The sequence below is a fragment of the Pelodiscus sinensis genome, chromosome 1, assembly GCF_052426305.1.
Source record: "Pelodiscus sinensis isolate ZL-2025 chromosome 1, ASM5242630v1, whole genome shotgun sequence".
In the NCBI taxonomy this organism is placed as follows: Eukaryota; Metazoa; Chordata; order Testudines; family Trionychidae; genus Pelodiscus; species Pelodiscus sinensis.
In genome coordinates, this window is record NC_143052.1 from 352,690,740 (window position 1) to 352,761,839 (window position 71,100).

Here is a 71,100-nt window from a genome sequence, read left to right on the forward strand (position 1 = left end):
TCTGTTTGTAGGAAAGATAGAAAATATGGCAAAAGACCGCCTTAGCTTAACCATGAGTTCTTGCATGATCTAAAAATAAAAAAAGGAGTCATATAAAAAATGGAAAGTAGGACAAATGACAGAGGATGAATATAGGCAAACAGCACAGGACTGCAGGGGTAAGATTAGAAAGACAAAGGCACAAAATGAGTCAAACTAGCTACGGGAATAAAGGGAAACAAGAAGATGTTTTATAAATACATTAGAAGCAAGAGGAAGACCAGGGACAGGGTAGCTCAGTGAGGAGGGAGAAACAGTAACAGGAAACTTGAAAACATCCTGATACTGACACTCCTCAGAGATAAGAGAAACCTATTGCCCAGGTCCACGATGGGGTCAGATGACATCACAAGGGCAGGGATGTTTGGTTTGAACCACCATGTACAGCTGATGGGTGGCACCCAGGGATGTCAGAGAGGGTCCTGCTGATATATCTCATAGCGGCTGTCCTTGTCCAGTGAGGGGGCAGGTGAAAATCCCAACACTGACAGTGCTCAAAAAATCTAAAGGAAACCCCCTAGTTTCTGTGACACTCTCAGACAAGGTATGAAAGATGGGGATATTAAAACACCTGGACCCCAAACTGTCTCTTAGGGAAGCCAGCGTAAACTTGGAGCCACCCTAAAGGGAAAAGATGAAAGCAGATGGTCACTGTGTGACCAGTTCTCGTGGTGAACCTTCTCGTAACAGAAATATTCAATCCAAGGGCTTTCTGAGACTCTGACATTATTCTCAAACAATACTGCTGTGTAGACAGTTATTCTGAAATAAGGTAGGGTGTGTCTATGCAGCAAACCTGTTATTTCAAACTAAATTTGAAATAATGGGCTTCTTATTCCAGTTCCTGTAACCCTCATTATATGAGCAATAAGGGAATTTGGGGAAAGAGTGCTCTATTTAAAAAAAACTGCTGGATAGACAGCGCCAAAAGTCGAAATAAGCTACTTCGACATTAGCCATGCAGTTAGTGTAGCTCAAGTTGTGTAGTTTATTTTGAGTTTAGCCTCCTGTGTAGATGTGCCTTAACAGTGCAGTGAAATCTCTGAATTTGGAATCTTTGGAATTTTCACCCCCTCCCCTCAAAAAAAGTAGCGCACAAAAAAGAAAGCTACTGAGACAAAGGGAAGGACACAATAAGTAAAAAGGAAATAGCATAAGAGCAGCCATCCTGGGTCAGAGCAATGATCCATTCAGCCCAGTATCTGGTCTGTCGACACCGGCCAATACCAGATACCCCCAGAGGGAGGGAACAGAACAGGTAATCCTTATGTGATCCCTCTCCTGTCACCCATTTCCAGACAAAATGATCTAAAGACAAATAAATGTGTCTATCGGATTTTGCCAGGTAAATCCCTGGGTGTTTCTGACAATAATAAGCACTTTAAGTCACCATGCTGGTGAATTCTTGTCCAGATGGCTCTAGACTTGAACCCTGAAATGCTTCCTCAGAGCTTAGGTCTAAGAGTTAATGCAGAAAGAGGCAACTCACCGGAATTCAGCTGAGCAGCGAGAGCCAATTTCCATCCTGTGACATTAAGGCAGAGATAAGAGTGAATCTCACAGGTCTGACACTTGCTGTGTGGAACCGTCCTATTTATGAATCCCTTCTTCAGTCCCTGCGGGCTCCCAGGTGGGCCGGGATTCACAGGCAATTCCCTCAGCTCTGTGAGGGGTGGGATGAGCAGAAATTAGACCCTGGAGACCTATGGCCTGAGAGCCTCTCCTGGGAGTACAGTAATTTGATGCTAATAGGGGCTCAGCTTGTCTGTGCTAACTGGACCTCCCCAATGCTCAGCCTGGCTGTCTGTTCTGTGGGCACTGCCCTGCCATCAGCACTACAGGTGAGGAGGCCGCCACACAATATGGGACCAAAAATCAGTTCCGTGGATTGTAGCAGTGTCTTGCTGCATCGAGCCCATGCAGTTGTACCACAAATTCCATTTGTGTGAAAAGTCATGGCTCCTATACTCAGCACCAAAGGTCCCAGATTCAAAGCCGCCTGGTGGTTACAAGTGGGGGCTTATTATGGAACTGACTTCAGAGCATCCCTGCCCATCTTGGCTAACAAGATTGAAAAGAGAATTAAGGAAGATAATGGAGGAGAGATGGAAGCCATAGTCACAGCATTCTCAGCAAGAAGTATCTCGGGTCCACCATGTGTTATGTAACAGAAACTCTTCGTTTTCCTTTTTGTATTCCTGCTGCCAATGCGTTTCATTCAAGTTTTGTGTTATCAGAAAGAGTAATGGACATTCTCAAATTTGCCTTCACCACAGCAGGGATGGTTTCATAGACGTCTATTTTACCCCCTTGATTGTATCTTTCCAAAGCGGTAAAGTCCCAGCCCTATTAATTTCTTCACATTCAGAAGATCTTCTGTGCCCCTTATCATGTTTGTTCCCCTCCTTTGTACCGTTTCCAATTTAAATATATGTAACCTTTCTGCCAGGTAGGCCTGACAGCAACCAGGGCTGGGTTCAATATCTAGGGGTCCATCTCTCACAGAACCGGTCCATCTCTCACACACCCCTGAGTGCCTCTGAGATGCAATGCTTCCCCATTCGCAAGCACAGAGTCTGAGTGTCAAAAAGAAACGTTTAATGAAAGAGAGAGAGAAGTCACGTGGCATTATCTTGGGAAAATAGCACAGAATTCATAGCCCCCTCCCCCACAAGTAACTGTCCCAGCTCAAAAGGATTGAGCAATGTCTTTTGCCTCTCAGGCTCACCAGTCCAAGAAGGTAAGGGTTCCATTCACTCACCCAAACTTTCTCCGTACCCCACGTCAAACACCTCACTTACAGCTCTGTTCAATCATTGCAGACCCAGACACATTGTTTGGATGACTCTACTCCTTGAGCCTGAGGCTATGCCACCTTCATGCTGCTCCTACCGGCTGCTTGCCAGTCGTTCCCGCCAGTCGCTCTGCTGGCCTCCTGCCGCCGCTCCTACTGGCCACCCGCTGGTTGCTCCCTCCAGCCGCTCCGCTGGCCGCCTACTGCTGCTCCTACTGGCCGCCTGCTGGTCACTCCCGCCAGCTGCTCCGCTGGCCACCTGCCGCTGCTCCTACCGGCCGCCTTCTGGTCACTCCCACCAGCTGCTCCGCTGGTCACCTGCCGCCGCTCCTACCGGCCGCCTGCTGGTCACTCCCACCAGCTGCTCCGCTGGCCATCTGCCACCTCTCCTACCGGCCACCTGCCGGTCGTTCCCACCAGCCGCTCTACTGGCTGCAATGGATCTGGCTCCCGGCCAAACCAATGATTTCAGCTGTTAGTGATTTCAACTCTTTAGTCACCAACTAGGCTGGCAAAAGATTCCAGCTTCCTCTGGACTAGCAAAAAGACTCCTCACTGAGTCTGCTTTTGGTCTGTCCTTTAAACCAGGGGGAAAGCAACAGGTTGAGCCAGTCTTACAGCTCACACCAGGCAGGCATGAAGCAGGCTGACTCCGCCCACAAGCCCTTCCCCTCCCCCTCCCAACTCAGTCCACTCAACTCTGGCAGGGGGGAGGCTTGTTCCCCTGAGACCTACTACCGTGATGGTGTCTCTCTTGCAAGCATTGGTGTCATATTTACAGTTCCCACATTTTGGGGTAGCATGATTTCTGACACCCCACAACAGCCCCGAATTAGTTACAATACACCACATTCCATTCCAACACCAATCCTCCATCAGCCCTGGCTCAACTGGATTTACATAACCACACCTCAGATTCCTTCCCCCTCCTGATGAGCTGTATTTACATATCAACAGTTAACAGTTAATTATCTTGCAGAGCTAAACAATGGGGCTATGTCTACACTCGTGTCTTCTTTCGTGACAACATTATCCGTTTTTTCTCTGTTGCTGTACAGTAAGAAGATGTTTTCAGAATACTATCCACAGTAATGCCAAGATCTCATTTTTCATTGAACAAGGCTAATTTAGTCTGCAGAAGATCAGAGGGAGGGGGGATTTGATAGCTGCCTTCAACTTCCGGAAGGGAGGTTCCAAAGAGGATGGAGAGAGGCTGTTCTCCGTAGTGACAGATGGCAGAACAAGGAGCAATGGTCTCAAGCTACAGTGGGGGAGGTCTAGGTTGGATATTAGGAAAAACTATTTCCCTAGGAGGGCGGAGAAGCACTGGGATGGGTTACAAAGGGAGGTGGTGTGATCTCCATACATAGAGGTTTTTAAGTCTCGGCTTAATAAAACCCTTCCTGGGATGGTTTAGTTGGGGTTGGTCCTGCTTTGGGTAGGGGGCTGGACCTGATGACCTTCTGAGGTCTCTTCCAATACTAGGATTCTATGATAATTTAGATCCCATCCTTTTATATATTAGTTGAGATTATGGTTTCTAATGTACATTACTTTCCATTGCTCAAGATGTGTAAATACCATGGATTTATATACATGCAATATGATATTTTCTGTCTCATTAATTACCCTTTTCCTAACGGTTCTTGACATTATCAGTGTTTTCCCCTGTTGCTGCACAGGCATTTCTCAGCCAGGCTGATGCGTTCACAGTTTCATGGTGGCTTTCAACACCAAGAAGATGTTTTCAGAGAATTATCCATAACGATCTCTTTCTTCAGTGAACACGGCTAATTTAGACTCACCTTTTATTTGTCATTTTGTTGCCTGCTCTCTCAGTTTTATGGTTTAATTTGGTGACTCTTTGTAGTCTTCTTTGTATAGATCTCTGAGCAGTTCAAGACAGTATGTTGGGTTTACACTTCGCTAGGGAGGCGGGAGCGGGCAAATGGACCGATGTCTGTTGTTTGCACTTGTGCAACGTAGGTAGGGCCGTGGGTGTGGGTGGTGCCACCAATTGTGCTGGGTGATAACTGGGCCTGGAGATGCTGACTCACCATCAAAATGATGTTGATTAAGGGTCAGCTCCTTGTAGGTTAGAAGGCTCAGCAGTTCCCAAAGGGTCCAGACTGCACCCAGGGGTGACAAGGCCTCACACTCAGACCTGCTCCTGCTCAAATGAGGCATAATGCAAACACACAGGAGGGACTGTAGCCTGAAGTGGCGACCCACCTGTATCAGCTCTTTGATTCTTTTACTACTGTGTAATCACCCCAACAGGCCCAGCTACCGAAAACACAACCCTACTGAAAGGGCCTCCAGGCAACAAATGAGGGAAACTCCCAGTCTGTTCCCTTGTGTAACCCTTCTGCCAGGTAGCAGCAGCAGCAGCAGCAGCGAGGGCTGGGTTCAATATCTAGGGGTTCCTTTTCATCCATCCCTTAGAGAACCAGTTCGAGCCTCCACCCAGTAGCCTGAGAAATCCACACACCCCTGGGTACCTTCAAGAGGCAAAGCTTCCCCACTTGCATACAAAGAGTCTGAGCGTAGAAAAAAAAAACTTAATGAAAGAGGGAGAGAAGTCACATGGCATTAACTTAGGAAAACACCACAGAGTTCATAATCGATCCACGAGTGAACGTAGCAATTTAAATGGATTGAGCAATGTCCATTTGAGGATTGAACAATGTCCATTTGAGGCCCACAGGTCCTCTCAGGCCCACAGGTCCAGCAATGTAAGTGTCCCATTCACATGCCCAACCTTTCTCCGTACCCCACTCACAGTTGCTGCCCTTGGTTAGGGCTGATAAAAGCTCCGAGGTGATTCAGAGCTCACCTCGCACCCTTGGAGGGGTGGGGATAGGAAGCATCTCACACACTCTGTTAGCCACTTGCCACTGCTCCCGCCAACTGCCCTGCTGGCCGCCTGCCACTATTCCTACCAGCCACCTGCTGGCTGCTTGCTCCTGCCAGCTGCTGCTTCCACAAAGGGTCTGGCTCTGGGGAAAACCTAGTGTTTTCAGCTCTTTGTCAGTTTCTCTGTGATTTCAGCCCTTGGCCACCACCTGGGCTGGCCAACAGATTCTAGCCCCCACTGCAATAATATTCCAAAATATCAGAGGGACTCCTTATGGAGTCTGTTTAAGTCTATCCTTAGAACGGGGGGGAGGGGACATGACAGGTTGAACCAGTCTTACAGCTCATGCCTGGAGGTCTGGTGTCATATTTTACAATTCCCAAATTTAGGGTTAACATGGTTTGTGACCCCTCACAATAGCCAAATTAGTCACAAATACACCACATTCCATTCCAACAATTGACCATCCATCGGGTTCATCACACTGGCTGAACTGGATTTACATAACCATACGCCGATTCCTTCCCTATTCCGGCATGAGCTATTTTTACATATCAACAGTTGGTTATTTTGCAGAGCTAAACAACGGAAGGAGAATAACCACACCTCGGATTTCTCTCCCCTTTCAGCAGGCTGCTTTGGAAGCAGTGTTTCAGACCCTGCTTACACTTGTGAACTGTGGGCTGCCGTGTGAGATGAACTCCAGGGTGTGTGAGGCCTGGGAGAGGAGAAGGAATCACAAAGTAATTGGAGATGTCCCATGGTCCTAGTGCTGGAGCAAGATAGTATGACATTTTTCTGCAGCAGGGTTTGAGCTGCCAGACATCCATCTATTTTTAACATGACAAAGGGACACTGGAAAACACTTTTGATGCCAGAATCTTGGGAGAACAAAGGTATTTCTACACCCATCAGTGAACTCAGGAGCATGTCATTTGACCTCCATCAGGAGATAGTAAGTTTTTGAAGGCCAAAGAACTTGATACTGCAACTGCATGGGCTGTATGCAGCAGGACACTGATATGAACCACTGAACTGATTTGTGGTCTCATATCGTGTGGCAGCTTCCCCATCCACAGTGCCGATGGCAGGGCAGGGTGTACCACAAGGAACACGTGGCTGGCCATTCGTAAGATTCAGTTTGTCAGACAAGCTGAGCACCTATTATCATCAAATGTCTTCACTTCCAGGGGAGGCTCTGAAGCTGTGGATCTCCAGGGATTAATTTCTGCTCATCCCACCGCTCACAGAGCCCCGGGATTTCTCTGTGAATCCCGGCCCACCTGGGAGCCTGCAGGGACTGAACAGGGGAATCATAAAGGTGACTGTTCACCTCGCTGAGTGTCACACCTGTGAGATTCACACGCTGAGTCTCTTCTCTCTGCCTCACTGCTGCAGGAAGGAGATTTCCTCTCTGCTAAGCAGGATTGTGGTGAGTTGTCTCTTTCTATGTTAACATTAGTGCTCAGGGCTGAGGAAGGGCTCAAGGGTTCAAATCTAGAACCATCTGGGCAGGAATTCACCAGCACAGTGGTGTGAGCTGCTTAGTATTGCGAGAGAGACCCAGAGATTTAGCAGGTAAAACTGGAATGACAAATGTATTGGAAATAGAGTAGACAACGTTTTGTCATTCAAATCAATTCCTTGTTTCTTCCTGTGTCCTTCTCTCTGTCCCAGTAGTTTCCTTTTTTGTACAGCATGGTCATTCGGTGATGGTTTTGAATTCAGGGATTTTACTGCACCATTAGACTATTTCTAGTTAGTGGTGCTATTCCGGGATACAAAAAGTATCCCAGAAGAGCAAAACTGAGGAAGTGGGTCTGGCTCACGAAAGCTCATCATCTAATAAACCATCTTGTTAGTCTTTAAAGTGCTACATAGTCCTGCATTTTAAATGTGCCTGTTATTTCCAAATATATTCTGAAATAACAGGTGTGCTATTTTGGCATCCCTGAAGCCCCCTATCTATTTCAGGGAACTGGAAGGGACCTTGGGAGGTCATTGAGTTGAGTCCAATCCTCTGCCATCGCAGCAGGACCAAGTACCACCCCTGACAGATTTGCCTGTGATCCCTAGGTGGCCCCCTCAAGTACTGAACTCAAAATCCTGGGTTTAGCAAGCCAATGCTCAAACCACTGAGCTATCCCCCCCCCTTCCGTGAGTGCTAAGAGACTTGTCAGAAAATATACCTAGATTTTAGTATGACATTTGATACAGTCTCGCATGCTATTCTTATCAATAAACTAGGCAAATACAACTTAGATGGGTCTACTATAAGGTGTGTGCATAACAGGCTGAATAATTGTACTCATAAAGTAGTTATTAATGGTTCTCAGTCCTGCTGGAAAGGTATAACAAGTGGGGTTCCAAAAGGGTCTCTTTTTGGGACCGGCTCAGTTCAATATCTTCATCAACAATTTAGATATTGGCATAGAAAGTACGCTTATTAAGTTTGCAGATGATTCCAACCTGGGAGGGGTTATGACTAATCTGGAAGATAGGGTCATAATTCAAAATGACCTGGACAAATTGGAGAAATGGTCTCAGGTAAACAGGATGCAAAATGTTCCATTTAGGAAAGAACAATCAGTTTCACACACAGAGAATGGGAAGCGACTGTCTAGGAAGGAGTACGGCAGAAAGGGATCTAGGGGTCATAGTGGACCACAAGCTGAATATGAGTCAGCAGTGGGATGCTGTTGCAAAAAAAGCAAACATGATTCTGGGATGCTTTAACAGGTGTGTTGTGAGCAAGACATGAGAAGTCATTCTTCCGCTCGACTCTGCGCTGGTTAGGCCTCAGTTGGAGTATTGTGTCCAGTTCTGGGCACCGCATTTCGAGAAGGATGTGGAGATATTGGAGAGAGTCCAAAGAAGGGCAACAAGAATGATGAAAGGTCTAGAGAACATGACCTATGAAGGAAGGCTGAAAGAATTGGGTTTGTTTAGTTTAGAAAAGAGAAGGTTGAGGGGGGACATGATAGCCGCTTTTAGGTATCTATAAAGGTGTCATAAGGAGGAGGGAGAAAACTTGTTCATCTTGGCCTCTGAGGATAGAACAAGAAGCAATGGGCTTAAAGTGCAGCAAGGGAGGTTTGGGTTGGATATTAGGAAAAAGTTCCCATCTGTCAGGGTAGTGAAACACTTGAATAAATTGCCCAAGGAGGTTGTGGAATCTCCAGCTGTGGAGATATTTAAGAGTAGGTTAGATAAATGTCTATCAGGGATGGTCTAGATAGTATTGTTCCTGCCATGAGGGCAGGGGTCTGGACTCGATGACCTCTCGAGGTCCCTTCCAGTCCTAGTATTCTATGATTCTAAGAAGAGCACTTTATTTCAAAATAACTTCTAAATAAGCTACACAATTTGCTATGCCAATTATTGAGTGTCTGTTTTCTCAGAGAGTTCACAACAAGGACTGGTCACACACTTGCTACAGACTGCTCTCACATTCTGCCTTGAGTGTGTTGGCTCATACGTTTTGAAATCCCCCCCCCCCACCACACACACACTTTCCGAGATGGTTTGAGAACACCATAGTGCCTGGAAGTCTCATTCAGATGGTCTGAGCATCTTAACAGAAATCTTGCTCCTTTTTCAGTTTTACCTAAATCCACAATTAGGGATGAACTGAGGACTGAGAGGAGGGTTGCTGAAATCTCAACCTCACAGACGTAACTGGTTGCCTCCCTCTCCAGTTAGGTAATTATTATGAAATAGTTACCGTACTATTGATTATAAGTTGCGTAACCCTTGTGTTATGCTTATAAGAAGCACCTGGGATCTTTCTAGGGGAAAAAGTGATACGCCACATTTATTAAAAAAGCAAGAGTAAAGCGGCTAGCGTATGCCTACATAGACATACACACCGGGCTCATCTAGACTACATGGAATGGTCAAAAGAGGATATGCAAATTCCACAGGAATTGGAATATCTTCTTCCGATTGCATTTTTGAAAGCAGAGCTTTTGAAAGTGAGAGTAGTTTAAACACGGCTTTTTCTGTGAAACTGCCCCCCGCCCCCATTGAAAAGCTGCGTAAACCTTATTTTTTGAGGAAGAGCTCTATTAGTCTGGACCGATGCTCCAGTCTTGACAGGACAGGATCCCAAAACTGTGGCACACAGCCCCTTTTTTATAGCCATTTTCCTTCGTTGGGATCAGTAGTGTTTTGCACTGTCGTGCTGTAATCCATCACCGTTCAATGGGTGCTTGTTTTCTTTAGTTGTTCTTCTCGTATCACAGCTCTCTTGTCCCAATTGATAGGTGCTTGCCTTATCTTTTAGGGACATCAATCTGTCCTTCATCCGTGTCTCCCTAGGGGTATACAGCAATTTTCCGGAGGGTTTATGTCAGTCTATATCTCCTTCTTAGAACATCTGGTCCGGCGACGGCCTTCACACTTATCTTCTAACACAAATTCCTCATCCTGCACCCACACAAACAAAATTTACATAGATGCTTCTGTAAAAAAAAAAACCAGATCTAATACACAAACACACAAAAATTCTAAAATAAAAAAAAGATAACAATGATAATGGTAAAAGAGTGGCAGTGGTAAAAAAAAATTTTTTTGGTTCATTAGGGCTTTAACATTGATAAAAGTTATTAATGAAAAGTCCCTGTGAGGACTTCTCTGGATTTGACTATAACTTATGCAATCTGGTGGCATATGAAAATAATGCCACCTCACTGCTTACCCCCATTTCTAGATTGGTAATTACTATAATATAGCGACCATACTATTTATTATAACGTGTAACCCCATGCTTGTGCTTCGCTCCCTTCACAGGCAACTGAGATTTCTGAGCAGGATTGATGCATTCAAATGTCATGGCAGCTTTCAACCTCACCACCTCTGAACCATTAACATTCATCCTAATTGGAATCCCTGGCCTGGAAGCTGCTCACATCTGGATTTCCATCCCCATATTCATGATGTATATTATTGGCTTGTTGGGAAACTTTGCTCTTCTCTTTGTTGTAGGCAAAGAGCAGACCCTACACAAGCCGATGTACCTGCTGCTCTGCATGCTGACACTCACAGAAATCGGAACAACTACCTCCGTCGTTCCAAAGACATTGTGCATATTGTGGTTCAATTGGAAAGGCATCACAATGGGTGGCTGCCTCGCCCAGATGTTTTTCTTTCATGCGGGTTGTATGATGCACACAGCCGTCCTTGTAGCAATGTCCTTCGATCGTTACGTTGCCATATGTAACCCTCTGAGATACGCCACCATCCTCAGCAATACACGGATAGCTAAGTTAGGCTTACTGGTTGTGATGAGAGCTGTTCTCTTTAATGTGCCTCTTCCCTTGCTCCTGTGGAGGCTGCCATTCTGTGCCAACCGCATTATCCGCAACACGTACTGTGACCACATGTCTGTAGCAAAGTTGTCATGTGGGGACATCACAGTCAACAGCCTGTATGGCTTGCTGATGACATTCATAGTCAGTGGGTCTGATCTAATATTCATTGCTCTCTCTTACAGTTTGATTATCAGGGCCGTTCTCATGTCCTCCAGAAAAGCCCACCAAAAAGCCCTCAAAACCTGCACAGCCCATGTCTCTGTGATGCTGACGTCTTATCCTCCGGCCTATATCTCCAGTATAATACATCGGTTCAGTATTGCTCCGCATGTTCACATAATTTTGGCCAACCTCTATTTCCTCTTCCCTCCCTTGCTTAACCCCATCGTTTATGAGGTCAAAAACAAAGAGTTTCGTGACAAAGTTGGGAAATATACTGGTAGAAGGTGATTGCATGCAGACACTAACTTTAATCCTGCATGTCGAGAGGGGAAGGGATATCACCTTGTTAAACAAGGGCTCTCAGTCTGAGCTCAGCATTGTGGCAGTTCAGAGCCGGAAAAGCTACTAACACATAGTAGCTTATCATTCCATCACCATCCACCTCCAAATTCCCCCTTTTGAGTATCAGCTGATCTCTTTGACTGCCACCCATCAGTGCACCCTCATACAGGTGAGTTATCATATGTATAGTGATCTGGTGAGTTTAGATAAAATGACACAAAGTTCGTAAAGAGTTCCACCAACAAACTGCACTGTTGGTGCACTGTTGTGGTCACTGCAGGTATGTATGGCCAGCCGCAGAAGACTTCTTCTGATAAAGCCAGTGAAGATTAAATGTTCCCTGTCAGGGTATGTCTATGTGTGTCATGTAACTCAAAATAAGCTACGCAATTCGAGTTCTGCAAATTGAGTAGCTTATTTTGAGATAGTTTATTTCAAAATTTGGCGCTGTCTACACAGCACCAAATTTTGAAATAGACCACTATTCTGCCAACTCCCTTAATCCTCGTGGAAAGAGGTTTACCGGGACATCGGAATAGCAAGCCTATTATTTCATATATATTTTGAGTTGATCTAGTTCGGCTACTAGAAGTGGGCCTCATCCTCCCTGATTGGATCCACCTCGTCATCTCCAACCTGATTCTGGCCTGCATATTTATACCTGCCTCTGGAAATTTCAACTACATGCATCTGATGAAGTGGGTCTTTGCTCACGAAAGCTTATGCTCCAACACTTCGGTTAGACTATAAGGTGCCACAGGACTCCTCGCCGCTTTTGCAGATTCAGACTAACACGGCTACCCCTCTGATATTTTTAATCATGATATTTTTAATAGTCTCTAAGGTGCTACAGGACTACCCATTTTTTTAAAGTTACAGGCTAACACAGTGACCTCCCTGAGACTTTTTAAGAATGAGGAAGCTAGTGAAACAGAAATTAAAACCGCAATCCCCCAAACGGTTTCAATCCTATTAACCAAGATTGGCAGGGATGGTGCAAAACCATGCTCTGAAGCAAGTTCTATGGAAATAAGAGACCTATGCAGGTTTACTCACTACTAAGCATAGTCCTAGCACCCAGGATTGAGCCAACTCATCAAATGAGTTTATGAAATTCCTCTTCCAGGTGATAACACCCCAAGACATTGTTTCTTACCAAGTATCTAACTTCACTTTATGCTCAGCAGATTGCTCAGTTCTTTCATTTCGTGTAAACCTTGTGATAGCCAAGCACTCCCCTGGAATCCAATCAACCACTTCTATGATTCATTTGGCACACCCCACAAACTCTAGGTACAGAAGCGCTGTTGGAAAAACTTCCCTATCTCAGGAGACTGTCCTGGTTATGATAATCTTGTGGCCCACTGAGATGAACAAGGGCCAGTCATGAGGCCTGCTCACTAACCTACGGTGTCCCTCCCAGCCTTAGGAGAAACTTATCTCCCAGCTTTTTGGCCTTCTTGAGAATGCTCCAGGCCTCCTATGGATAATGGCTGCTATGATGCAGCAGGGTCATGTGACCAGACCACATGACACTGAACTCCATTTTGGGTATCTGTATTTTTCCACAAACTGGACTGGGAACTGTTTTTGGAGCAAAGCAATCCTGCCATGTCTAAGGTGGGGTATGATGCTCTCTAGTGCCTTTTCCCACCACACAGGAGAGCTCCTGGAAATACTTGAGGAACAAAGACTGAAATTGTGAATGTGTGGGTGTAGCCAGACGGGAACCTCTCTGTAACATCTATTTTTGCTTGCCTGGAGCATGCAGGGAACACAGAGCAGAAGGTCCAGGCTGTGTGACCGTGAATGGCTGTAAACAGAGATACGCTAATTGCTGACTAAGAGGCTGCCAAGGAGTGCCCTTGACTGAACCCATATTGATACGAACACACAGCCGTCTGCGGGGGGAGGAATCTCTCGCCCAGTAAAAAAATGTCCAGTACGCACAATTTAGTTATCTCTCTTGCAAGTGTAAATTAACTTGAAACTTGCTTGTAAGAACTGGCGCCACAAAACGGACCAGTACAATTTGGCATCTTAAGATAAGAAAGAGGATACGGACCCCCAGGGGTATAAAGATGGGTCTAGCAGCACATTTACTCTGAGTGTCAATCTACCATCTATCTGCTGGTCAGGTTAGGTGTTTGATCTCCCGAGGTTCCAGAGGGGATGCCCACCTCATATTCGTCTTTCCTAGGAATTGAGATACCGGCCCTGGCCTGACATGCTGGAGGCACAGAAAAGGGTAAAAATTGTACCTGGATGTGATCCTTTGTCTGAAGTGTACACATAGACTTAGAGCTCTTTAAAGATTAAGCTGTCACTTGGTACTATTATTTCTATTTTCTATCTTTATTTTCTTTGTAACCATTTTTAAAATCTGTATTTGCTAACAGTTAATAAAGAGAGCAATAGCCATTGTAACCATATGCTTTTATAAGTCTTTTAATAAACCTGTAACTGTTTAAGATTTTAACCTGACTCCTTCAGTTGCTCTAACAGAACCAAGCACAATTTAAAAGAACTTCAGCCGGTCATAAGGGACAGGTATAAAAAGAGCTTGGGCATTTGGATCTTTGTCACTCCCAAGTGACAGGTCCGCTGGGGCACTTCTCAGCCTTCCCTAGGCTGCCCGCTGTGAAGGAACTCTGTGTTCTAGCAGCTAAAATCTGAGGTGTAATAAGCTCTTCCTATAAAGAGGGGCGTCTGTTGGCCTACTAGCTACCCTCTGCGATGGGACCCCAGTCCTAGCAGTAAAGAAATGGATGTTAAACCTTTTCTCGGAAACACACACACACACATACACTGCCCTGACCGTTAGCTGACAATGGGTCCCAGACTAAGGGGATTTGTAGCCTCTGGGTGGGAACCTCATGTACTGCTTGAGTCACCATCCAGACTGAGAATCTACTAATTCATGTCCAATCTACAGATAATTTTAGGTTCAGCCTGTGGTTCTGCTTATTGAATAGGGTAATCTGCTTTGATTGGCTTGCTGTTCTAGATAATTTGAAATCCACCGTTTTTATTTAAGCTCCTTTTTTGCTTTATCTCAGTTGATTTGCCTTTGACTGAAGTCTCTTGGGAAAAACCTGAACTTGGATAACACAGGCTGATGCTGTAGGCTTCCCTCATCGAGAGGAGGGTGACCTCTGTTAACAGACTCACATTTCACAGATTCATGATCAGTGCAAGACAATATCATTTTGGGTTTAGATGAAGAATGTTAAGAACTAGTCAACTATCTGATGAGCAAATGCTTATCGAATAGTCGAGTCAACTAGTTGCTTCCCTCCCCCCTTGCTGCCTCTATCAGATAGGAACAGCAAAGTGGGGGGAAGAGAGAGTACTTCAAAGTGGCAGCAGCACATGGAGTACAGACTCCATGCGGCGCTGCCACTTTGAAACACTGCAGTGTCATTTCAAAGGGGAAGCGCCACATGGAGCCCAGGGTCAGCTGGAGACTCCCTAGTTGACCCTGGACTCTGTGCAGCATTCCACAGAACCTGGAGTCAGCTGGAGAGTCCCCAGCTGATCCTGGACTCCATGTGGTGCTGCCTCTTTGAAATGCTGCACAGAGCCCAGGATCAGCTGGGGAATCCCCAGCTGATCCCAGGTTCTGGGGAAATGTCACACAGAGCACGGGGTCGGTCCCCAGCACACCCTGGGTTCCGCATGGCATTTCAAAGCAGCAACGCCACATGGAGCCCAAACTCTGAGTCTCCCACTGACTCCCGGCTCCATGTGGGCGCTTACACTTTGAAATAAATAAGAGCCCCCACTGGGGAATCTTGTACATTTCAAAGCAGGCACGTTGCGTGCAGCCCGGGGACAGCGAGAAGTCCCACTGACTCAGGGCTCCATGCAAGTGCTTCCACTTTGAAATGGACAAAACCTTGGGCTGCACACGAAGTTCCAACTTTGAAATGCACAAGAGCCCTCACTGGGCCTCTTCTACATTTCAAAGGAGGAACGCGGAAGTGCCAATTGACTAGTCGAGTAGTCAATGGAAATTCCATCGATGACTTCACAAGTGAATTAATCGATATTTAACATCCTTAGTTTAGGGTATGTCTACACTACAGCGCTAATTCGAACTAACTTAGTTCGAATTAGTTAATTTGAACTAAGCTAATGTGAACTAACGCGTCTAGAACTAAAAACTAGTTTGAATTAGCGTTTTGCTAATTCGAACGAGCATGTCCACATTAAGTGGACCCTGAACCGGGCTTAAGGATGTCCGGAAGCAGTGCCGGCAGGGCATCAGAGGAGGCCTTAGAGTGTGGAGATGCTGTCTCAGGCTAGCCGAGGGCTGCGCTTAAAGGGACCCGACCCCCACGCCAGACAGACAGTTCTCAGGGGTGCCCCGCTTGCAAACCAGTCCTCGCTTGGAGTGCCCGGAGTGCCCACACTGGGCACATCACACCACTCGGCCATCAGACCGGCTGCACTTGCCGCAGGCTGCCATCTGGGGAGAGGGGGCAACTGGGGGGCTGCAGGAGAGCTTCCACCCCCAGAAGCCCGCAGAGCCAGCCCAGTCCTCCCCATCGGGGGCTCGTGCCCCATTCCTCCCTCACCTCCTTCCACTTACCCTTCCCTAGCCCCTTTTCTTGATGTACAAAATAAAGGACAATTGTGTTCAAAAATGGAATCTGTCTTTATTGAAGAAAACTGGGGGAGACTGGGAAAAGGAGGTGGGAGAGGGGAAGAGAGAGGCTGGGAGAGGGGAGGGCAACTACAATGATCAGGGGTTGGGAACAGGTCCCATATGAAGAGAGGCTAAAGAGACTGGGACTTTTCAGCTTAGAAAAGAGGAGACAGAGGGGGGACAGGATAGAGGTCTCTAAAAGCAGGAGTTGGGTGGAGAGGGTGCATACAAAAAAAGTTCTTCATTGGTTCCCATAAAGAAGGACTAGAGGACACCAAAGGAAAGGAATGGGTAGCAGGCTTCAAACTAGTAACAGAAAGTTGTTCTTCACAAAGCAAAGAGTCAACCTGTGGAACTCCTTGCTACAGGAGGCTGTGAAGGCTAGAACTGGAACAGAGTTTAAAGGGACGTGAGATCAAGTCATGGAGGTTGGGTCCATGGAGTGCTATTAGCCAGGGGGTAGTAGTGGTGTCCCTGCTCAAGGTTTGTGGAAGGCTGGAGAGGGATGGCATGAGACAAATGGTTTGGTCACTGTCTTCGGTCCATCCCCTCCAAGGTCCCTAGGGTTGGCCACTGTCAGCAGACAGGCTACTGGGCTAGATGGACCTTTGGTCTGACCCAGGACGGCCATTGTAAGCTCAGGGCTCAGGGACGGGGGTCTCAGTGGACCCCCTTGATTTTCATGCACACCTGCTCCTGGGTGGCCAGGCTGGCAGCTCTCCTGCCCTAGCCGGCCACTTTCCTGTGCCTAGTGCGGAGGTCGTGGACGAGGTCCACGATGTCCACACTACCCCAGGCGGGTGCCTGCCTCTTGCGGTCCCGGGCAAGCTCCCGGGAGCCGCCAGCCTGGTCCCGGGAAGAGGGGGTGGGCTGGGGGGCATCGGGTGGGTGGCTCGAGCCGTGCCAGGTGCAGGGTCTGCTGGCTGGGTGCTGGCAGGCTTGCACCTGGCACGGGCACCGTAGCCAGCCCGTGCCCCTTTAAGAGGTCCGGGGCCAGGAGGGGGCCAATAGAGTTTCCCTGATGTTGGCCAGAGTGGCCACCAGGGAAACCTGGGGAGGGCTAGCCTCCCACTAGTTCGAATTAAGGGGCTACACACCCCTTAATTCCAACTAGCTAGTTCGAACTAGGCTTAATCCTCGTAAAATGAGGATTACCTAGTTCGAACTAAGCGCTCCGCTAGTTCGAATTAAGTTCGAAGTAGCGGAGCGCTAGTGTAGCGCCTATGAAAGTTAGTTCGAACTAACGTCCGTTAGTTCGAACTAACTCTGTAGTGTAGACATGCCCTTAGACTCCAAGTGGGGCGGGGCAGCCCTGGGAGCAGGCAATTTTTTTGACGTTTCCTGGTTACACTCAGGTCGCTTGGGCAAGGCCTTTGGTATGTGTGCCTGCTCTTGTGATGGGTAATAACAGGACTTTGAGAGAGTTTGACTCAAAAACCCAATGGTGCTGAAAAGAGCCAGCTTAGCTTGGTTGGAGGGGCCCAGCAATTCCCATGGGGCCTAGTCTGCACCATGGGGGTGACAACCCATTACACACACACCCTGTGCTGCCCAAATTAGCTGCCTAGGCACCTGTAATGCAAACACACAGGAGGGACTGTAGGCTGAAGAAAAGACCCAGATGAACCAGTGGTTGGATTCCTTTACTACTATGTTATCACCTCAGCAGGACACAGCTACCTAAAACAAAACCCTGCTGAAATGGCCCTATGGAAACAGATTAGGGAAACTCCCTGGCTGTTCCCTTGTACAATGAGAGATGCCGCGTGAGTGAATTCCAGGTCGTGCAGGTCCTGGGAGTGGTGATGGAATCACATAGAGAGTGTAGAAATCCCATCAGACTAGTTGTGGTACAGGATAGGACAACCTGATGCTGTGGAACAGTTTGAGCTTCCAAATAGATCTGCACTTTAGGGACATTGGCAAATAATTTTGGTGCCAGAATCCTGGGAGAAGGAAGCCATTTCTATGCCCTTCATCTTGCATGCATCCACATCCGAGTGACTTTTTGGAAGCCAATGGACTTGATACTACAATGGCCTGGACCATGTGCAGTGATATACCGCTAGGGTCAACTGAACTTGAATCTTGTGGAAGCATCGCCACACATAGTGGAGATGGCAGGACAGTACACGCAGCAAAGAAAGCCAGGCTGAATGAACATTTTAAGATCCCTAGGATCATAGAACTGAACTGGAATTGAGGTCCCTTAGAATTGGAAGGGTCCTCAAGAGGTCTACCGGTCCAGTCCTGTGCCCTCACAACAGGAACAAGCACAATCATCCCTGACAGATATTTGTCTATCCTGCTCTTAGACATTTCAAATAATAGCAATTCCACAACCTTACTAGGCAATTCACTCCAATGCTAAACCACCTGACAGGAAGTTTTTACTCAAGTCCAACCTAAACATCCCTTGCTTCAATTGAAGCACGTTGCTTCTTGTCCTATCAGTATACGTGAAGGAGAACAAGTTTCTCTCTCCTTCTTTTAACACCTTTTTAGGTAATTGAAAACTGTCATCCAATTTGCTCTCACAATGTGAGACCCAATTATTATCAAATGAATTCATTTCCCCGGGAGGTTCTCAAGCTGTGTCTCTCCAGGGTCTAATTTCTGCTCATCCCACCGCTCACAGAGCTGTGGGAACTGTCTGTGAATCCCGGCTAACCTGAGAGCCAGCAGGGACAGATCAGAGAATCATAAAGGTGACTGTTCAGCTTGCCGAGTGTCAGACTTTTGAGAGTCACACGCTGAATCTTTTATCTCTGCCTTACTGTTGCAGGAAGGAGACTTCCTCTCACTGCTGAGCAAGGTTGTGGTAAGTTGCTGCTTTCTGCATTAATGCTTAGTGCTAAGGCTAAGGACAGGTTCCAGGGTTAAAGTCTAAGATCATCTGGGCAGGAATTCACCAGAACAGTGACTTGAACTATTTAGTATTGTTAGAAGCACAAGGCCCTATCAGTTAAAACTGGATCTACAAATGTATTGGAAATAGCGTAGACAAATTTTTGTCATTAAAACCAGATCCTCGTTTCTTAGTTTGTCCTTCTCTGTGTCTCAGTAGCTTCCTTTTTCATGCATTGTGGTTTATCATCTTGTTCAATGAAGTTTCTAATTTGGGAACTTCACTGAACTATTAGATAGAGTAACCAAAGCCAGCGGCAGATTTAGGGCAGGGCGAGTGGGGCGGCTGCCCCGGGCCCTGCACTTCCCGAGGCCCTGCGCATGCGCCTTAGCACCACGGCGCATGCGCTATGTCAAAGGGGGGGGCCCTGTGAAATTTTGCTGCCCGGGGCCCTGCGACGCTGCCCTGGGCCCCACGGCACTCTCATCCGCCCTTGACCAAAGCCCCTGCATTGAGTAGCCGTGTTCCCAGAGGGGTCACAACAAGAATTGTTCACACACTAACCTCCATCTGCTCTCCCATTCGGCCTCCGGTGTGTCACTCCAGATTGATACTGGCTTCCCAACGCTAGGGCCCATGTATTTTGGAATCCCCAACTTTTATATTCAGCCTAAGAATGCCACAGACACTGGGGGTGAAATTTTGGGTGCCTACAGAATACCCTAAATTCACATGCAGGGACCTAAATACATGGTCTGATTTAAACCAAACATGAGCCTGCAGTGACTTCAGCTGGAGTCATCCATTGGCCTTAGAGGGAGGGTTCCCTTCCCCCCAAATTCAGACTGATCTCCCCCTTTTCCTGGGTGAAGCCAGCCACTGGGTTTAACTGAGTCTGAGGAGATATTTCTATGAGTTCCCACGGTATGGTCTAGCTCCTGGTTTTGGTCCTGGGTGAGGGGCAACACTATGTGGCAGGGCTGGAAGTGGTCAGGGTGGGAGATCTTCATGGACAAGAAGAGAGCACCGGGAGGTTTGGGGCAGAAAGCAGAGTGTACATGGAGAAGCTGGCAATGCTAGAGACTGTGGGGGAACGTAGGGGATGGACACACTGACATGGACATTGTGGAGGACACAGGACTTATGAGGAGAGGCAGAGGGATTTGGGTCTATTTAGTCTGCAGAAGAGAAGAGTGAGGGGGGATTTGAGAGCAGCCTTCAACTTCCTGATGGAAGGTTCCAAAGAAGATGGAGAAAGGCTGTTCTCAGTGGTGACAGATGGTAGAACAAGGAGCAGTGGGGGAGATCCAGGTTGGATATTAGGAAAAAATATTTCACTAGGAGGGTGGGGAAGCACTGGGATGGGTTCCCTAGGGGAGGTGGTGAAATCTCCATCCCTACAGGTGTTTAAGTCTCGGCTTGACAAAGCCCTGGCTGGGTTGATTTAGTTGGGATTGGTCCTGCTTTGGGCAGGGGGCTGGACTTGATGACCTCATGAGGTCTCTTCCTGCTCTCTGATTTTATGACACAGCTGTTAAACCGAGAATGATGAGGCAGCATTTGCTAGGCTTCTGCGTTAGTCGTCGGTGGTGAGGATTGCACATTCCTGATCGCAGTGATTACACGGGCTTAAAGTAGGGTGGGCAACCTCTGGATTGCCTGGATCCAGCCCCGTAGGCTCAGGGCTCCACCACAGCATTGGGATCCTGCCACCCCACCATGGGGCTGGGGCAGACAAAATATGCTAGCCCAGGCCCTCCTAGGCTTTGGTGTGTGAGGGAAATGTCTTTCTCTTCAGTGAGGGGGATAGGATATTCCTTTTTTGCTTCTCACTTGTGTGTGGCCCCTGAATAATTTTTCGGTGGGTCAGCAGCCAATGACCCAAAAAAAGCTTCCTCACCCCTAGATTAAAGCATTATTATTCTCTTGGGGTAGGTCTATGCTGTGGTGCTATGACACATACTTCTGGTATCCCAAAATAGCGTATTCTGCATCTTGACAGTACGCCCGTTATCTCGAAATATAACGGGTGCAATATTCTGATATCCCTGTCAACATTGTTCCATGAAAATTAAGGGTCAATTTGTAATAGCGCTGTTTCGAAATTAACTCGGGAGAAGCTACGCAAAATGTGCGTAGCTCAAATTGCGTCGCTTATTTGGAGCTAAGGGTGCTGTGTAGATGCATCATTTGTGTCAACTGCAAACTTCCTTGATATTCAGGCATGAAAAGGGTTAGCAGGAAAACCGTCACAAGGTAACATAGGATGGGCGAGGACAGGGAGAGTGAGTGGGCCCCAGGTTTGGGGTGAGGTGAGGACAAGTAATGTGGAGTCAAATGGGGGATACACTTTCTCCCCTTTATCTGGAGACTCCCATTAGCTGGTGTCCCTACCCACTACACCCCACTGCCTGCAGCCCTCTAGTTCCGTGAGAAACATGCCCAGTGCTGCACAGAAGAGTCCAGAGGAGAGTGGAACATGTACTGACTCATCTCATGGCATTGTTTTTTTCCCCATCTCATTCCTCCTGGGTCCCAACACTGCTCAGATTCTGTTCCTGTTTGCACTGTGAGCAGCATTTTACAGAGCAGTGTGATCAGATGCCCAGGTCCCTGCCCTGAGTCCGGGAAGTTAATTTAGAAACTTGTAGGTGTTTAAAGAATACAACCTTTTTTCTCCAATAGACAGAAATGTGGCAGTTATTGAAATCAAATTCAACTGCCATCATATTGCCCATTCGCCTAGCTTACTTAGCTCCCCGTGAGATCTTATTTGGACTTTAATCTGATCTACACAGTCTGGTTATCTCTGTTGACATCTCATTTCTCAGTCCCCTTTCTAGATTGGTAATGGCATGAATAGGAGCTGCAAAGAAGAGTCTGACTTACCTGGAGAGTGAGGAAAGGGTTAAGCAACTCTGGAGATGCACCTGAGGGAGGGAGCTTTGGGCATTCAGCCAATGAGGTGCAGATAAGGAATTACAAACTGAGAGAGGCTTTTTTTTTCTTTCTCTCTCTTCCTTTGTTTTGGGTCAGAGTAGTTTTTTCCCCAGGTAGCAGGAGAGACGGACTCTCCCAGGAACAGACTACTTGAATTAATGAAATGTGTAAATAGGGAAAAGTTTATATAGTCCATCAGGTTTTGTTTTCTATGTTTGGGGGGTTGGAAATCATGTCTGAGCCAGTTAATTGTTTTTTTTTCTCTTTTGTAACTAAGGATTACAGCACAGGGATTCTCCCTGAGTCTATTTCACTCCATGGCTTTTAAGGGTATGTCTACACTAGCTCGTTAGTTCGAGCGAGGTAGGGTAATTACGGCAAGACGAGTTGCAAATGAAGCCTAGGATTTAAATATCCCGGGCTTCATTTGCATGTTCCTGGGTGCCGCCATTTTTAAATCCCCCTTAGTCCGAACTCCATGTCCGCGGCTACACATGGTACGGAGTAGGTAGTTCGCATTAAAGATCCTAATTCGAACTACTGTTACTCCTCATTCCACAAGGAGTAACAGGAGTTCAAATTAGGATCTTTAATTCAAACTACTTACTCCATGCTGCATGTAGCCACGGGCACAGAGTTCGGACTAAGGGGGATTTAAAAATGGAGGCGCCCGGGAACATGCAAATGAAGCCCGGGATATTTAAATCCCGAGCTTCATTTGCAACTCCGCTTGCCCTAATTACCCTACCTAGCTTGAACTAATGAGCTAGTGTAGATGTACCCTTACACACCTATGAAGGAAGGCTGAAAGAATTCGGCTTGTTTAGTTTAGAAAAGAGAAGATTGAAGGGGGACATGAGAGCCGTTTTCAGGTATCTAAAAGGGTGTCATAAGGAGGAGGGAGAAAACTTGTTCATCTTGACCTCTGAGGATGGAACAAGAAGCAATGGGCTTAAACTGCAGCAAGGGAGGTTTAGGTTGGACATGAGGAAAAAGTTCCTAACTGTCAGGGTGGTCAAACACTGGAATAAATTGCCCAGGGAGGTTGTGGAATCCCCATCTCTGGAGATAGTTAAGAGCAGGTTAGATAAATGTCTATCAGGGATGGTCTAGGCAGTATTTGGTCCTGCCATGAGGGCAGGGGACTGGACTCAATGACCTCTCGAGGTCCCTTCCAGTCCTAGTATTCTATGATTCTATTATTTACTATGCTTGCAACTGTAGTCTTGTTTTAATAATAAAAGTGGGGTTTTTTTGATTAACTGGTATTGGTTGATTTTTGTGTCCTTGAACCTATGTGCCTAAATTACCTGGAAGAAGCAGAGCTCCATTGTTCTCTGTAGATTTCCTCTATTTGTTTTCCCAACTCTTCCCTGGAAAAGGGCTTATAGTATATTTTTATTTACACTTGGTGGTGGCAGCAACCAATCGTCTTTCTTTTGCATCTCAGGGAAACTGAGACTGGAAAAGTTTGTCTCTGGGAGTTAGAGACACGTTCTTACAGAGTTTATTCTGCTAGCTGGCCCTCCATATCTACACTCGAAGTGCTAGGTTGGGGAATTGAACCGTGATAGGTAATAAATGTAAAATAAATAAATATCAAATATGTATGATGGTATTTGTTATACTAGGGTGTTCTCGTAATCACCATGCGTTTCTCTCTCAACAGACACCTTGATCGTTTCTGAGCCCAATTGACACATTCAAGATTTCATGGCAGCTTTCAACCTCACCCCCTCTGAATCTTTAACCTTCATCCTAATTGGCATCCCTGGCCTGGAAGCTGCTCACGTCTGGATTTCCATCCCCATATTCATGATGTATATTATTGGCCTGTTGGGAAATTTCACTCTTCTCTTTGTTGTAGGCCATGAGCAGACACTACACAAGCCGATGTACCTGCTGCTTTGCATGCTGGCACTCATAGAAATCGAAACAACTACCTCCGTCGTTCCACAGACATTGTGCATATTGTGGTTCAATTGGAAAGGCATTACAATGGAAGGCTGCCTCACCCAAATGTTCTTCTTTCATACAGGTTCTATGACACACTCAGGTATCCTCGTGACAATGGCTTTCGATCGCTACGTTGCCATTTGTAACCCTCTGAGATACACCATCATCCTCAGCAATGCACGGCTAGCTAAGCTAGGCCTACTGGTTGTGATGAGAGCTGTTCTCATCTACCTGCCTATGCCCCTGCTCCTGTGGAGGCTGCCGTTCTGTGCCAACCGAATTATCCGCAATACTTACTGCGACCACATATCTTTGGTAAAGTTGTCATGTGGGGACATTACAGTCAACAGCCTGTATGGCTTGCTGATAGGATTTATAGTCAGTGGATTTGACCTAATGTTCATTGCTCTCTCCTACAGTCTGATCATTAAGGCCGTCCTCATGTCCTCCAAGAAAGCCCACCAGAAAGCCCTCAACACCTGCACAGCCCATGTCTCTGTTATGCTCATGTCTTATCCTCCTGCCTATATCTCCATTATGACACACCGGTTTGGTCAAGGTATCGCTCCTCATGTTCACATCATTTTGGCCAACCTCTATTTCCTCCTCCCTCCCATGCTCAACCCTATCGTGTATGGGGTCAAAAACAAAGAGCTTCGTGACAAAGTGGGCAAATACACTCGCAGAAGATGATTGCTTGGGGCCACGAATTTTAATCCTATATGCCAAGAGGGGGAAGAAATATCACCTCGTTAAGCCAGGGTGCTCAGTCTGAGCTCAGCATTGTGGCAGTTTAGAGCAAGAGAAGCTCCTTACATGTAACATCTTGTCTTTCCTTCACCATCCACCTCTAAATTCCCTCTCCCTGGCCATCAGCTGATCTCTTTCAGTGCCATCTCCTCTCCCCACACTCTGTCATTTGGCCCTTCTGGACCACCAGAAGATACTGCAGCTTTCTGATTCAAATGGGTTTTCGCTTAGCTCCAGGGTGAAGAGGGCTCTTAAGAAGTTTGGCTATCAGAAAGCGTTGGTAGCTTCAATTTATCAAAGACAAAGAAAGTGGATACAAAGCTGAGTTCCTATGTCATATGTAAAGTGAGCCGATGAGTTTATATGGAAGGACATAAAATCTGTGAAGAGTTCCACCACCAAAAGGAACGTTTGTACTGGTCACTGCCGATATGCTTGGCCAGCTGCAGAAGACTTCTTCTGACAAAGCCAGTGAGGATTAAATATTGTCTTTTAGAGACTAAAAGTAACACATTGAACCGTAAATGTGCACATTGAAATAAATAAGAGTTTGTCTACACTAGCCCCCTAGTTCGAACTAGGGAGGCTAATGTAGGCATTTGAAGTTGCAATTGAAGCCTGGGATTTAAATATCCCGGGTTTTATTTGCATCTTCCTGTCCGGGAGCCATTTTTAAATCCCCTTAGTCCGAAGTAACTGCCCGCAGCTACACGCGGCAGTCAAATGGTAGCACATGTTAGCTGTTCCATGAGGTTTAACTGTTAACTCGAACTAAGGATTTAGTTTGAGTTAACGTTTGACTGCCGCATGTAGCCACGGGCAGTTACTTCGGACTAAGGGGATTTAAAAATGGTGCCCAGATGGGAAGATGCAAATAAAGCCCAGGATATTTAAATCCCGGGCTTCATTTGCAACTTCAAATGCCAAAAATGGTATAAAAGGGGTCCACGTGGGGTGTTGAATAGAAGCTCACTGTCTGCTAATCCTATGTACGCTAGTCATGTGATTGTATAATGTCTATGTGTGTAGTTAGGAATCTGTAATCTTTATGGATACTGAATAGTTCCCTGCATGTGGTTGAGCATTGGGCAAAGCCTGGCCTATGGACATGCTAATTAGCGTGGCCCTGTGGGACAATGGCACTCAATGGGCCAAGGACACACCTAAAGAATGAGTGGTGACTCATACCTAAGGGCTACCAGCAGGGAACACAGGAATAGGCCACGGGCCAGGTGACCTGCTGTAGCCAAGAAGAGACCAGGACTTTTAAACCAGCAGCTGTAACATCTCTGCTAGAGCCTGCATCGAGAACTGGGAGATTCGATGCATGTAATGTACTATTCTTCAACAGCCTTACTCTCATGCTTTTCTTTCTTGTAGTAATAAACCTTTAGATTCTAAAGGATTGGCTCAGCGTGATTTGTGGGTAACGTCCAGATGGTAAATTGACCAGGGATCTGTGGCTAGTTTTTGGGAACTGGACAGAACTTGTTCGGGGTAGGTGGGATTGGGTTTTAAGACCCCCCCACCTGTGTATGAGGCCCGGGGCCACCTGGGGTACTGATATCGCTGGGGTGTCAGAGGGGTTTTCCTTGTGAGGCTTCAGGAAGGCAGCTGAAGTGCTCTGTGGGACTGGTTTGTGGCCTGTTTGGAGAGGTCACCAGTCTGGGGACTGTAAGGAGCCTCGAGGTTAAGCAATTTGCCCTGAGCGGATGCCCTCAGCTGTGCCCAGACACGGCCTGGTCCGTCACACCATCATTCACTGGTGTTTATTTGAGACCCCTGGCAGCCCTCAATCAGGACACAAGAACCGGTATTAGGGGTGCAGCTTTGAATTTCATTGTCATCTCAGAGCTTTGTTGCTAATGTAGACCAAATCCTGCTGGGGCTTGTAACTTTTCTTTTTACAAATTTCAAATCTGTACAAAGTATCTAACAAAACTTCTATTTCTAACTTGGTGTTTAGACAACTGTGTTCTTAAAATAAAAATTGGTTGAAGAAATAGTCTGGGTTACTTTTAGATGAGTTTTTAAGGGACTTGGGGCTGTGATTGCAGTCAAAATCTGGCAAACCTGCAGCACCCCACACAGAGCTGGAGTCAGAGCGGCAGCAACCAGAATCTCAAGGGCTACATCTAGACTGGCATGATTTTCCGGAAATGCTTTTAACAGAAAAGTTTTCCGTTAAAAGCATTTTCGGAACAGAGCGTCTAGATTGGCACGGACGCTTTTCCGCAAAATCACTTTTTGTGGAAAAGCATCCGTGCCAATCTAGACGCACTTTTCCACAAAAAAGCCCCGATCGCCATTTTTGTGATCGGGGCTTTTTTCCGGAAAACAAATCTGAGCTGTCTACGCTGGCCCTTTTCTGCAAAAGTTTTGCGCAAAAGGACTTTTGCCCGAACGGGAGCAGCATAGTATTTCCGCAAAAACACTGACAATCTTACATGAGATCGTCAGTGCTTTTGCAGAAATTCAAGTTGCCAGTGTAGACAGCTGGCAAGTTTTTCCAGAAAAGCGGCTGATTTTCCGGAAAAACTGGCCAGTCTAGACACAGCCAAGGGCTGTAGAAGCAGCCAAGAAGACAGAGCTGGCTGGAGCCAGAGACCCAGCACTGAGAGAAGAGCCAGAGCTGGTCCTGAGGCAGAAGAGTGGTGCTGAGTCAGAGTTGAGGCGCTGCAGGTGGAGAAATGAAAAAAAGGAGATGAGTCAGCACAGCCCTCAGAGAACCAGGGCTGAGCTACAGTGTTGAGCCACATTGTAAAAGCCAGGATAGCAAATGTTAGCTGTTCCACAAATATCACAGCAGCTTAACACAATGAGTAGCTGAGGTGAGCATGGTGGGGCCATGGGCAGACGGCCCACTGCACAGAGCCATCAGCAGACACCACCACCTTGTAGGCTGGTCTCAGAAGTGGGGATGTGAATCTGATGGGAGGGGAGATCCTGCGGAGGATTGTACCACCTAGATCCTGAGGGGGTGTGGCTACTGCCAGAACAAGTAACTGATCCATGGTGTCAGAACAGCACAGGCAGGGCCGGGCTGTGTGAGGAACCAGCAGAGTGAACTTTCAATGCATGCCTCAGCAGTTGATGTTGTCCCTATGTCCACATAGTGGGGTTCCTTGTTTTCTTGAATCTTCCCCATTTGTCTGAGAGGCGGTATCGTTGGCTAGTCTATGGGGAAGTGGAATGTCCCACCAGTGACTGAGCTGAGTCCATTGTCATGGGTACACATGGCTCCCAATTCCCGTAAGGTCTGCCAGGTGCTATAACCGTGATACTTTGCAATCCACAAGGCTTGGTGCCTTCGAACCATAACAAATTAGTGGTTGTTGAGCACTTCACTGGAGGTCAGCTGTAGAACACACACACATACAGCCAACCATCTGTCCTCAACTAGGCCCACTATTGTAAAATATATTCCTTCAAAAATGATCTGGGAAAGTGAAGTGGCAAAGTTTGCAGATGATGCAAAACTACACAAAGGCTGCGTCTAGATCGGCATGATTTTCCGGAAAAACTGGCCAGACTAGACACAGCCAAATTGTTAAGTCCAAAGCAGACTGCAAAGAGACACAAAGGAAGACCACAAACCTAAGTGAACAGGCAACCAAATGAGAGATGACATTCTATGTTAAGGAATGCAAAGTAATGTACATGGGAAAACATAATCTCAACAAACGTAGAAAAGGGTTGAAGTTAGCTGCTGTTACTCAATACAGAGATTTTGCATCATTGTGGATATTTCCCTGAAAACATCTTCTCCCTGTGCAGCAGCAGTCAAAAAAACTGACAGTGTTTGAGATCCATTAGTAACAGTATTGGTAATAAGAGAGAAAATATCATTTTGCCTTTATTCAAATCCATGGTACCCACATCTTCAATACTGTGTGCAGATCTGGTTCCTCATTTAAATAACTATCTATTGGAATTGGAAAAGGTACAAAGAAGGGCAAGAGAAAGGATGAGGGATATGGAACAGCTTCCAAGTGAGGATAAAGACTTGGACTTCTCACCTTGGAAAAGATACAAATAAATGGGGATAAAATAGAGGTCCATAAAACCATCTTTGCCATGGAGAAGGTAAATAACAAAGTGTTAATTGCTCCTTCTGACAGCATAAGAACATGAATGAAATTAATTGGCAGCAGGTAGAAAGGAAAAAGAAGGAATTATTTTGTTAAATAACACCTAGGCTATGTCTAGACTGCAGGCTTCTTTCGAAAGAGCCTCTTTCGAAAGCATCTTTCGAAAGAGCCTCTTTCGAAAGATCGCGTCTAGACTGCAGGCGGATCTTTCGAAAGAGCAATCCGCTTTTTCGAAAGAGAGCACCCAGCGAGTCTGGATGCTCTCTTTCGAGGAAGCCCTATTTACATTTAAGAACGCCTTCTTTCGAAAGAGGAACTTTCGAAAGAAGGCGTTCTTCCTCGTGAAACGAGGTTTACCGCCATCGAAAGAAAAGCCGCATTCTTTCGAAATTATTTCGAAAGAATGCGGCTTGAGTCTGGACGCAGGGGAAGTTTTTTCGGGAAAAGGCTACTTTTCCCGAAAAAACCCCTGAGTCTGGACTCAGCCATAGTGAACCTGAGGAACTCCTTGCCAGAGGAAGTAATGAACGCTAAGAATATAACAGCCACCTATGAACATATCCTCCATGACGACCCTTCACAAGCATCTGCCTCAACTGGAAGCATTTGGCCCACAAAGTCACTCAGGTATAACACACTGCAAACAAAGATCTATAGTTTATATCCATAGCTTCACATAGAAAATGATGCACGCACTCAAGTAAGACTATCATGATTATATTATAATCATACAAATACGAGGATTTTGGCTTTCAAGAGTCAAACGACAGCAGCAAAATGCCCTAGAAAACGTGGAAATCTGCGTGAAAGATATTACTCTAGGTAGTTGCCTGACTCAGATTATCTTCGTTAGCAGTTTCTGTGATTCAGTCAGCTATCCTTGTGGCAATGGCCATTGAGTGCTATGTTGCTATATGTCTTCCTCTGAGATACACCACGATCCTCACCCACACATGAATAGCTAAGTTAGGGCTAATGGGTATTTGTATGATTATAATATAATTAGGACATATATGAGTCATTTTCTACAAGATATGTCTTGTCAAGTGTCTTTGGAAAGGATACAATTTTTTGAAAATGATTGTCCAAGACAGACGACAAGACAGAGACCCTGATTTTGGACAAGGCAGGGGTCTATAATGCAGCAATAAATGTTATAACCTGTATAAAGGCTCACCAAGTTAATTCAAGGGATTTAGCATTTTCACCAGAAAGGGGGTGTCAATCCACAGTCAGCGGTTGTTTCATACAGAAGTTTGGTGAGTGTTGAGTGTTGAGGGCCAACATTCTCATAAAAGCGTGACCTGTACAAGGAGGTGCATATTTTTCTTTCAGCCCAATATGAAATCAATGAAATCCAGTGGGCGTCATGGAAATGATGTACAAGTTGAGAGTGACTGAATTCTCTGAGGCCTGGTCTACGCTCAAGGGGAAAGTTGAATTAAGATACACAACTCCAACTACAGTAGTTACAAAGCTAGAGTTGGCGTATCTTAAATCACTGTCCACTCAGCCACAGGTGGCTGAAAGTAAAGGCTCCTGTCAGCCTCCTGTAGAAGAAAACATTGTCCTCACTCTGCGTTTGTAAGCAACAAGTAGCCAGAGGCAGTTTTATTACGAGCTGCAGCAAGGGAAAAACTGGATGGGGGGGGAGCCCTCCTCCCCCGAGGCAGATCTTTGAATACAAGCAATTATGAAGCAGTTTATATACTGTCCATTACATATAATAACAATAACAATTAGTCTCCTTCCCATTACAAACACCAATGGCTAACAGTTATTTTAGTTCCACCCAGATGCTCCTTATCTCAAGTATGGAGGCGAGAGACAAAGGCAGCGTCTAATTACAGCTCTTGCGTTGTCAGGCCACAGACTTCACCTGACTCTTGCTCTCTTGTTAACAAGACCAAGATGGCTGCACACAAATTCCCTTATTTCCTTTTCCTGCCTCCACACTTACACCTTGTAAGGTGCAGGATTACCGTGCCCATAGGGCACCCTCTCAGATTGAGTTAGCATGACTTCACTTCACCCACTTAATTGAACCCCAAAAGATTGACACGGTGTCATTCATCTTCTGTCTAGTGTAGACATGGCCTAAGTGTATCTGGGGCAGAAAGAAGGAGGCTGAAGGACGGCTTGGTGCAAGGCCTGAGGCCTGAACTAAAGTCAGCACAAGTTATGCGACAAGCAACTGCTACGGCCTGTCAAAAGCAGAACTTGTCTATTAGTCAATGTACATCCCATGGACTCGGCAGAGGGACGGCGGGCCTGGGTAGAACACAAGGACCGTATAAACACACCCTAGCTGGCCAGCACAGAAACCCCCCAACCTTGTGTCAGTCTTCATTACAGAGTGAGTGGCACCGTCCCATGGTACTAGAGCAGGTGCAGGATGGTCCAGCCTGGTTCTAAGGAACAGTTTGAGATGCCAGACATGTACTCACTTTCGACATTGCCAAGGGACACTGGCAAATGCCTATGATGCCAGAATCCAGGGAGCAGAAAGCCTTTTCCATTCCCCTTGGCTTCCCTCAATTCAGGACAAGGAAATTCAGCCTCCAAAGGGCCGCAGTGACTTTTTGGAGGCCTATGGACTTGATACGACTGCATGGGCTACACGCAGCAGTGTGCTGCTACCATCCGCTGAACTGATTTGTGGGCTTGTATCATGTGGCAGCCTCACCACCTGTAGTGCCGATAGCAGGGCAATGACCACAGAACAGACAGCCAGGCTGAGCAGTGGGAAGGTCCAGTTTAACCAGACAAGCTGAGCCCCTGTTAGCATCAAATCACTTCACTGCTGGGGGAGTCTCTCAAGGTAATTTCCAGGGTCTAATTTCTGCTCAGCCACCACTCACAGAGCTGAGGGAATTGTCTGGGAATCCCAACCCACCTAGGAGCCCTCAGGGACTGACCAGGAAAATCATAAAGGGGACGGTTCAGCGCAGACATTGTCAGTCCTATGAGATTCACACGCTGAGTCTCTTATCTCTGCCTCACTGCCGCTGGAAGGAAATTTCCTCTCTCTGCTGAGCAGGATTGTGGTGAGTTGCCGCTTTCTGCATTAACGTCAGTGCCTAGGACTTGGGAAAGGTTCCAGGGTAAAAACCGAGAATCATTTGGGCAGGAATTCACAAGGACAGTAACTTGAACTGCTTAGTTTTATTTTTTTCAGACACACCAGGGCTGTGTTTACACTGGCATGAATTTCTGGAAATGCTTAAAACAGAATAGTTTTCGTTATAAGTATTTCCGGAAAAAGAGCGTCTACATTGGCAGGCTGCTTTTCCGGAAAAGCCCTTTTTCCGGAAAAGCATCTGTGGCCAATGTAGACATGCTTTTCCGGAAAAGAGCCCCGATCGTCATTTTCGTGATCGGGGCTTTTTTCCGGAAAAGACTACGGGGCTGTCTACACTGGCCCTTTTCCGGAACAGTGTTCCAGAATAAGGACTTATGCTCAAGCGGGAGCAGCGTATCTTTTCCGGAATAGCGGCTGATTTTGTACAGTAGAGCGTCGTTGCTTTTCCGGAAATTCAAGGGCCAGTGTAGACAGCTCGCAGCTTATTCCGGAAAAGCGGCTGATTTTCCGGAATAAGTGGCCCAATGTAGACACAGCTCCGGGGTTTACCAGGTCCAACTGGAACTACCAATGTATTAGAAATTGTTTAGACAAACATCTGTCTTGAAAATCAGTCCCTTGTTTCTACCTGCAGCCTACGTTTTCTCTCAGTAGCCTCCTCTTTTTGTTCACTATATTTTTTGAATTCCTCAACTTCACTGCATCTTAGATGGAGCAGACAAAGCCTCAGCAGAGAGGGTCTGTGTTACCGGAGGTTTACAACAAACTTAAGTCACACACCAGCCACAATCTGCTCCCACATTCTGCCCTTAGTGCATCGCTCCAGATTGACATTGGTTTCCCATAGAGCAAAATTTGGAGCCCAGGTGTTTTAACTTCCCCAACCTTCACACAAAGTCTGAGAATGCCCCAGACATGGGGGTTTTAGTTTCTGGCTATCTCAGAGGAATGTGCTGTGTGTGGGACAGAGTGGGGGGAATCATGCAGTATCCAGATCCCAGTGGCATGGAATCCTGTAACCAGTGACTAGGGAAGGGGCAGTCAGCCTCATGCAAAGACCCAAGATGCACAACAAGGAAAGGTGGCGTCTCACACTATAATGTAACATGGACCTCACAGTAGCCAGTTGTCTCTGACACCTTCTGCCCTCCAGACCATTCCTGTTCCCACTAGCGACCCCACTACAGCCTCATAACCATGTGAGCAAATGGCAGCACTGAAAAGTCACTTCAGGAAAGTTTCCAATGGACATAATGACTATCTAGGAAGGAGCACTACAGAAGGGGGCTGGGGTTATCCTAGACCACAAGCTAAATATGAGTCAAGAGTGTGACACCGTTGCAAAAGAAGCCAACAACCTTCTGGGATATATTTTTTAAAAAGTGTAGTAAGCAAGACTCTACTCTGCAGTAATTAGGGCTGGGTCACTGTGTGCAGTTTTGGCACCTCATTTCACCTATGAGGGAAGATTGAACGAACTGGGTTTGTTTAGTCTGGAAAATAACACTGAGGGGGACATGAAAACAGCTTTCAAATACCTACAGGGCTGCTGTCAGTAGGAGGAATACAATTATTCTTCTCAATCTCTCATGAAAGGACCAAAAAAAAAAAAGAAATTGGCTTAATTTGCAGAAAGAGAGGTTTGGGTTGGATATTAGGAAAAAGTTCCTAGCTGTCGGCGATCCTAAGCAAAATTGTGTATCTTGCTCTTAAAAATTGCCAAGGATGGAAATTCTACAACCTCCCTAGACAAACAGAGGGCACGGATGGTCCAGATGGTGCGTGGTCCAGTCATGAGAGCAGGGAACAGAACTTGACTTCGAGAGTTTCCTTCCATTTCTATGGGTATGTCTACACTACCACACTAGTTCGAACTAAGGTGGTTAATGTAGGCATACGAACTTGCAAATGAAGCCCGGGATTTGACTTTCCTGTTCCACGAGGAGTACAGGTAGTTCGGAAAAGGAAGCCTAATCCGAACTACCTAGTTTGTGCCGCGTGTAGCCGCGGGCACGGAGTCCGCACTAGCGGACATTTAAAAATGGTGGTGCCCGGCAACATGCAAATGAAGCCCAGGAAATTCAAATCCCGGGCTTCATTTGCAAGTTCATATGCCTACATTAACCACCCTAGTTCGAACTAGGGTGGTAGTGTAGACATACCCTATGATACTATAACTCCCATCCCACTCCTCCTGGATCCCAGTGTTCCCCTCAGATTCTCTCAGGAAATGCCGAGGAATAGAGTTTCACAGAACTGAGCCTCTGTCCTGAGCTTGTACAGTTAAACGAGGGCCTTGTTTTGTACTTGGGGAGTTTGAACTTCTCCTTCCAATGGGCAAACTGACTTTGCAGTTCAACGGCTGCCATGTTACCCTTTTTCCTGGCTTGCTTACTTTCCCCAGAGGAGTTCTCTGGACTTGACTTTGACCCAAATATTCTCAAGCCCTCTATGAATCTAGCCACCTTATAACAATGGCTCACCCCCCTTTCTAGATTGGTAATAACAATACATTGTTAATAAATATAAAATAGTCACTGTGCTTTGTGCACTATACTGTGTAACCCCTGTGCTGGGCTTCTCTTCTTTCACAGGCACCTTGACCATTTCTAAGCCAAAAACGAGTTCACAGTATCATGGTGGCTTTCAACCGCACTCCCTCTCACCCTTCCATGTTCATCCTAATGGGCATCCCTGGCCTGGAAGATACCCACGTCTGGTTTTCCATTCCATTCGCTACTTGCTACGTTATCAACCTGGTGGGGAACTTCTCTGTTCTGTACGTTGTAGGCAAAGAGCAAGCCCTGCACAAGCCGATGTACCTGATGCTCTGCATGCTATCGCTCTCAGGCATAATCTTGTCTACCACCATCATGCCAAAGGCCCTGTGTATATTTTGGTTCAGTTTGAAAGATATTACCGTGGGTGGCTGCCTCATCCAGGTTATCTTCCTTTCCATGGTTTCTATGACGCAGTCAGCCATCCTCGTGACAATGGCCTTTGATCGCTATGTGGCCATTTGTAACCCTCTGAGATACACCAGTATCCTCACCAATGCACGGACAGCTACACTAGGGCTAGTGAGTTTGATAAGAGGGGTTCTCTTAATGGTGCCCCTCCCTTTGCTCCTGAGCAGCTTGCCATTCTGTGCCAACCGTATCATCCCTCACACGTACTGTGAGCCTGTAGCTGTGGCAAAAATTTCCTGTGGGGACCTCACAGGCTCCAGAATATACGGCTTGGTGATTGCAGTTTTAGTCACTGGGATAGACTTGATGCTCATTGCACTGTCCTACGGTCTGATCCTCAAGGCCATTTTCAAAATCTCCTCCAAAAACACCCACCTCAAAGCTCTCCACACATGCACGGCCCATGTCTGCGTGATGCTGACATATTATACTCCCAGCCTCTTCACCATTATGACACACCGGTTTGGTCAGGGCATCTCTCTTCCTGTTCACATCATCTTGGCCAACCTCCATCTCCTCATCCCCCCCATGCTCAACCCCATCATTTATGGGATCAAAACCAAAGAGCTTCGTGACAAGATGAGCAAATACTTCTGCAGAATGTGAGCACACGGGGCTTCGGAACTCTACCTCCTCGCTCATCAAGAATACTCTGACCAGTTTGGCTGAAATTGTGGAAGTCCACAGTCTGAGCAGTTTTTCCTGTGATGGACTCCTGCCCAGTCTGCCATGCTTTATGAAATAGACGTATGGACATAAATAGACATAACTCAAAATGCTTGTGACAAATTGCCTCATGTAAGCTATCGATCTTAATGTTATAAACCGGTAGGTCTCTATATCTTATTTTGGTGTATGTATCATTTTTGTGTGTGAAATTAAACATATGGGCTGTGTCTACACTGGGCCACTTATTCCGGAAAAGTGGCTGCTTTTCTGGAATAACTTGCCAGCTGTCTACACTGGCCCCTTGAATTTCCGGAAAAGCACTGACGATCTACTGTAAGAAATCAGCTGCTTTTCCGGAAATACTATGCTGCTCCTGGTCGGGCAAAAGTCTTTTTTCTGGAAAACTGTTCTGGAAAAAGGCCAGTGTAGACAGCCCAGTAGTCTTTTCCACAAAAAAGCCCCGATCGCAAAAATGACGATCGAGGCTTTTTTGCAGAAAAGCAAGTCTACATCGGCCACGGACGCTTTTCTGGAAAAAGTGCTTTTCCGGAAAAGCATCCTGCCAATGTAGACGCTCTTTTTCAGGAAATAATTATAACGGAAAACTGTTCCGTTTTAAGCATTTCCGGAAAATCATGCCAGTGTAGACGTAGCCATGGAGTATGGAACGCTTTATGGATTTAAATGTGCAAACGAAAGCTGTCAAGGCTGTTTCCAGTGCTGGGACACTTCAATTTCTAGGTAATTATCTGTAAACAGTTTTGTCTTTTAAGTATTAGCAGTGGTTGGTCCCAGGAAGTCATGTGACTTTCCCATCTTGTAGGGACTGACCAACTGTGATTTTCCATGTAAGAGTGGAATGTGGAAACAGAATTCCTGCCCAAAGTGGTAATCTATAAAACAAAGGGAGGCTAGCAGGTTTTTGTATTTGGCTGACATGGCTCTCCTGGGAGAATGAACCAAAGGCCCCAGAGGTAGGGAAATTCCCTGGCTTGGAGGCTTAGCTGGAATAAGAACAATTTTAGAGTGAGGTCTGTAATAAGTTTCTACTGAGGTTTTAGTGTTAGAATAAAGCTATGTTTAGACTGGCCAAATGTCAGAAAAGACTCTTCTGAAATAACAAGAGGAAAAAGATATGGAAGTTGCGATTTGCAATTTACGTATCTTTTTCTGAACCCTCTCCGCCCTCCCGCAATGTAGACATAGTTTTCTGTTATTTTAAATTTGTAACCTATTTTGCTCTATGTACGGTAATGATTTCTGAGGCAGGCTATGATATTCTGTTAAGAACCCCTATCTCAAATCTCAAGTCTGGAACAGGTCTACAAACACATATGTCAAAGGCACAATTGCATGAATAGAAGGTTACCCTTTTCCCCTGCTTAGCCCATTGGAAGAAGGTCATCCTAGAGATAACTACCCAGGTAATCACATTCCAGGGAAAGGCAATTGTCATGTACCCTTACTGCCTTCTTCTTTAATTCCCTAGGCTTAACACCAATGGATCGCATCCTGATGCTAACTGATGCATCGCCACTTAACACATAATTGTCAATTGATGTCCGCTTTGTTTAAGTACTTGTTAAACTACCTGTACTAGAGATAAGGTATTCTGTAAGCTATGTAACCATTTAGATTATTTCTCTCATTTCGCCTCATGGTTAGCACCTATCCGGGGGTCCAGGATCTTCTCCCCTCCCCTCTCGCTTCCCTCTGCCCATCAGCATCCTATATAATCAATTGTAGCCTATGTCTGGCAGCGTTCATCGAGCCTAACAAGCGACATGACGTTCCACCAGTGCAGTGTGTAATAAACCCTCCTGCTTGCTTCATTCACAGTGTCCAGACTCTGTTCCAACACTCTGCCTGTTTTTACTTGCACCCCTATTACATCCTACTGCTTGTCCTTAAATAAAATTACTTTTATTTACTATCAAATCCCGTACAAATAATTGTTACTGGTGTGTGTGCGGGGGGGGGGGGGGGGGAGGAATGAGAGTGTACATCCTCCTTTCATTGTTCAAGGGGGTTTACTTGAATGATTCATGAGGGGTTCTGATCCCATGTGGGGAGTAGTATCCCAGGAAGCTGGGGCCTAAACTGAACTTTTCTTGGACTGGAAGAGGGATGAAGGGCGGTGATCTCAGCTCGGGGCCTTGGCTGGGGGAGACCAGCGAGCTGGCTCAGCAGGACCAAGTGGTGAGAAGCCCCAGAAAGCAGGAAGGCAAGTGGCAATGGCTCTGGCAGCACCCCGGGAAGCCCCCCCCCAGGCATCTTCTGTGACTTCACTCTGTCACGCCTCCCACGTAACGACTTACCACTCCATCACCGAACACTGCTTTCTCCTTTGCTGATTCCCTCTCTCTGACCATCAGTTGGCTTCTTTTAGTGTTACCCATCAGTGCCAACCCCACACACCCTGGCATTCAGCCTTTCCCTGACTCCCAGATCACCAGAAGATACTGCAGCTTATTAGTCCCTGTGTGAACAGGGTTTTTTTATCAGTTTCTGTAATCCAGAGACATGACTTAAACCAGCAATTTATTTTATCGCTGCTACACCCCTGCTCCAAGAACTTTGCAATTGATGCATGAAATTGGCTCCTTGAACAATTTTTAATTTCTTTCTTCCTTATATGGCACGTTGTTACCAAATGTGGTAAACAGACATGCTCTTTCTGACAGGTCGGGTGTGCCTTCTAATGGAGGAGCCCAGTTCTGGCCTGTATGTAGCTCCATCTTTGAGCAATTCACCCTGAATGGACACTCTCTGCTGTGCCCCCAATAGCCTCGGTGATGCATGTACACAAGCTGAAGAGAATGGAAAAGGCTTTCTTCTACCCAGATTCTGGGATTAGCAGTATTTCCAAAGATCTCTTTTGAGGTCCAATGTTGATACATATCTGGCAGCTCATGATCGTTGTAACATTTCACCAGCTCTCAGTGTTGGGGAATGATCATATTTCAATCCTGGGTTGATCTTTCTTAAATTGATGCACAAACATAGTGGGGTACGTCTAGACTACAGGCTTACATCGACATAAGTTTTGTTGACAGGATCTGTCGACAAAACTTATGTCGACATAGAGCGTCTAGACTACATCCAGTTCTGTCGACAAAGCAAGCCGCTTTGTCGACATAACAGTGTGGACGCAAAGGACAGTGTAGATGCAATAATGCCTTCTATCGACAGAACTCTGTTGACAAAAGGCGTTATTCCTCGCAGAATGAGATTTACATACATCGACAAAACTGCTGAGTTTTGTCGGCGTTATGTCGACATAACTCAAAGGCAGTGTGGACGCAGGTATAGTTTTGTCGACAAAAGTCCACTTTTGTCGACAAAACCCTGTAGTCTAGTCATACCCGTGGAGTTGTCCTACATCAGCACTAATACCATGGGACAGCTCCGTGCCCTGTGAGATTCTTTCATTGCTTCCAGAGATCATCTCCCATGGTTGCACAGACCCTATCATGCTGACACACTGAAAAGTCTGACTCACAGTAGTGTGTAATAACCTCATATCAATGTATTTTATTTCTGTTACGTCATACAGACACGCATGCACCCTACAGACACGCATGCACCCTACAAAGGTAGCTCTGAGTTGGGCATCAGTGAATGGTGATGGTGGTACTTGGTCTCCAGGAAGGGCATGCACTGAACACCTTCCAACCCAGCACAGGAGTAGAAAACAGGCACAGGGAAAGCAAAGCAATTTTCTTCCCTAGGGGTTAATACATGCCCTCATTCAGATACATTTCATTCCCAACTCCCATAATGGAACAATCGGCTGATGTATATTTTCATTCTTTCAGCATTGCACATTTGCAGCATGAGGTATCTGAGATTCCTTACTCCCAATGAACCCATCTTGCAAGGCAGCTTGTTTGCAGCCCAAATCTCTGAGCCAAGTTTCTGACTGGGTTTAAAAGTTTCCCTTTGGAAGTGACTGTAGAGATCTTCCAAGCAGGTAGTTAATGTTCAGTTAAAGCTAATCTGACCTTTCGCTGCACAATCTCATCCTACTATGGCAATAGAAGTGTAACCCTTCTGCCAGGTAGCATCAACAGCAGCCAGGGCTGGGTCCAATATCTAGGGGTTTGTTTTTGTCATAGAAATGGCTCAAGCCCCTACCCAGCAGCCTCGGAAATTCACAAAGCTTGGGGTGCCTCTGAGAAGCAATGCTTCCCCACTCGCAAGCACAGAGTCTAAGTATAAAAAAGACTTTTAATTAAGAGGAAGAGAAGTAACATGGCATTAGCTTGGGAAAATACCACCAAGTTAGTCCCTAACCAAACCATGAGTAAATGTTCCAACTCAAATGGATTGAGCATTGTCCTTTGCCTCTCAGGCTCACAAGTCCAGCAATGTAAGTGTCCCATTCACATTCCCAAACTTTTTCCATACCCCATTCGCAGTTGCTGCCCTTGGTCAGGGCAGATCAGAGCTCAGAGGCGATTTTCAGAGCTCACTTCCCACCCTTGGGGATAGGATGTGGATAGCAGGCTTCTCACTCACTCTGTTGGCCACTCATCACTGCTCCCACCAGCCACCCTGATGACCACCTCCTCCTGCCAGCCATGCTGCTTGCTGCCTGCTGCTATTCCTTCCAGCCATTTTCTGGCTGCTCCTGCAAGTCATCCTGCCGCTGTTTGTACTGGCTGCTCTGCTGGCCACCTGCTCCTGGCATCCAGCTGCCACTGTTTCTGCTGGCTGCCCCTGCCAGCTGCTCTGTTGGCCACTTGCTCCTACCAGCTGCTGCTTCTGCAATGGGTCTGGCTCTTTGTCAGTTTGTCAGTGATTTCAGCTCTTGGCCACCACCTAGGCTGTCCAAAAGATTCCAGCCCCCACTGAAATAATATTTCAAAATAAAAAAGAGACTCACTGCAGGTATGGTGTAGAAGACCAATATCTATGTGAGTATTTTGTCTTTTGTGGTCTAAAATTATAACTTCACTTTCTCAGATTGATAAAGATTTGTTTTCACTCACTGTACGTCTAAACTACTTTTTTTTCAAAAGAGGATATGCACATTTTGTGGGAATTTGAATTTCTCCTTCCAATCTTACTTTCAAAAGAGGATCTTTAAAAAATGAAAGTAGTCTAGATGCATTTTTGGGGAGAGAAAAAACCCTTTTTTGAAAAATCTGCGTAAACTTCAGTTTTCAAGGAAAAGTGGTCTTTCAAAACTAAAATGTAGTCTAGCCATAGCCCCAGGGACTAATGGGAAACCACCGTGTGTCAAAGATGCAGTATTTTCTGGTGGACTGGAAGTTACAGAGAGGAAAACTGCCAGGTGTTGGTCAGAGAGAGGGAACTCGGCAGTGGACAATGCAGCAATTGGGGACATAGCTATAAGTTGGTAGATGTGAGGAGATGCTGAGATCAATGCTGAGTTCAAACAAAGAGGGACAAAGCAATGTTGGTTAAAGAGGAGGCAGCTGTCTCCTTCTTGGGATGTGGTTTCAATTCCGAAGCCCAATGGGATCACATTCTGCAGAAGTTTTTCCTCATTTTGTCACGAAGCTCTTTGGTTTTGACTCCATAAATAATGGGGTTGAGCATGGTGGGGACAAGGACATAGATGTTGGTCAAGAAGATTTGAACATGAGGAGCGATGCTCCCACCAAACCGATTTGTCATGATAGAGAAAAGGTAAGGAGTATAAGACATCAGCATCACACCGATGTGGGCGGTGCAGGTTTTGAGGGGTTTCAGGTGGGCTTTCTGGGAGGAGATTCTAAGAACAGCCCTGATGATCAGAGAGTAAGAAAGGGCAACGAGTGTCAGGTCTGACCCAATAATTGTAAGTGTCATCACCAAGCCATAGAGCCTGTAGAATGTGAGGTCCCCACATAAAATCTTTGCCACCGGAATAGCCTCACAAGTCATATGAGGGATGATGCGGTTGCCGCAGAACGGCAGTTGGCTCAGCATCAAGGGCACAGGCACCACACAGAGAAACCCTCTTATTAAACTGACCAGTCCCAGCTTAGCTATCCGTGTGTGGGGGAGGATGATGGTGTGTCTCAGAGGATTACAAATGGCCACGTAGCGATCGAAGCCCATTGACACCAGGACACCTGATTGCATTGCGAAACCCGTGCTAAGGAAGGTAATTTGGGTGAGGCAGCCACTCACTGTGATGAATTTCAAATTGAACCAAAATATACCCAGGGCCTTTGGCACAACGCAGGTCGACATGGTGATGTCCGTGAGCGCCAGCATGCAGAACAGGAGGTACATTGGCTGGTGCAGCGTCTGCTCTTTGCATATCACAAGCAGAACGGAGACATTTCCTAACAGACAGAAAATGTAGCAAGTAGCAAAAGGGATGGAAATCCAGATGTGAGCGTGTTCCAGGCCAGGGATGCCTCTTAGGATGAATGTTGACATGTCAGAGGGGCTGAGGTTGAAAGCTGCCATGAGGTGGTGGATGAGACAACAGGGTTGAGGAATTCACAGGGCGCCTGTGAAAACACAGAAGCACACTGAGCTGGGGTTATAGATAATCATCAACATCACAGGAAACATGATAGTTATTGTCAGTCTATAAAAGTGAGTACTGATACGGCAACTTTTGCAGAAGGCAACAGATGTTTTAGATTAATGTCAAATCTAGAGAAGTTCTCGGAGGAGCTAACCCCACCAGGTTTCTTGGCAGCAGAATGGCAGATCAACTTTCACGTTGAGAGGTTCAATACATCTGCTTAGTAGAGGAACTCCTCAAACATCAAACAAGGTTCTAACTGAACAGTACGAGCTCAGCACAGAGACCTGGGTACCTTCGACACATGGCTCTGGGAAACCCTGCTCACAGTGCAAACGTGGGCAACATTTGAGGAAAACATTGGGGCCCATAAACAGGAGAACAGTGAGGGGGGATTGTATGCTTTGGGTGTGTCTAGACGACATCCCTCTGTCTCCCGAGGGCTGTAAATTAGACATACTGAAATTGCTAAGGAAGCGGGGATTTAAATACCCTACGCTTCATTTGCATAAAAATGGCATAAAAATGGCCACCACTTTTTGTCACCATGGAGCTTTGGTGACAAAAAGCAGCAGTCTATACACAGATGTAATGCTCAATAAAGCCTTTGCCAATAGACATACCTTTACAACAAATAGGAGAGATAATATTTTTATAGTTATGAACAATCTAACAAGAAGTTGAGTATCGAAGTGGCAACATTTATAGATGGCACCAGATTGTTTAGTTCAAATTCAAGCCCAGAGAAGACGTCAAAGGAGCTAACCGAGGCAGATGAATCAGTCGGCTAACAGCAGATGAAATTTGATGTTGACAATTGCAGTATGTCTGCCCATTGGATGGAAAAGTTTGAACCCTTCAAACACCTAATACTAATATAACTGCTTGATCTCAGGACAAAGACCTGGACGTCATGGCTTACTGCTCTGGGAAACTAGCTCACTGTGGTAGGTATGACACAATATAAGCAAAACTTTAGAATCCAGGAGTTGAAGTAATCCTACAGAAAAGGCAATGCCATGAGATCACTCAGACCATGTTTCATCTGGGCTGTGTCTAGACTGGCCAGTTTTTCCGGAAAATCAGTCACTTTTCCGGAAAAACTTGCCAGCTGTCTACCCTGGCCGCTTGAATTTCCGCAAAAGCACTGACTTCCTACTGTAAGAAATCAGTGCTTTTTGCGGAAATACTATGCTGCTCCCGTTGGGGCAAAAGTCCCTTAAGGGCCAGAGTAGACAGCTGAGATTTGTTTAGCGGAAAAAAGCCCCGATCGCGAAAATGGCGATCGGAGCTTTTTTGCACAAAAGCGCGTCTAGATTAGCCACGGATGCTTTTCCGCAAAAAATACTTTTGCGGAAAAACGTCCGTGCCAATCTAGACGCTCTTTTCCAAAAATGCTTTTAACTGAAAACTTTTCCGTTAAAAGCATTTCCAGAAAATCATGCCAGTCTAGACGTAGTCCTGGTGTCCCAGGTAAGGACCCAGGCTGAGACAGATACATTCTGGAGTGGGATAAACACTGGTGTTCTCGTTTTTTCCTTGTTGGGCTGTCTTGAAGCAGGTGACGTCTTAGTCTTACCAACCTACTTCTAGCTTTCATCTGGAGCACATCATATAAACCATTGTTTATAGCCAAGCCCTAAGATACAACTGAATTTGTTCGAGGCATACACAAATAGCCAGATAGGGCCAAGTGTCAAGACTCCTGCCTGAATGGAATATTTCCAAGGAATGTCACCTCCTGGAGACCTGTCCTAACTCAAATCCCTAATTTTCTGTATAGATACATAGATACATTAAATGGAAAAAAAAAACCCATGAGCTACAAGGTGAAATAATGAGGATAAATCTAACAAATGTCTTAGATGTCTGTATATCACAATAAGTAGTACGAGGAACAAATAAACAGGAAGAACTAGAAATGGTCTGGAACAATGCAATTCAATAAAGTGAAAATGCACAGTGCCATACTTAGGAAGAATAAACAATTGTACAAATACTAAATAGGGAATAAAGGATCTGGGTTATAGTGGATCACAAAATATGAGCCAATAACAGGGATGTGAAGGGTGAACCAGTAAGCATTACCTTTAATGGGTGATGCTTATCAGTTCCGGTTAACTGGCGGGTGGAGCAGCTAGCTCCCTGCCTACCCTGGTTCGCAGCAGGCTTAGATGTGCAGGCAGGAGAGGGGGAGGTATGTTACAGCCCAACCAGAGCACCCCTACCTGCCTCCCTTTAATTGGTTAACCAGTTAAACATCATGTTTAATCAGTTAATCAACTAAATGGGATTCTGAATCCCTAGTGAATGTTTCCTGTAAGCTGTGCACTTCTGTAGCTGGTCAGGAGAGACTCACATGCCTCAGCTGAGTGTCCAGAGCTAGATTTTTGTTGCTACTGGTGGTGCACATTCACACATGCTTCAGTGCACATAATTATTACACATGTGGACGGAAAAGAGAGGGCACATTAGTAAACAATGCAACACTGTTGCAAAAATGGCAAACAATTATGGGATGTATTGGCAAGAGAATTCTGAGCAAGTCATCATTCTTCCACTCTACTTAGCATTGATTAAGTCTCAACTGAAGTGGTGTGTCCAATTCTGGGCACCACACTTTGGAAAGATGTGGACAAATTGGAAAAAGTCCAGAGGAGAGCAATAAAAAAGGTTTAGAAATCATGATCTACAAGGAAAGATTGAAAAATTGGGTTTGTTTACTCTGAAGAACCAGACTGACCAAGCCAAAAGAGTACTAACAGTCAGTGGATTTTCAAAATTTGGTGGTGTTTCAGGGTACGTCTAGACTACAGGGTTTTGCCGACAGAAGTTTTGTCGACAGATACTGTCGACAAAGCTTCTGTCGACAAAGAGTGTCTAGACTACATTCAGTTCTGTCGACAAAGCAAGCTGCTTTGTCGACAAAACCCTGTAGTCTAGACACAACCCTACATGCAATAACACCTTCTGTCGACAGAAGGTGTTATGCCTCGTAAAATGAGGTTTACCAGCGTCGACAAAACTGCTGAGTTCTGTCAACGTTATGTCGACAGAACTCAGCGGTAGTGTAGATGCAGGTATAGTTTTGTCGACAAAAGTCCACTTTTGTTGACAAAACTCTGTAGTCTAGACACACCCTCAGTGACCAACATTCATTTATACTATAGTGTCCAGAAAGTGGATCTCTTGTATTGTTCCAAGAGGAGGTTGATAGTGGGGTGGAAATGTTTGAAAGTAGAGTTTGAAAAGACTGGGTTTGTTAACTTACCAAAGGAAAAGAATAAGAGAGGGTATGAGAACAGTCTATATATGAATGACAGGTAGAGAACAGACTATATAGAACAGACTACAGGCAGTCCCCGGGTTACATGGATCCGACTTACATCAGATCCCTACTTACAAACGGGGTGAGGCAACCCCGCACTAGCTGCTTCCCCCCAGCAGACCAGGGAGACGTGAAGCTAGCGCCCCCCCGCAGCAGACCAAGGAGACGCAGAGCGGCTTTTCTCAGCAGACACCTCAGCTTGAGAATAAAGGACTGAGGGAAGTGAGGTGTGGGAGAATAAAACTGAGCTCTGGAGAAATGTTTGGCTAGAGTTTCCCCTACATTATGTACCAGTTCCAACTTACATACAAATTCAACTTAAGAACAAACCTACAGTCCCTATCTTGTACGTAACCCGGGGACTGCCTGTATATGTTACTGAGCAGTAAAGAGTACACCGAGAATGTGTTTTCCATTTCTACTAAGAAAAGAACCAGGGTTCATGCAGTGAAATGTACATTGAAAGCAGATAGAAAATAATCTGTTCTTCACTCAATGTCCAGTTAGACTGAGGAACTCATTGCCACAGAAGGTAGTTGCGGCCATGAGCTAAGCAACAATCAGGAAGGATTTTGATTTTGACATGGAAAGAGAGACTATCCAATCACAGCATTCATAGTTACATACATATTTTGAAAGCATGTTTCATAGTACAAACCTGCTTTGAAAAATCTCGCTGAAGTCCTGATCTCTGCTTACTTCTAGGGTCAAAGAATGTAGCAGTGCTTGTATCAAAGGCAAATCCAGAAACAGCCAGTGTGACTCTGGGATGGAATCTCAAGGAATCCCTGAGAAGTTATTTTACCTCAGTATTTTGCACTGGTGCAACTGATGTGGGAATCCTGTGTCCCGGTTTGGGACCCACGATAAAAAGGAATGTCGATAACACTGAAGAATCATAGAAATATTCAAAGATTAGAAAAGCTGCTTTGTAGTGATAGAGTCAATGAGCTCAATTCATTTAAAAGTAAAAAGGTAGTTAAGAAGTGACTTGGATACCATGTTTAAGTACATACATAGGCTTTTTAGCCTAGCATAGAGAAATATACGTTAAAAAAAATGGAGAGAGTGATTAACCAGTAGAACAATATAAGAAGAGTCTTGGCAGATTCTTCATCACGGAAAATTTTAAAATCAAAGTTTCTCTCTCTAAGGCTATATCTGCACTGCAGCGATGGAGATTTCACAACTGCATTAGGCAATTTATTCCAGTGTTTAATTACGCTGACAGATGAGACATTTTCCTAATGTCCAACCTAAACTAACTTTGCTGCAGTTAAAGCCCATTGCTTCTTGTTCTATCCTCAGAGGCCAAGGAGAACAATTTGTCTCCTTCCTTCTTGTGACACTCTTCCAGTTACCTGAAAACCGCTATCATATCCCATCTCTGTCTTCTGCTTTCCAAACTAAACAAGCCCAATTCTTTCAGTCTTCCTTCACACGACATGTCCTCTCAACCAGTGGTTTCCAACCGTGGGCCATATGGATCCCTAGAGGCCACGCCCAACCTCTAGGGGGCCACATGGAAAAAACGGAACATTAGGCAAATTATGTACCTTTTTTTTCCAACTAACAGTGTCTATGAGGGGGGGTCACAGAGGTAAACGAGGCTCAGAAGGGGGCCATGAGCAAAAAAATGTTGAGACACACTGCTGTGGACCTTTAATCCTTTTTGTTGCTTTTCTCTGGACCTTCTCCAATTTCTCCACATCTTTCCTGAAAGTGGTGCCCAGAACTGGACACAGTACTCCAACTGAGGCCTAAGAATGAGAAGGTCGGACATTAGGAAATTCTTCCTAACTGCCAGGGTGGTTAAACACTGGAATAGATTGCTGAGGGAGGTTGTGGAATCTCCATCACTGGAGATTTTTAAGAGCAGGTCAGGTAGATATCTATCAAGCGTAGGGCAGGGGACTGAATTCGATGACATCTCAAACTCTCTTCCAGGTCTAGGATTCTATGATTTCACCCATAGGCCTGAAATAATGTACCAGTATTTTAGTTTCAGCAAATGGAGGGGATTATTTTACTTGACTGCTCAGAGTCTGACAGAAGCCCCAATGTCTGTGGCATTCTTACTCCAGGTTTCAAGTTGGGTATTTTAAAAGACATGTCCCCCCAATTTTGGAAGAGCAGATAGTGGCCAGTGTGTGACCCATGTTTGTGGTGAACCCCCTTGTAACACAGATACACACTGCAGGGGTTTTGGCTGCTCTATCTATCTCTCCTGTGTTACTGAGGAATGAAAAACCACACTGCAGAAAACTCTAATGAGATAGATAGAAAGGCACAGTAAGAAACAAGGAACTTATTCTAAGGCCCAACAATTATCTACACTTTCCCCAATACATTGGTAGTTCCAATTTATTCTGGTAAATCCTTGATATATCTTGAAAAAAAGCACTAAACACTTGAAGTCACCGTGATCGTGTATTGCTGCCCTGATAGATATACGTTTCAACTCTGGAACACCGTTCCTCAGCCCTTATCACTAAGCATTAAGGTACAAACAGGCAACTCACCACAATCCCCTCAACAGAGTGGGGAAATCTTCCTGTGGCAGTGAGGCAGAGAGAAAGGACTCAGCATGTGAATCTCACCTGTCTGATACTCGCTGCAGTGACTGTCCCCTTTATGATTCCCCTGTCCAGTCCCTGTGGGCTCCTGGGTGGGCCAGAATTCACAGACAATTCCCTCAGCTCTGTGAGCGGTGGCAGGAGCAGAAATTAGACCCTGGAGGACCAACAGCTTGAGAGCCTCATCCTGGAGAGAAGTAATTGGATGCTATCAGGTGCTCAGCTTGTCTGGGCAAACCAGACCTTCCCACTGCTCAGCCTTGCTGTCTGTTCTGTGGGCACTGCCCTGCCATCGGCACTATGGGTGGGGAGGCTGCCATACAGGGCCAAAAATCAGTTCAGTGGATCGTAGCCAGGCACTGCTGCCTACGGCCCATTCAGTCATATCAAGTCCATCGGCCTCCAAAAAGTCACTGCTGCCCTGTGGAGGCTCAGTGACGTGGTTCTGGATTGAAGGAAGCTGAAGTTCATGGAAAAGGTTTCTGCTCCCAGGAGTCTGGCATCAAAGGCTTTTGCCAGTGTCCCTTTGTCATGTCCATACTGGATATGCATCCAGCAGCTCAAACTGCTCCACTGACAGGGGTTGTACGTTTCTACCGCAGCACTAGCACCATGGGACGGCTCCATTCACTCTGCAGTGAAGACTAACACGAGGTTGGGGGATTCTTGTACTGGCTGGCTGGGGTGTGTTTACACAGACAGTGTGTTCTACCCAGGCCAGCCGTCCCTGTGCATGGGGTGCTCACTGATGAACAGGCAATTGTTATACTTGGAAGAATTTCACAGGATCTTTTTCAGGGGGATACGGCAAAACACCCAGGCTATGTCTACACTGGCGGGTTCTTGCACAAGAACGGCCATTCTTCTGTAGAGCATCCACACTGCTAGCCCGCTCTTGCGCACGAAGATTGGGCTACTATATATATGTGTAGGGTAAATTGAGGCAGCCCATGGTATCTTGCTGAGAACTGAGGGTATGTCTACACTACCACCCTAGTTCGAACTAGGGTGGTAATGTAGGCAACCGGAGTTGCAAATGAAGCCCGGGATTTGAATTTCCCGGGCTTCATTTGCATGTTGCCGGGCGCTGCCATTTTTAAATGTCCGCTAGTGCGGACTCCGTGCCGCGCGGCTACACACGGCACGGAGTCCGCACTAGCGGATGTTTAAAAATGGCGGCGCCCGGCTTTATGCAAATGAAGCCCGGGAAATTCAAATCCCGGGCTTCATTTGCAACTCCGGTTGCCTACATTACCACCCTAGTTCGAACTAGGGTGGTAGTGTAGACATACCCTGACAAGCTCAAATCTGAAAGTATCAGACTAAGCCTGAGAAGCATATAGTACAGCAATTACTGTGACCCTGGTTCCCCTGGCAACCACATTCCAAAAGGGCCTCGCTTTGATAAGGCCGGTACCAAACAACCAAGCAACTGCACGGGATTGTTCTTCATTGTCTTCTTTGTTCCTAGAAAATATGCTTGGTTCCCAAAGATCGCGTCAAGGCAATACCACTCCCGCAGGAAACATATATTTTCGGCCAACAAAATGACCATCAACATGCCTTTGCTTATTTTGGCTTATTTAGCTTGTTAGGAATAACAGCCTGTATTCGTGATAACATGTTTAATTGGCGATGGGCAGAGATACTGTGTAACTGTTGTAGACCATTGGCTTATGTGCATATCTCACTTCCACTGCTAGACCTATCAAATCACTTCTCCATCTGCTACCTGTATAATCTAATGTATGTTTTGGTTAAATTAGTACTCACCGGGTTAACCCCTGATGAGTACTCCACCAGCAGTGTGAACCAATAAATCCTCTGCTTGTTTTCACCTGCAACCAGTGTGTCCAAGAAATTATTCCCTACAATATAATTGTGTGCACTCCTAAGAAATTTCTAAGCAGCCGTTAGGTTCCATGGAAGCTATCAAAATGCAGTCGCTGTGGTTATTTGTTCGATGCTGTCACCCATATAGCCCACATCACAGGCTGGCCCTAGGTCTGAACCTTGTTTCTTTGTGCTCCCCACAGACAGGGGCTAAGCTGTCCCTGCTTTGGTTGGTCTCTCGGCACCAGGATTTCCCTGACTGCACTGATCACTGCATTATGATCATGCCACACACAATTTATTCAACAGTCACAGTGAGAAAAATTAGGAACACGTGGGAAAGATTCAAGGAAACAAGGGATCCTGCTCTGTGGGAATCGGAATGTCACCAACAGCGGCCAGTGGGATGTGAGGAAGATTCACGGTTTGTTCCTTGCACATCCCAGGCCTCCTGTCGAGCCCTGGAAGTTCCACACAACCTCAGACTCTGGGTGGCAGGACCAGTTTCCCCAGTGTCTTTCCATCACATTCACATCCCTCTTCTGAGTCCAGCCCCCAAGGCCCTGTTGTTTGGTGACCTCTCCCTGGGCTGGGCCCTGTGCTCAGGGCCCCACCTTGCTCACCCAGGCTTCTCATTGTACTCGGCTGCCATGTTACATCCTGCAGGGCCGGCATCCACTGTCCTGGCTCTGGAACTGTAGCTCCCTGCAGTTGCTTAGCTCTGAGGCCCCATTGGCCCAGCCGGTCAGGTCATACACAAGCTCTGCCTCTGACATGGGCTTTACTTTCATCTCCCCAGGTAGTCATTTGGCTCAACTGCGATATTATGTCTTGCAGAGTCGTCATCCACTCACATGGCCATGGGATAAAAGGGAAGGTCCTTTCTTGGAATGAGAACTGGTTAAAAGACAGGAAACAAAGGGTAGGAATAAAAGGTAAATTTTCAGTGTGGAGAGGGGTAACTAGTGGTGTCTCCCAAGGGTCAGTCCTGGGACTAATCCTGTTCAACTTATTCATAAATGATCTGGAGAAAGGGGTAAGCAGTGAGGTGGTAAAGTTTGCAGATGATACCAAACTGTTTAGGATAGTCAAGACAGAAGCAGACTGTGAGGGATTCCAAAAAGATCTCACCAAACTGAGTGAGTGGGCAACAAAATGGCAAATGAAATTTAATGTGGATAAGTGTAAAGTAATGCACATCGGGAAGAATAACCCTAAGTATACGTACAGTATGATGGGGGCTAATCTGGCTATGATAAATCAGGAAAGGGATCTTGGAGTTATCGTGGATAGTTCTCTGAAAACTTCCATACAGTGTGCAGCGGCGGTCAAAAAGGCAAATAGGATGCTAGGAATTATTAAGAAAGGGATAGAAAATAAGACACGGAATATCTTACTGCCCCTGTATACAACTATGATACGCCCACATCTTGAATACTATGTACAGATGTGGTCTCCTCACCTCAAAAAAGATATTTTGGCCTTAGAAAGGGTTTAGAAAAGGGAAACTAAAATGATTAGGGGTTTGGAGCGGGTCCCAAATGAGGAGAGGTTAAAATGACTGGGACTCTTCAGTTTAGAAAAGAGGAGACTGAGAGGCGTATGATAGAGGTCTATAAAATCATGAGTGGTGTGGAGAGAGCGAATAAAGAAAAGTTATTTATTATTTCCCATAATAGAAAAACTAGAGGACACCAAATGAAGTTAATGGGTAGCAGGTTTAAAACTAATAAAAGAAAGTTCTTCACATAGCGTGTGGAACTCCTTGCCAGAGGAGGCTGTGAAGGCTAGGACTATAACAGAGTTTAAAGAGAAGCTAGATAATTTCATGGAGATTAGCTCCATAAAAGGTTAGCTAGCTAGGGGATAGAAATGGTGTCCCTGGCCTCTGTTTGTCAGAGGCTGGAGAAGGATGGCAGGAGACAAATTGCTTGATCATTGTCTTCGGTCCAAACCTCTCTGGGGCACCTGGTGCTGGCCGCTGTCGGCAGACAGGATACTGGGCTAGATGGACCTTTGGTCTGATCCAGTACGGTCATTCTTATGTTCTTATGTTCTTGGCTCTGACCCCACAGCTCCCTGGTTTTGCTCGGCCCTGGCTCCACATTTGTGTAGTTGATCAGGTTCTGCACTGTCTATGCCTCCGACTTGCCACTCTACCTTGGCCCAGCTCTGCCTTCTGGGCTGCAGCTCTAGTCCCTGGGGCTGCTGCTCTTCCATCTCTATCATGGCTTTTGAAACTGTGAGATTCCTACTGCACCGATAGACCAAAGTCCGTTAAGCCCTAACCAAAAGGAACATCAGAAGAGCCACACTGGGTCAGACCAAAGGTCCATCTAGCCCAGTGTCCTGTCTGCCGATAGTGGCCAATGCCGGGAGCCCCAGGTGGAATGAATAGGACAGGAAATCATCATGGACGTAACCTCCATGGATTTATCTAGTTCTCTTTTGAACTCTGTTAAAGTCCTGATCTTCACACCATCCTTGTGCAAGGAGTTCAATAGGTTTTCTGTGCGCTGCAGTAATAAGTCCTTTCCTTTTGTTTCTTTTATTTGGTGACCTTCAGTTCTTATGTTATCAGAGCAAGTAAATAACTTTTTCTTATTCACTCTCTCCAGACCTTTCATGATTTTATAGACCTTATCATATTCCCTCTTTGTCTCTTCTTTACTAAGGTGAAAAGTTCCAGACTTTTTAATCCCTCTTCTTATGTAACACATTCAAAAGCCCTCCTTTTTATCTCTATTATACTGCTCCTGATCCAATGCCAAGATATCTTTTTGCAGTGAGGTCACTACATCAGTACACAGTATTCAGGATGTGCACATACCATTGATTTATGTACAGGTGATAAGATATTCTCTGTGTTTTCCCGGTTTAAATGATTCCTAACATTTTGTTGCCTTTTTTGACTGTGGTGTGCATTGAGTGAATACTATCTGACCACTATCCCCAATGATACCGAGATCTCACTCTTGAGTAGTTGCAGCTAAATTAACATCCTTCATTTCATTTGTATATTTGGGGTTTTTTCCCAGTGTGCATTACCTTGCATTTATTAACATCAACATTTATTTGCCATTTTGTTGCCCATTCACATAGTTTTGTGATATCCTTTTAAGCTCTTCAGTCTACTATGGTCTTGAGCAGTTTGAGCAGTTTAGTATCATTTGCAAATTTTGCTCCTTCACTGTTTACCTCTTCCTCCAGATCATTTATAAATATGTTGAATAGGATGGGTTCCAGGACAGACCCTTGGAGGAAACCACTAGTCACCTCTGTCCATTCTGAAAACTGACCATTTATTCTGACCCTTTGTTTCCTTTCTTTTAACCAGTTTTCAAACTATGAGAGGACCTTCCCTCTTATCCTATGACCTACCTAAGAACCCTTGGGGAGAGAACTTGTCAAAGGCTTCCTCGAAATCTAAGTACACTATATCCACATGATCCCCCCCGTCCTCATGTTTGTTGACCCCCCTCAAAGAAGTCTAGTAGGGCACATTTCCCTTAACAGAAATCATCGGACTTTTCCTCAACAAATTATGTACCTTTATGTTTCTGACGATTTTATTATTTGCCATAGATTCAATGGATTTGTCCAGTATTGATGGTAGACTTACCAGTCTGAAAGTGCCGGGCTCACCTTTAGAGCCCTTTTTAAATGTTGGAGTCACGTTAGCTATCTTCCAGTCATTAGGTACAGAAGCTGATTGAAAGAATAGGTAAGAAATTACAGTTAATAGTTCTGCAATTCCACATCTGAGTTCTTTCAGAACTCTTGATTGAATGCCATCTAGTCCCAGTGACTTATGGGACTACAGAAAGCTCTGTTGGGGACAATTCTCATATTTGTCATTTAATAATGATGGCTCAGATTTGGGAATCTCCCTAACAGACTCAGTTGTGTTGAATGACAAAAGTCTAGTAAATAAAATACAAATTTTAAAATTAAAATATTGGTCAATACATCACGTATTCAATGCAAGTTTTATTTACACACCTAATGCAGATTTCTTTTGTTGTTTTCCCCAATGGATAAGTTTCAGGAAGAGCTCGTCCACATTAGCAATGAAGTGAAAAGGAAAAACCAATTCTGTCTTTCTCAGGAGTGCTCCTGCTACTCTACAAAAAACTCTGCTAAACCAGTGCAAACATTTGTTTCCCTGGTATAAAATGTTCATGACAGAATCTGTATTGTGTCATACCTAGTCTGAGAAGAAAAAAGTTTTTCCAAAGTTGTATCTTGTTCTATAGCTTTGCTTTTATCAGGTTCATCGAGGAAAACGATCTTTCTTCCTTAATGTTGCTTAAAAGTGGAGACATCAACAAGAGAGCAACTGCTCAATTTAATCAAGGCCTTATTTCTCATCAGCAACAGCGTGTTAACAATTACCAACCTCAAACAGCTCAACTTATATGACCTAGGTCTGAGGTTACAGAACCAAGACAAAGCTTTCCCCTGCTTCTCAAGCTGTCAAAGGTGTCCACAGAACCATGGCAAAAATGAGATCTCAGCCCATATATGTTGCATAGGGCTGACCAGAAAAAGGGGACTTACAAATTCCTTACCAGATCATGATGAAGAAGACCTGTATCTAAGTTACAATTTTGTCTTTGGATGGCTAAATCTGTAGCTTCAATTTCTCAAACTAATAAAACCTGTATTCACCCAGGGACTAATAAGAAACCACCAGAAAGCTACAGTATCGTCTGGTGGACTGGAAGTCACAGGTAGGCCGACTGACAGGGTGGTGGAATGTGCAATGATGGGTGACACTGAAACAGGAGAGGTGATGATCAGAGAGTGGGAACTCAGCAATGGTGAAAGCAGCATTTGGGGATGGAACGGTGAGATATCAAAGCTGCTGAGACCATGAACTTCCATAATTCTAAGCTCAGCCAAAGTGAAACAGCAATCTTGGTTAATGAGAAGGTAACTGTCCCCGTTTTGGGATGTGGTTTAAATTCAGAGGCTCAATGGGATCACAATCTGCAAAAGTTTTTCCTCATTTTGTCACGAAGCTCTTTGGTTTTGACTCCATATACGACTGGGTTGAACATGGTGGGGACAAGCACAAAGACACTGGCCAAGAAGATATGAACGTGAGGAGCAATGCCCTCACCAAACCGATTTTTCATGAGGGCAAAAAGGTAGGAAGTATAAGATGTCATCATTGCGCTGATGTGGGCGGTGCAGGTGTTGAGGGCTTTCTGGTGGGCTTTCTGTGAGGAGATTCTAAGAACAGCTCTGATGATCAGAGAGTAGGAAAGAGCAATGAGCATCAGGTCTGACCCAATGAGTGTAAGTATCATCACCAAGCCATAGACCCTGTAGAATGCGAGATCCCCACATAAAATCTTTGCCACCGGAATAGCCTGACAGGCTATATCAAAGATGATGCGGTTGCCACAGAAAGGCAGTTGGTTCAGCATCAGGGTCACAGGCAGCACCAAAACTATCCCTCTTATTAAACTGAGAAGCCCTAGCATAGCTATCCGTGTGTGGGTGAGGATGGTGGTGTATCTCAGAGGGTTACATATGGCAACATAGCGATCGAAGCCCATTGCCACAAGGACACCTGATTGCGCTGCAAAAGCCATGTTAACGAAGGTAATTTGTGTGAGGCAGCCATTCACTGTGATGACTTTCAGATTGAACCAAAATATACCCAGGGCCTTTGGCACAATGCAAGTAGACATGCTGATGTCTGTGAGCGCCAGCAGGCAGAGCAGCAGGTACATCGGCTGGCGCAGGGTCTGTTCTTTGACAACAACAAACAGAATGGAGAAATTTCCCAACAGGGAGAAAATGTAGCAAGTAGCGTAAGGGATGGAAATCCAGGCGTGAGCATCTTCCAGGCCAGGGATGCCCGTTAGGATGAACGTTGACATGTCAGAGGGGGTAAAGTTGAAATCTGCCATGAGGTGGTGGATAAGACCACAGAGTTGAGGAATGCACAGGATGCCTGTGAAAACACAGAAGGTCAGTGAGCAGAGGTTACACATAATAACCAATATCACAGTAAACATGATAGTTATTGCCACTTTAGAAAAGTGAGTAGTGATGTGGCCACTATTACTGAAGGCAACAGATTGTTTAGACCAAAATGAAATCCAGGATAGTTCTTAGAAGGAGCTAACCGTGCCAGGTTATTTTGCAGCATGATGGCAGATCAATTTTGATACTGAGAGTTGCAACATGTCTGCCCATTAGAGGTAAAAGCTTGAGCTCCTCAAACATCAAACAAGATTCTAATTTCATTATATGAACTCAGGACAGAGATCTTTGGAACAAGCCAGTCTCCAGATATTTCACCATCTCCACTAAAGCTTACTATTTAGCCGTGCACCTCTGATTAATGTAGGGTCAAAGAATGTAGCAGTGATTGTATTATAGCCAACTACAGTTGGAAGCAGTGACTCTAAGTAACATTTGGGGACATAAAGGCCGTGTCCAGACGCAGGGGGTTTTTCGGGAAAAGTAGCCTTTTCCCGAAAAAACTTCCCCTGCGTCCAGACTCAAGCCGCGTTCTTTCAAAATTATTTCGAAAGAACGCGGCTTTTCTTTCGATGGCGGTAAACCTCATTTCACGAGGAAGAACGCCTTCTTTCGAAAGAGGAACTTTCGAAAGAAGGCGTTCTTCAATGTAAAGAGGCCGTCTTCGAAAGAGAGCATCCAGACTCGCTGGGTGCTCTCTTTCGAAAAAGCGGATTTTTCTTTCGAAAGATCCGCCTGCAGTCTAGACGCGATCTTTCGAAAGAGGCTCTTTCGAAAGATGCTTTCGAAAGAGCCTCTTTCGAAAGAAGCCTGCAGTCTAGACATAGCCAAAGAGAGAATTAGCTAAATATGAGCTCTCAGTGTGACCTTGGGGCAAACAGAACCAATGTTACCTTGGGATGCTAACCAGGGGAATCTCAAAGGAAATTATTTTGCCTCAACATTTGGCACTGGTGCGGCTGCTACTGGAATCGTGTTTCCAGGTCTGAGTCCACAATACAAAAGAAATGTTGTTAACACTGAAGAGAAAAATCACAGACACACAAAAATTAAAAGATTAGAAAACCTGCTTTGTTGTGACAGCTTCAATGAGGACATTCGGTTTAATTTACGAAAGGTAGCTAAGGAGAACAATGACGTGACAACCGTGGTGGATTCTTCATCACTGAACATTTTTAAATCAAGGTTTGGTGTTTCTCTCTCTAAAGACCAGCTCTGGGAATATGACTGTGAAAACTGTCTACACAGGAACTCAGAAGAGGCGATCACAACAGTCACTTCTGGTCTTGGAATTCCATCACAGCTTATCCCCAGCTTTATTTCAGCCCCCTGGAAAAGTAACCTTCCTGAGGTGGCTTTTCAGTGCTGACATTTCCTCACCAATGACTCATAAGGTGTCAATGTGGTTGCTCACGGGAGCAGGAATAATCTCGACAGCAGATGGTAATAGAGAGAATAGTCTACAGTGTGATCCATGTTACTTGAGAGTGTGAGACACCTCCTGTCTTCATTGGCCTCTTTGGTCTGTGCATAAGGCCGGCTGTCCCTTCCCAAGTCGTCTGGTTTCAGGACTCTATGCCATTGTGATCTGGATACTGCTCAACTGCCCCGACTCTCTCCCACACTCCGTGCATTCCATTGAGGTCGCCAGAAACGCCTGGTTTCCCCAAAGTGTGAATCAGAAACGGGATTTCCTTTTACTTCTTTTTGTCTTCTTCAGTCCACAATTACAGGGGAACAGGGAGAGCAGACTAACAAATACAGGGGCACAGAATCTGACAGGACCCTCTCCCTCCCTGAAATAAATTGTTAGCCTGATTTTTCTCCACCTGTCAAGGCGTGAGTTTGATATTTCAGCAACTCTCCTGCCAGTTCTCCTTTGATTCAAACGAGCTCACCTTTCAAGGGGAACCGGATGCCTCCAGCTGAAATCCCTGTAGGCTCATGGTCGGTTCAGATAAATACATCTATTCAAGTTCCTACATATGGATGTAGAATAATTTGAAGGACTCCCAGTTTTCACCCATAGCTTGGTCTAACAGGAAGAAATAACGAACCAAGCATCTACACTACTAAGCCTGTTATTATGGGGAAACGCGGCTGTTTATTTTGGAATAATGACTCCTGCTTTCCTTGAGGATTAATGCCTATTTCAAAGTGACTAAAGTGACTTTCCAGGTATGGACATGTCCTTAGTGTTTTAGTTTCAGCAACTGGAGAGCGCTGTTTTGCTTGGGAGCTCAGAATCTGACAGAAACTCCAGTGTCTGTGACCTTCTCAGAGCAGGTTTCAAAGCTGGGATTTCCAAACACGTGGACCCCAATTTTGCTCTCAGGGAAGTTAGTGTGGTCTGGAGTGATACACTGAAGGCAGAATGGGAGAGCCAATTGTGGCCAGTGTGTGACCCATGTTTGTTGTGTACCCCAAGTAGCACAGATCCCCACTGCAGAGGGTTTACCTGTGCAGTGCAGTTGAGGAATTGGAAAACCACACTGCACAAAACCAGGAAGCTACTCAAAAGGATAGAAGGACACAGGAAGGAACAAGGCATTGATTCTAAGGACAGATAATGGTCTCAACATTTTTTCCAATACAGTGGTAGTTCCAATTTATTTTGAAAAATCCCTGGTATGTTTGAAATAATCTAAACATTTTAAGTCACTGTCCTGGTTAATTCCTGCCCATATGATTCTAGATGTCAACCCTAGAAAGCTTCTTTACTCTTTACCCCTAATGTTAGTACAGAAACCGGCAGCTCACCACAATCCCGCTCAGCAGAGAAAGGAAATCGCTTACCTGTGGCTGTGAGGCAGAGGTAAGAGAATCAGCGTGTGAATCTCACCTGTCTGACTCTAGGCGAACTGAACCGTCACCTTTATGATTCCCCTGTTCAGTCCCTGCGGGCTCCCAGGTGGGCTGGGATTCACAGACAATTCCCTCAGCTTTGTGAGGGGGGGATGAGCAGAAATCAGACCCTGGAGACCTACAGCTTGAGAGCCTCCCCTGGGAGTGAAGTAATTGACCATTCTAGTGATTTAGCTAATCAGGGCAAACTGCTTCTTCCCAATGCTCAGCCTGGCTGGCTGTTCTGTGGGCACTGCCCTGACATTGGCACTAGGAGGGGGGAGGCTGCCACACAAAAACGACCAAAGGTCAGTTCACGTGATTGTAGCAGCTTGTGTCTAGTTACTCAGTTGTGTCAAGACCTTTGGCCCCGAAATGTCACTGCTGCCCTCTGGAGGCTAAATGACGCCCTGGAGTGATGGAAGCCGAAGGGCATGGAAAAGGCTTTCTGCTGCCAGGATGTTGATATCAAATGCATTTTCCAGTGTTACTTTGTCATGTCTAAAGTGAGTACGTGTCCAGCAGCTCAAACTGCTCCGCAGAAACAGGCTGCTCCATTCTGCACCAGCCCTAGTCTCATGGGAATGCCTCATGAACGCTGCAGTAAAGACTGAGGCGAGGCTGACAGGTTCTTGTGCTGCCGGCTGGGGTGTGTTTACACAGTCAGTGTGTTGCAGCCAGGCCAGCCATCCCTGTGCTGAGTCCATGGGGTGCTCATTGACAAATAGGCCAGTTCTGCTTTTGACAGGCCATAGCATTTTCACCATACAGCTGCTATGTGTTTCCACATGTGCAACAGGCCAGCCATCTATAATGGAGCAATAAATATTGTAAACTCTATCGGCTGTGTCTACACTGCACCCCTTTTCCGGGAAAGGGATGCAGATTAGACACATAGTTATTGCAAATGAAGCGGGGATTTAAATATCCCCTGCTTCATTTGTATAAACATGGCTGCTGCTTTTTTCCTGCTCGGAACTTTGCTGGAAAAAAGTGCCAGTCTAGATGCGAATCTTTTGGAAAATAAAAACTTTTCCAAAAGATCCCTTATTCCTTATTTTAAGAGGAATAAGGGATCTTTCGGAAAAGACTTTATTTTCCGAAAGATCCGCGTCTAGACTGGCACTTTTTCCGGCAAAGCTCCGAGCCGGAAAAAAGCGGCAGCCATGTTTATGCAAATGAAGCGGGGGGATTTAAATCCCCGCTTCATTTGCAATTGTGATGTGTCTAATTTGCATCCCTTTTACAGAAAAGGGATGCAGTCTAGACACAGCCTATCAAGTTTCACGTGCATAACTCAAGACATTTTTGTCATTTTAAGCAAAAAGCTGGTATCAATGTTCAATGAGTGTCCAGGGCCAATATTCAGAAAAATTTGCAACCAGAACAAGGAGGTGCATATTTTTCTTCTCGATAGCATGAATATGTCAGACAGAAATGAAATCAATGAAATCCAATGAGTGTCATGAAAATGGGGTGCAAACTGAGAGCCACTGAATTCTTTGAGGCCTGGTTTACCTGTAAGAGGAAGGTTGACATAAGATCCACAGCTCCAGCTACATTAATCACATAGATGGAATAGACATATTTTAAATTTCTACCCACGCAGTGAGAGGTTGGCAAAAGCAAACGCTCCCAACAGCTTCCCGAAATCCTCATGAGGAGCAGGAGTATCGTTGCCGATGGGAGCGCCCTTTGAGTTTAAATTAGTGTCTTCACTATATCCTCTCTATTGTACCCCAGAAAATCAACCATAGTAGCATCGATCTTCTGTGTTTTGTAGACGTGTTCTGAGTGTGTCTTCAGCAGAAACACACTGAAGGACGCATCTGGTGCAAGGCCTGTGGCTTCATCCAGAGTTAGCACAAGTTAAGAGCAACAGCCATGGCCTGTCAAAAGCAGAACTGGCCTATTTGTCAGTGAGCACCCAATGGACTCAGCAAAGGGACGGCTGGCCTGGCTGCAACACACTGACTGTGTAAACACACCCCAGCCGGCCAGCACAAGATCCTGACAACCCCGCCTCAGTCTTTACTGCAGAGTGCGTGAGGCATTCCCATGAGACTAGGGCTGGTGCAGGAAGGTGCAGCCTGTTTCTGCGGAGCAGTTTGAGCTGTTGGATACCTTAGACATGACAAAGCAACACTGGAAAATACATTTGATGTCAAAATGCTCAAAGGGTAAAACCTTTTCCATGCCCTTCGGCTTCCATCACTCCAGGGCGTCATTTAGCCTCCAGAGGGCCGCAGTGACATTTCGGGGCCAAAGGTCTTGACACAACTGAACAACTAGACACAAGCTGCTACAATCACGTGAACTGACCTTTGGTCATTTTTGTGAGGCAGCTTCCCCCCTCCTAGTGCCGATGTCAGGGCAGTGCCCACAGAACAGACAGCCAGGCTGAGCACTGGGGAGAAGCAGTTTGTCCTGACCAGCTAAATCACTAGAATGGTCAATTACTTCTTTCCTGAGGGAGGCTCTCAAGCTGTAGGTCTCCAGGGTCTAATTTCTGCTCATCCCCCCCCTCACAGAGCTGAGGGAATTGTCTGGGAATCCTGGCCCACTTGGGAGCCCGCAGGGACTGACCAGAGGAATCATAAAGGTGACGGTTCAGTGCAGCGAGTGTCAGACAGGTGAGATTCACACGCTGTTTCTCTTACCTCTGCCTCACAGCCACAGGTAGGCGATTTCCTTACTCTGCTGAGCGGGAATGAGGTGAGCTGCCTGTTTCTGTTCTAACATTAGGGGTAAAGAGTAAAGAAGGTTTCTAGATTCACATCTAGAATCATCTGGGCAGGAATTAACCAGGACAGTGACTTAAACTGTTTATATTTCTTCAGAAATACCAGGGATTTATCAAGATAAATTGGAACTACCACTGTATTGGAAAAAATGTTGAGACCTTTATCTGTCCTTAAAATGAGTGTCTTGTTCCTTCCTGTGTTTTTTTATCCTTTGGAGTAGCTTCCTGGTTTTGTGCAGTGTGGTTTTCCAATTCCTCAACTTCACTGCACAGGTAAATCCTCTGCTGTGGAGATCTGTGTTACTGGGGGTACACAGGAAACATGGGTCACACTCTGGCCACAATTTGCTTTCACATTCTGCCTTCAATGTATCGCTCCAGACGGACACCAGCTTCCCTGAGAGTAACGTTGGGGTCCATGTGTTTGAAAATCCCCAACTTTCAAACCTGCATTGAGGATGCCACAGACACAGGAGTTTCTGTCCGATTCTGAGCACCCCATCAAAACAGCGCTCTCCAATTGTAGAAACTAAAATACTAAGGGAATGTTCACACCAGGAAAGTTACTTTGAAATAAGAATTATTACTCAAGAAAAGCAGGAGTTGTTATTTCAAAATAAACAGCCCCTTTCCACCAAAATAACAGGCTCAGTAGTATAGATCCTCAGTTCGTTCTTTCTGTTTCTTAAACAAAGATATGGGTCTAATCTGGGAGTCCTTCAAATCTACCTCCATATGTAGGAACTTGAATAGGTGTTGTTATGTGAACTGACCACGAGCCTTCAGTGATTTCAGCTGGAGTCATCTCGTGCCCCTTGAAAGGCAGGTGAGCTCATTTGACTCAAAGGAGAACTGACAGAAGAGTTGCTGAAATATATATCTCACAGATCGAAAGTTCCTGCCCCTCCCTGAAATAGCGTGTGGGAGAGAGTCGGGGCAGTCGAGCAGTGTCCGGATAACAATGGTATAGAGTCCTGAAAGCAGATGACTTGGGAAGGGGCAGTTGGCCTCATGTACAGACCAAAGAGGCCAATGAAGACTGAAGGTGTCTCATATTCTAAAATAACATGGATCACACTGTAGACTATTCTCTCTAATACCATCTGCCATCAATATTATTTCTGCTCCCGTGAGCAACCACATTGACACCTCATGGGTCATTGGTGAGGAAATGTCAGCACTGAAAAGCCACCTCAAGAAGGTTAGCCTTTCCGGGGGGGCTGCAATAAAGCTGGGGATGAGCTGTGATGGAATTCCAAGACTGGAAGCGACCATTCTGACTTTGCGTGTCGACAGTTTTCACAGTCATATTCCCAGAGCTGGTCTTTAGAGAGAGAAACACCAAACCTTGATTTAAAAATTTTCAGTGATGAAGAATCCAACAAGTTTGTCAAGTCATAGTTCTCCTTAGCTACCTTTTGTAAATTAAACCTAATGTCCTCATTGAAGCTGTCACAACAAACCTGGTTTTCTAATCTTTTAATTTTTTTTATGATTTTTCTCTTCAGTGTTATTGACATTTCTTTTGTATCCTGGACTCAGATCGGAACCAGGATTCCAAAGCAGTTGTACCAGTGCCAAACACTGAGGTACAATAACTTCTCTTGAGAGTCCCCTGTTTAGCATTCCATGATCACATTGGTTTTTTTGGCCTCAAGGTCACACTGGGAGCTAATTCTCTCTTCATGCCCCCGAATCTTGCTTAGAATCACTGCTTCCAGCTGTAGGTGGCTATAATATAAGCACTGCTACATTCTTTGACCCTAGATTAACCAGAGATACAGGTCTGTAGAGCTCAATATTAAGCTTTAGTGGAGATTGTGAGATTTCTGGAGATTGGCTTGTTCCATGAAACATGTTGGTGTATTGGGCTTTCATAGATTTCATGTAACTATAATTGCTGTGATTGGATCATCTCTTTCTCCATGTAAAACGCAAAATCCTTACTGATTCTTGCTTACCTAATGGCCTCAATTACCTCCTGCATCAATGAATTCCTCAGACTATTTGTGATAGAAATGTAGCTGTGTTAACTACACCTGTCAGTTGACAGAGTGATGTAGATTAGGCATGTTGAAATTTCTAATGAAGCCGGGATTTAAATATCCCAAGAATCATTAGCATAAACATGGCCACCACTTTTTTCAAAACGGAGGGTTTTTTTAAAAAAAAAACCGGCAGTCTAGATGCAGATATGTTGGAAATGAAGCCTTTTTTGATAGATCCTGTAAACCACATTTTTTGAGGAATACGGAATCTGTCGATAAAGGGTTTATTTTCAACAGATCCATGTCTAAACTGCTGTTTGTTTTGAAAAAACTCAGTTTTGAAAAAAGGCAGCGGCCTTGTTTATGCTAATGAGGCATGGGATATTTAAATCCTGGCTTCATTAGTAATTTTGACATGCTTGATTTGTGTCCCTCTGTCGATAGAGGGATACAGTCTAGACAAAGCCTGAGTGAAGAATAGATTCTTTTTTATCTATTTTCAGTGGATTATATGTCATTGCATACACCCTGGTTCTTTTCTTAGTAGACGGGGAAAACACATTCTCAATACACTCTCTCTCTCTTGGTCGATAACATATATTCTGTTCTCTACCAGTCATTAACATATACTCTTCTCATGTCATCTCTTATTTTGTTCCTTTGTAAGTTAACAACCCCCAAATTTTCAAACTTTCTACTTTCAAACATGTCCCCCCCCCACCTCCAAACTCATCCTGGAACAATCCACACAAGAGCCCAACAATGCATCAATCCAACAAAAACATATGAGAACTCCAGCAATTAACCCCCTGGCAGCATATATCTGTCTCAGCCTGCATCTGAGTGATCGCGTGGCATTGCATTTTCTGTAAGATTCCCCATCTCATGCCTCATGGATCCCAATGTTTTGATAATATTCTGTCATGGCGAGCAGGTTTTCTCAGCGTAGTGGGCCATGATACTCAGGTCTGTGTCCTGAGTCTACACAGTTAAATTAGAACCTTGTTAAGTGTTGGAGGGGTTCAAACTTTTCCATCCAATGGGCACACATACTGCAGTTGTCAACTTCCAATTTCATCTGCCATGACCTTACTGATATTTCCAGTAGGGATAAGAAGGTGTTAGTGCCATTATACAAGGCATTGATGAGACCCCATTTGGAATACTGTGTGCAGTTCTGGTCTCCCATGTTTAAGAAAGATGAATTCAAACTGGAACAGGTATAAAGAAGGGCCACTAGGATGATCCGAGGAATGGAAAACCTGTCTTATGAAAGGAGACTCAAGGAGCTTGGCTTTTTTACCTTAACCAAAAGAAGGCTGAGGGGGGACATGATTGCACTCTTTAAATATATTAAAGGAATAAATACCAGGGAGGGAGAGGAATTATTTAAGCTTAATACCAATGTGGACACAAGAACAAATGGATATAAGTTGGCTAGTAGGAAGTTTAGACTTGAGATTAGACAAAGGTTTCTAACCATTAGAGGAGTGAGGTTCTGGAATGGCCTTCCAAGGGAAGTAGTGGGGGCAAAAGATCTATCTGGCTTCAAGATTAAACTAGATGGGTTTATGAAGGGGATGGTTTGATGAGATAACATGATCTTGGTAACTAATTCACTTTTCATTATCAGAGGTAAATAGGTCAATGGAGGGATGATAGGAGTTACTATAGAGAACTTTCTAGGTGTCTGGCTGGTGAGTCTTGCCCACATGCTCAGGGTTTAGCTGATCGCCATATTTGGGGTTGGGAAGGAATTTTCCTCCAGGGTAGATTGGCAGAGGCCCTGGAGGTTTTTCGCCTTCCTCTATAGCATGGGGCACAGATCACAGCTGGAGGATTCTCTGCATCGTGGGGTCTTCAAAGTATTTGAAGGCTTCAATATCTGAGATATAGGTGAGAGGATTATTCTAGGAGGGGGTGGGTGAGATTCTGTGGCCTGCACTGTGCAGGGGGTCAGACTAGATGATCAAAATGGTCTTTTCTGACCTTAAAGTCTATGGCTGTGTCTACATTGGCACCCCTTTCCGGAAAAGGGATGCTAATGTAGACTTCGGAATTGCAAATTCCGCGGGGGATTTAAATATCCCCCGCGGCATTTGCATTTACATGGCTGCCACTTTTTTCCGGCTTGGGGATAAGCCGGAGAAAAGCGCCAGTCTAGACGTGATTCTCCGGAAAATAAGCCCTTGAAAGTAGGAATAAGAGATCCTCCGGAAAAGGGCTTATTTTCCGGAGAATCACGTCTAGACTGGCACTTTTCTCCGGCTTATCCCCAAGCCGGAAAAAAGCGGCAGCCATGTAAATGCAAATGCCGCGGGGGATATTTAAATCCCCCGCGGATTTGCAATTGCGACCCGTCTCATTAGCATCCCTTTTCCGGAAAGGGATGCCAATGTAGACGTAGCCTATGAGTCTATGATTCATCTGCCTTAGTTAGCTACTCTAGTGTCTTCTCTGGATTTGAATTTCCTCTAAATAACCTAGTGCCACCAGGAAAGGTTGCCACTAGCCTAGACTGCTAATAACTATAAAACTATTAACAGTACAATTTGTTATAAAGTGAATAAACTCTCTCCTTACTGACCTTTTGTTTAAGGGTGCCAATGTTTTACTCAGATTCTGCCCATGCTTGCATTGTCAGCAGAGTTTCCCAGAGCTCTGTGTGAAAGGTACCCAGGTCCCTATCCTGAGTTCATATAATTAAATTAGAACCTTGTTTGATGTTTGAGGAGTTCAAGCTTTTCCCTCCAATGTGCAGACATGTTGCAACTCTCAATACTGAAGTTGATCTGCTATCATGCTGCCAAATAACCTGGTACATTTAACGCCTTCTAAGGACTATTCTGGATTTGACTTTGGTCTAAATCTGTTGCCTTCTGTAAAAGTGGCCACATCAGTACTCACTTTTCTAAACTGGCAATAACTACCATGTTTCCTGTGATATTGGTTATTATCTGTAATCTGTGCTTACTGTGCTTCTGTGTTTTCACAGGGGCCCTGTGCATTCCTCAACCCTGTTGTTTCATCCACTACGTCATGGCATCATTCAACCTCACACCCTCTGACACGTCAACATTCATCCTAAGTGGTATCCCTGGCCTGGAAGATGCTCATGTCTGGATTTCCATCCCTTATGCTATTTGCTACATTTTCTGCCTGTTGGGAAATTTCTCTGTTCTGTTTGTGGTAGGCAAAGAGCAGACCCTACGCCAGCCAATGTATCTGCTGCTCTGCATGCTGGCACTCACAGACATCGGCATGTCTACCTGCATTGTGCCAAAGGCCCTGGGTATATTTTGGTTTAATTTGAAAGTTATCACAGTGAGTGGCTGTCTGACCCAAATTACCTTCCTTAGTGCATCTTTTGCAACGCAATCAGCCATCCTGGTGGTAATGGGCTTCGATCGCTATGTTGCCATATGTAACCCTCTCAGATACACCACCATCCTCACCAACACACGGGTAGCTACACTAGGGCTGGTCAGTTTAATAAGAGGGATTATTTATGTGCTGCCCATGCCCCTCATGCTGAGCCCACTGCCGTTCTGCGGCAACCGCATCATCCCTCATATGAGCTGTCAGTTTATTCCGGTGGCAAAGATTTTATGTGGGGACCTCACATTCTACAGGCTCTATGGCTTGGTGATGACACTTACACTTGTTGGGTCAGACCTGATGCTCATTGTTCTTTCCTACTCTCTGATCATCAGAGCGGTTCTTAGAATCTCCTCCCAGAAAGCCCACCAGAAAGCCCTCAACACCTGCACTGCCCACATCGGTGTGATGATGACGTCTTATACTCCCTACCTTTTTGCCATCATGACAAATCGGTTTGGAGAGAGCATCGCTCCTCACGTTCAAATCTTCTTGGCCAATGTCTGTGTCCTTGTCCCCACAATGCTCAACCCAATAGTATATGGAATCAAAACCAAAGAGCTTCGTGACAAAATGAGGAAAAACATCTGCAGGTTGTGATCACATTGATCCTCTGAATTTAAACGGTGTCCCAAGAGGGGGACAGTTACCTCCTCATTGACTAAGATTGCTCTGTTCCACTTTGGTTGAGCTCTGCATAATGGCTGCCAACATGTGAACCAGAGATAGGTCGCTTGACCATGTGACCTGCTCTGGCTAGGAGGATGCCAGCAGAAATATATAAGTGCAATGTAGCATCCTCCATCTGGTCTTCAGTTTAGCTCCTGATTTCAGATGCATCCTTGCAGGGATAACAAGCCGGAAAGAACTGTGGACCCATCCTGACATAGGATGTACACCAGAGACTTATAAGTCGGAGCAGTCTCGACGCTCCCCTGTCGACATGAAAGCCCTTTGTCGACCTCCCCGTTATGCCTTGTAGGGTGAGGTTTACCAGGTGTGACGGACCGGGCCGTGTCTGGGCACAGCTGAGGGCGTCCACTCAGGGCGAATTGCTCAAATTCGGGGCTCCTTACAGCCCCCAGAATGGTGACCTCCCCAACCAGGCCACAAACCAGTCCCACAGAGCGCTTCAGCAGCCTGCCTGAAGCCTCACGAGAAAAACCCCTCTGACACCCCAGCAATATCCGTGCCCCAGATGGCCCTGGGCCTCATACACAGGTAGGGGGTCCTAGCACCCAATCCCACCTACCCCGAACAAGTTCTGTCCGGTTCCAAGAAACCAGTCACAGATCCCTGGTCAATTTACCCTCTGGACCTTATCCACAAATCACGCTGAGCCAATCCTTTAGCATCTGTCATCTAAAGGTTTATTATTACAATAAAGAAAAGCATGAGAGTAAGGTTGTTAAAGGATAGTACATTACATGCACCGAATCTCCCAGTCCTCGATGCAGGCTCTAGCAGAGATGTTACAGCTGCTGGCTCAAAAGTCCTTGTTGCGCATCCTAGGATCAGGATGGGTCCACAGTTCTTTCTGGCTCTTTGATCCCTGCATTTCTGCCTCTGGGATGAAGTGCTGAGCTGAAGACCAAAATGGAGTCCACCACATGGCCTATTTATTCCTCCTTCCTGGTCTCTTCTTGGCTACAGCAGGTCACCTGCCCCACGGCTTATTCCTGTGTTCCCTGCTGGTAGCCCTTAGCTATGAGTCACCATTCATTCTTTAGGTGTGTCCTTGGCCCATTGAGTGCCATTGTCCTGCAGGGCCTCCCTAATTAGCATGTCCATAGGCTGGGCTCTGCCCAATGCTCACCTACATGCAGAGCAATATTCAGTATCCATACAAGTACATGCTTATAATTTCACACACAAGCATTATACAATCACATGACTAGTGTACATAGGATTATCAGACAGTAAGCTACTATTCAACACCTCTGTAGCCAGACAGGAACCCCCCTGTAACATCCATTTTTGCTTGCCTGGAGCATGCAGGGCACACAGAACAGAAGGCCCGGATATGGCAGGCTTCTGTGACCATGAATGGCTGTAAACAGAGATATGCCAATTGCTGACCAAGAGGCTGCCAAGGAGTGCCCTTGACTTAACCCATATTGATACAAACACACAGCCATCCGCGGGGGGAGGAATCTCTCGCCCAGTAAAAAAAAATGTCTAGTACTCACAATTTAGTTATCTCTCTTGCAAGTGTAAATTAAGTTGAAACTTGCTTGTAAGAACTGGCGTCACAAAGACAGACCAGTACAATTTGGCATCTTAGATAAGAAAGAGGATACAGGCCCCCAGGGGTATAAAGATGGGTCCAGCAGCACATTTACTCTGAGTGTCAATCTACCATCTATCTGCTGGTCGGGTTAGGTGTTTGATCTCCCGAGGTTCCACCTCGTATTCGTCTTTCCTAAGAATTGAGAGATCAGCCCTGGCCTGACATGCTGGAGTCGAGAGGCATAGAAAGGGGTAAAAATTGTAACTGGATGTGGTCCTTAGTCTTAAGCGTACACATAGATTTAGAGTTCTTTAAAGATTAAGCTGTCACTTGGTACCATTATTTCTATTTTCTATCTTTATTTTCTTTGTAACCATTTTTAAAATCTGTATTTGCTAACAGTTAAGAAAGAGAGCAATAGCCATTGTAACCATATGATTTATAAGTCTTTTTAATAAACCTGTAAGGGTATGTTTACACTACCACCCTAGTTCGAACTAGGGTGGTAATGTAGGCAACCGGAGTAGCAAATGAAGCCTGGGATTTGAATTTCCCGGGCTTCATTTGCATAAAGCCGGGTGCCGCCATTTTTAAATGTCCGCTAGTGCGCACTCCGTGCCGCACGGCTACACGCGGCACGGACTAAGTAGTTCGGACTAGGCTTCCTAGTCCAAACTTACCATTACTCCTCGTGTAGGAGTCCGCATGGAGTCCGCATTAGTGGACATTTAAAAATGGTGGCGCCCGGCTTTATGCAAATGAAGCCCGGGAAATTCAAATCCCGGGCTTCATTTGCTACTCCGGTTGCCTACATTACCACCCTAGTTCGAACTAGGGTGGTAGTGTAGACATACCCTAACTTTTTAAGCTTTTAACCTGACTCCTTCAGTTGCTGTAACAGAACCAAGCACAATTTAAAAGAACTTCAGCCAGTCATAAAGGACAGGTATAGGAAGAGCTTGGGCGTTTGGATCTGTGTCACTCCCAGGTGACAGGTCCGTTGGGGCACTTCTCAGTCTTTCCCAGACTGCCTGCTGCGAAGGAATCTTGCATTCTAGCAGCTAAAATCTGAGGTGTAATAAGCTCTTCCTATAAAGGGGCATCTGTTGGCCTGCTGGCTACCCTCTGTGATGGGACCCCGGTCCTAGCAGTAAAGACACGGACGTTAAACCTTTTCTCAGAAACACACACACACACTGCCCTGACCGTTGGCTGACAACCTCACATGACCCCCTTTTATACCTTTTTTGGGCCAACACCCCCCCCATGGGTGCAGCAGTGTTCTGGCTGCTCCCCTCAAAATCCAGTAACGTGACACCAGGGAGGTCAACAAAGGGCTTTCATGTCAACAGGGGAGTGTCTAGACTGCCCCGATCTGCCAACAAACAGCTGATCAGCAGAGTGGAGCAGCCATTTAAATTTAAATGAAGCCACGATTATTTAAATCACGGCTTCATTTCCCTCTGCCGATCAGCCTAATCTACATGGCTCTGTCGATGGAGCCATGTAATTTAGACACACCCTTGTTGATGGCAATACTGAAGCATCACTGAAGAAGATAGTGATAGAAATGTAGCATGTTAGTCTGGTATAGCTGAAACAAAATACAGGACTATATAGCACTTTAAAGACTAACAAGATGGTTTATTAGATGATGAGCTTTCGTGGGCCAGACCCACTTCCTCAGATCAAATAGTGGAAGAAAATAGTCACAACAATATATACCAAAGGATACAATTAAAAAAAAGAGAACACATATGAAAAGGACAAATCACATTTCAGAACAGAAGGAGGATGCGGGGGGGATAAATGTCAGTGAGCTAATGGTATTAGAGGTGGGGAAAGGTAAATGTCTGTGAGCTAATGGTATTAGAGGTGATAATTGGGGAAGCTATCTTTGTAATGAGTAAGATAACTGGGGTCTTTGTTGAGACCCACACGTAGAGTGTCGAATTTTAGCATGAATGACAGTTCAGAGGATTCCCTTTCAAGTGGAGATTTAAAAGGCTTCTGAAGATAGATTGTTTTCCCTGATGAACCTGATAAAAACAGGTATAGAACTATAGAGCAAGACACAAGTGGAACTTTGGAAAAAACCTTTTTGCTCTAAAACCAGATATGAGACAACACAAATTCTGTTCTGAACATTTTACACCAAGGAATGAATGTTTGCACTACTTTAGCAGATTTTTGTGTACAGTAACCTCAGAACTCCTGAATAGGAC

At 45.5% G+C, this 71,100-nt stretch overlaps 6 protein-coding genes across 6 annotated transcripts; 4 read left to right on the plus strand and 2 right to left on the minus strand.

Moving 5' to 3' along the window:
* Positions 1–10,522: 10,522 nt before the first annotated feature.
* LOC102448270 (olfactory receptor 52P1-like) lies at positions 10,523–11,452 on the plus strand. The gene has a single exon (XM_006130957.4). The coding sequence runs from the start codon at positions 10,523–10,525 to the stop codon at positions 11,450–11,452; it is 930 nt and encodes a 309-aa protein (XP_006131019.4).
* A 12,206-nt stretch (positions 11,453–23,658) lies between these two features.
* LOC142829585 (olfactory receptor 52N4-like) lies at positions 23,659–24,594 on the plus strand. Its single transcript, XM_075929956.2, has one exon. The coding sequence runs from the start codon at positions 23,659–23,661 to the stop codon at positions 24,592–24,594; it is 936 nt and encodes a 311-aa protein (XP_075786071.2).
* A 9,866-nt stretch (positions 24,595–34,460) lies between these two features.
* LOC106732539 (olfactory receptor 52N4-like) lies at positions 34,461–35,605 on the plus strand. Its single transcript, XM_025188601.3, has one exon. The coding sequence runs from the start codon at positions 34,461–34,463 to the stop codon at positions 35,397–35,399; it is 939 nt and encodes a 312-aa protein (XP_025044386.2). The 3' UTR covers positions 35,400–35,605.
* Positions 35,606–40,952: 5,347 nt separating this feature from the next.
* On the minus strand, positions 40,953–41,558 carry LOC142829618 (olfactory receptor 52P1-like). The gene has a single exon (XM_075930213.2). The coding sequence runs from the start codon at positions 41,556–41,558 to the stop codon at positions 40,953–40,955; it is 606 nt and encodes a 201-aa protein (XP_075786328.2).
* Positions 41,559–54,677: 13,119 nt separating this feature from the next.
* On the minus strand, positions 54,678–62,084 carry LOC102448746 (olfactory receptor 52D1-like). The gene is made up of 2 exons (XM_006130959.4): positions 62,009–62,084; positions 54,678–55,660 (listed from the first exon to the last, which is right to left on the minus strand). The coding sequence occupies exons 1-2, from the start codon at positions 62,082–62,084 to the stop codon at positions 54,678–54,680; spliced, it is 1,059 nt and encodes a 352-aa protein (XP_006131021.3).
* A 4,222-nt stretch (positions 62,085–66,306) lies between these two features.
* Positions 66,307–67,245, plus strand: LOC102448986 (olfactory receptor 52E8-like). The gene has a single exon (XM_075930363.2). It carries the CDS (start codon positions 66,307–66,309, stop codon positions 67,243–67,245), a length of 939 nt encoding a protein of 312 aa, XP_075786478.1.
* The last annotated feature ends 3,855 nt before the right edge of the window (positions 67,246–71,100 follow it).

What these genes read in the sequence shown, in the direction of transcription:
- LOC102448270 (XM_006130957.4), top strand. Translation starts at nt 10,523, where the DNA reads ATGGCAGCTTTCAACCTCACCACCTCTGAACCATTAACATTCATCCTA.
- LOC142829585 (XM_075929956.2), top strand. Translation starts at nt 23,659, where the DNA reads ATGGCAGCTTTCAACCTCACCCCCTCTGAATCTTTAACCTTCATCCTA.
- LOC106732539 (XM_025188601.3), top strand. Translation starts at nt 34,461, where the DNA reads ATGGTGGCTTTCAACCGCACTCCCTCTCACCCTTCCATGTTCATCCTA.
- LOC142829618 (XM_075930213.2), bottom strand. Translation starts at nt 41,558, where the DNA reads ATGCAATCAGGTGTCCTGGTGTCAATGGGCTTCGATCGCTACGTGGCC.
- LOC102448746 (XM_006130959.4), bottom strand. Translation starts at nt 62,084, where the DNA reads ATGACTCCAGCTGAAATCACTGAAGGCTCGTGGTCAGTTCACATAACA. An exon ending in TCAAGTTCCTACATATGGAG is followed by an intron (nt 55,661 to 62,008) that starts GTAGATTTGAAG and finishes GTGTTTTCACAG; the next exon opens with GCATCCTGTGCATTCCTCAA.
- LOC102448986 (XM_075930363.2), top strand. Translation starts at nt 66,307, where the DNA reads ATGGCATCATTCAACCTCACACCCTCTGACACGTCAACATTCATCCTA.